Source organism: Xenopus laevis, chromosome 3L (assembly GCF_017654675.1).
Source record: "Xenopus laevis strain J_2021 chromosome 3L, Xenopus_laevis_v10.1, whole genome shotgun sequence".
Lineage (NCBI taxonomy): Eukaryota > Metazoa > Chordata > Amphibia > Anura > Pipidae > Xenopus > Xenopus laevis.
In genome coordinates, this window is record NC_054375.1 from 148,843,169 (window position 1) to 148,915,257 (window position 72,089).

General features: G+C 44.1%; 2 protein-coding genes and 1 pseudogene across 7 annotated transcripts; 1 reads left to right on the forward strand and 2 right to left on the reverse strand.

Annotated features, from left to right (window-relative positions):
* Positions 1 to 10,383: 10,383 nt before the first annotated feature.
* Positions 10,384 to 18,602, reverse strand: znf653.L (zinc finger protein 653 L homeolog). 2 transcript variants are annotated; one of them, XM_018242026.2, is made up of 9 exons: positions 18,362 to 18,602; positions 18,101 to 18,144; positions 17,359 to 17,556; positions 16,020 to 16,445; positions 13,247 to 13,463; positions 12,382 to 12,490; positions 12,136 to 12,250; positions 11,950 to 12,049; positions 10,384 to 11,304 (listed from the first exon to the last, which is right to left on the reverse strand). In XM_018242026.2, exons 1-9 carry the CDS (start codon positions 18,484 to 18,486, stop codon positions 11,091 to 11,093), a joined length of 1,548 nt encoding a protein of 515 aa, XP_018097515.1. In that variant the 5' UTR covers positions 18,487 to 18,602; the 3' UTR covers positions 10,384 to 11,090.
* Positions 18,603 to 23,269: 4,667 nt separating this feature from the next.
* On the forward strand, positions 23,270 to 48,730 carry tmem56.2.L (TLC domain containing 4, gene 2 L homeolog). 5 transcript variants are annotated; one of them, XM_018242023.2, is made up of 8 exons: positions 25,391 to 25,600; positions 37,708 to 37,833; positions 39,678 to 39,878; positions 40,667 to 40,756; positions 43,963 to 44,021; positions 47,197 to 47,291; positions 47,735 to 47,808; positions 48,119 to 48,730. In XM_018242023.2, exons 3-8 carry the CDS (start codon positions 39,727 to 39,729, stop codon positions 48,423 to 48,425), a joined length of 777 nt encoding a protein of 258 aa, XP_018097512.1. In that variant the 5' UTR covers positions 25,391 to 25,600; positions 37,708 to 37,833; positions 39,678 to 39,726; the 3' UTR covers positions 48,426 to 48,730.
* Positions 34,707 to 34,822, reverse strand: LOC121401748 (annotated as a pseudogene).
* Positions 48,731 to 72,089: the final 23,359 nt, after the last annotated feature.

Below are 72,089 nucleotides of genomic sequence, written 5' to 3' on the forward strand. Positions count from 1 at the left end.
AATATCAGTCTCTACATTATACTAACAGTTAACTCAAAGGTGAACAACCCCTTTAGGGCAGAGACATACGGGCAGATTCGGGGAGATTAGTCGCCCGCCGACAAATCTCTTCTTCGTTGGTGACTAATCTCCCAAACTACCTCCCGCCGGCTAGAATCTAAATCGCCCGCGGGGTGGCACTCTGAGTGATTTGTTTTCCGAAATAGACTCATGAGGCAACTTTGGAAAACAAATTTTCATTCTAGCGGACGGGAAGGCAGTTTGGAGAGATTAGTCGCCCCGAAGAAGAGAAGATTTGACGCCGAGTGACTAATCTCCCCGAATCTGCCCTTAATGTGTAAATGTAATTGCTAATGAAAGCAGCAGAAGACAGACCTGCAGGAGATAAACAGACCTGCAGGAGAGCTGACTTCTGCTACATTGTTTCAAGAGAAAGAACCAGCAGTGCAGAAAAGATCCAGCTTTCAGTAGTAATTACATTTACAAGCCGCTCAGAATGTCATTTCCTTTCATTAGGCATATTTTTATGTTTGGGCTTGCATCCCCTTTAGGTTTACTGGTCCTCGTTGTCCCCGGCCTTCCTTATCTTCACTAGAGGAAATCACATTTTCTCCCTATAGGGAATCTGGTTTGGCCCTTTCCGGAAATATCCCCCCCTCCCTCCTTTTGCTGACATTTTCAATTGGAAGAACCTTTTATCCTCTCAGCACTGGGAAGAGAGCAAATTCATCAAGTTTAGAAGCCCATTCATTATTCCTCCCCCATGTAAATCTCCCCACTCTCTCTCTCTCCCTTTTTTACTAAATTCCCCCATGATAAAGCCCCCTGTGCATTTCAATGAACTAATGTATACAGGCACACTCCCAAACAAACACACAGATGTGTGAGACATATACAGATAGCCTCTGGCCTCTGACCCCCAGACATCTGCCACTGAAAGAGCTCGGGCCCCGGGAGGAGCAGCAGGGGCAAAGATGGAGCCCCGGAGATACATCACATTACTGATATTCTACTCTGACATATATTCCAGACTTCCAGTCTATAGAGCAATAGAATTGCACTGCATGGGGGTTATAGACTAAAGTATGTGATCCTTGTGTGTGTAAGTGTGATAGGGACCTTAGAGTGTAAGCTCTGCTGGGACAGGGACATAGGGGAATGATGTCTAATCTCTGTACAGCTCTGCAAAATATGTTGGTGGTATATCAAAATAATAATATACTTCCATATGACATCCTAGTAACATAACAGCCCTCCTCCATATTTTCCATAGCCCCTCCATACCTGCGGCCAAACTACAACTTTCATCAGCATGGCACAGATTGCCCAAGGCTCTTTAAGGGTGCTGGGAGTTATGTCCGCAGTGACAGCTGGAGAGCAAACGTGTATTTTTAGGTTTCTATCCCCTTCTTTCTATTTGTGATAAAAGTCAGGGGTTTGTCATTAATTTGTTTAAATATTGTCAATACTCCCAAGAATAAAGCAGTAGCCGTGAGCTTCCCTCACCTTCATATCTAGATATATGTACAGGAAATATATCATTAAGAAGGGGCTCCTGGTGGCAGCAACAGTGATATGTACTTGTGCTTAGGGGCTAGAGTTTTAATATTTAAGTAGTGAGATATTAGTGCTGCATATCTGGGTGGATAGAGAGAGCAGGAGACACAGTGAAAATAACAAATCACACCCTCTGCTCCTTGAACGATGCTTTGGGTGGGCAGATTGCAGGACCAGCAAAGAATGGGGGCTGGGAGGACAGATGTAGAGTCCTAGAGGTAATTAGTGGCATACGGCTGAACCTGAGGTGGGTGGGGGATTGAACCTGGCCACCTGATCCCACCAGAGAGGTACTTAGAGTGGGAGGAGATGGAGATGAAATTAGGGCAAAAAAGTGTCACTTCTTTTCAAGTCAGAATCCTCAAGAGGAAAGAGGAAACACTTATGTACATCCATAGACTTATAGAAACCCTTATGTACAGCCATATACTTATCAGAACCCTTATGTACAGCCCTAGATTTATCAGAACCCTTATGTACAGCCATAGATTTATCAGAACCCTTGTGTACAGCCATAGATTTATCAGAACCCTTGTGTACAGCCATAGATTTATCAGAACCCTTATGTACAGCCATAGATTTATCAGAGCCCTTATGTACAGCCATATACTTATCAGAACCCTTATGTACAGCCCTAGACTTATCAGAACCCTTATGTACAGCCCTAGACTTATCAGAACCCTTATGCACAGACTTATCAGAACCCTTATGTACAGCCCTAGACTTATCAGAACCCTTATGCACAGACTTATCAGAACCCTTATGTACAGCCCTAGACTTATCAGAACCCTTATGCACAGACTTATCAGAACCCTTATGTACAGCCCTAGACTTATCAGAACCCTTATGCACAGACTTTTCAGAACCCTTATGTACAGCCCTAGACTTATCAGAACCCTTATGTACAGACTTAAAAGAACCCTTATGTACAGCCCTAGACTTATCAGAACCCTTATGCACAGACTTATCAGAACCCTTATGTACAGCCACAGACTTATCAGGAAACGTATGCACAGCCGTAGACTTATCAGAAAATGTGCAGCCACAGACTTATCTTAGCACTAATATATACAGTCACAGACTAACAGAACCCTTATGTAGTCATAGACTAATCCAAATACTAAAGTAGAGCCGTAGACTTAATTCACCAAAGCACAGCTGTAAACTTATTGGCTAATGTAAACCTAAAATACAGACACGGGCTTATTAAACTGCTCATGTACAGCTATAGAGCGCTAATGTATAACCTCAGACTTCTCACAGCCACCAGCCACAGCCGTCATGTCGGAGTAGAGACAAACAGCCATAGACTTAACAAAACAGCAATGTACAGCAACTACCTAGATAAGGTTTTACTAACCTTATATATAAAACATATTAGTTCCAAACATATTAGCACCGTGGAGGATCATTTTGGAGAGGGGGTAAGTATCACTATGGAGTGCAATTTGTCTGAACTCCCAGCCCTCCTGGACACCTGCCTGCATTTACATTTAAAAGGTGGGCGGAAAATTCCTGGGGCGTGGGCCCCTCAGTTTCAACACCTATGCCTTATTTACAAACTGTACTTATATACAGTATGCCAATGGTATGGCACAACTGCATTGACCATTATTAGCCACTACTTTACACCAAGGCAAAATATTTGGCATTTTGTAAAGGATCTTGCCCTCCTACATATGGGTGTAAGTAAACAGTTAAAGGAACGCTACCACATCCAAAGGCATTGCACAACTCCATGCTACCCTCTACACACACAGCCAAACTCTGACTCCTGGTGGCCGACCCCCAGGCACTGTCCCATGAGGCCAGATACATCCCTTATCTGCTCAGTTAACCCTATTCTGTCTATACACCCTCCATCTCAGCAGTGATAAAGGCAGGGACCCCTCCTGCTGCTTCTCCATCTATTGCATTCAGGCAAAAAAGTCTGTGAACAATGAAAGAGAAATGAAAGAGTTAAAGAGGGGACATTGGGCAGCATGATAGAGAGAATGGAAAAAAACAGAGGATAAAAAAGGAGATGAGCTGAAATTGAAAAGAAAGGCTCAAAGAGAGAAGATGGGGGGGAGGGAACAAGGTCTTCAAGGTTGTCCTTGGCTGCAAAGCATTTTGGGAGCCGCTCTCTACGCCCCCCTCCCTCCATTCCCGCGTTCCCTGCATTATTAATAGCGCTAAATAATTTATGCTGATTATCCAGTCCCTGCTATTTAAAGGACTGTGGAGACAGAGGGTGGCCTCAGCCGAGTGGAAGTAACGCGCAGCAGCCGTAGGGCCGGATCCAGCCGGAAAATGTCTTCCGCCTCTGTGGGTAGAACCAGAGATGGGCATGAATCCCTCTGGCACCCTCATAGGGAATCAAACACCTCCAATACACTCATTAGGGACAAATAGATGCTTTAATTTAGAGGGGTTGACCCTTCTCTGGTCCAAAATTCCACTAATCTTGTACAGATATATATAGAGAGATGTTGTTATATAACTCAGCTCTAGAACCTAGAACGTCTATGGAAAGGATTTTGAACCCATTGCTCTGGACACCAAACTTGACCATTTTAGATGGGTCTCTGCATATGATCATTTATGTATACAGCACCCATATTCCATACAGATTATACATCATTCATATCCCAGAGGAGCTCACAATCTAATGTCCCCATGACATTGGCACACACTAGGGCCTATAGGTTTTTTCACGGCCAATAAACTGGTGGCTCAGTGACCCAATAGACATATTCCCTACAGCTTCTGCTGCGGTGAGGTCGAGGCACGACTTGGAAGAACTATGGGAATCACTCAATGCTCAGAGCTCCAACCAGTGAATCTAGGACTAGAGTCCCCTCTGCTGGTAACATTTCATATGGCTCAACAATGTAAATGAACGGCTCCATTTTGTTGCAAGTGTAGGCGACTCAAGGTTTTGTTACCCTTTATTGCAGGCTTAATTTACAGTTGAGTGGAAGGATGTTTCCATATCATGTGTTAAAGTTGTTGGTAGTTCAGTAACTGGCCAGAAGGTGTCTTAGTCCTAGTCTTTAAAGGAGTTGTTCACCTTTAAATTAACTTATAGTATGATGTAGAGAGTGGTATTGAGACAATTTGCAATTGGTTTTAATTTTTTTATTTTTATTTGTGTTTTTTTGTTATTTAGCTTTTTATTTAGCAGCTCTCCAGTTTGCAATTTCAGCAGTCTGGTTGTTAGGGTCCACATTACAGCTATCAGTGCAGAGTAAGCGCAGCGGAGCTCATGGGCGCCATCTTCCTGCTCTTCAGTATTCTTCCTTAAGTGAACGCTTACTCTGCCCCGTACATGAGTAGTGTGTTAGGGGCACTTTCAGGGGTAATCAGCTATGTGGGGGGGGGAAGCAGGGGGGACTATATAGAGTAGTAGGTAGGGGCTTTTCTTATTGGAGGGTTTAGTTCTCCTTTAAAGGTGAACCACCCCTTTAAATGAGGAAGCCCTGTGTTTGGCCTCTTTGGATGCCCCCTGTTGGAGGAGGTGGATGTTACTCAGAGATGGATAGAGATAGGCCCAGAAAGTGAACATAGTGTAAAGATAGTTCGGTAATAGTTTGTTCTAGGAGAGAGAGTTAGGATCACAGCAGCCTGATGTTCCCCTCTGGGGAGGGATCCAGTAATATCTGTGTATTTATACAGCTCCTTTCTATTACAGTTATACACAGTGCAGCTCCTCTGGGGAGGGATCCAGTAATATCTGTGTATTTATACAACTCCTTTCTATTACAGTTATACACAGTGCAGCTCCTCTGGGGAGGGATCCAGTAATATCTGTGTATTTATACAACTCCTTTCTATTACAGTTATACACAGTGCAGCTCCTCTGGGGAGGGATCCAGTAATATCTGTGTATTTATACAGCTCCTTTCTATTACAGTTATACACAGTGCAGCTCCTCTGGGGAGGGATCCAGTAATATCTGTGTATTTATACAGCTCCTTTCTATTACAGTTATACACAGTGCAGGTCCTCTGGGGAGAGATCCAGTAATATCTGTGTATTTATACAGCTCCTTTCTATTACAGTTATACACAGTGCAGCTCCTCTGGGGAGGGATCCCAGTAATATCTGTGTATTTATACGGCTCCTTTCTATTACAGTTATACACAGTGCAGCTCCTCTGGGGAGGGATCCAGTAATATCTGTGTATTTATACAACTCCTTTCTATTACAGTTATACACAGTGCAGCTCCTCTGGGGAGGGATCCCAGTAATATCTGTGTATTTATACAACTCCTTTCTATTACAGTTATACACAGTGCAGCTCCTCTGGGGAGGGATCCAGTAATATCTGTGTATTTATACAGCTCCTTTCTATTACAGTTATACACAGGGCAGCTCCTCTGGGGAGGGATCCCAGTAATATCTGTGTATTTATACAGCTCCTTTCTATTACAGTTATACACAGTGCAGCTCCTCTGGGGAGGGATCCAGTAATATCTGTGTATTTATACAGCTCCTTTCTATTACAGTTATACACAGTGCAGCTCCTCTGGGGAGGGATCCAGTAATATCTGTGTATTTATACAGCTCCTTTCTATTACAGTTATACACAGTGCAGCTCCTCTGGGGAGGGATCCAGTAATAACTGTGTATTTATACAACTCCTTTCTATTACAGTTATACACAGTACAGCTCCTCTGGGGAGGGATCCAGTAATATCTGTGTATTTATACAGCTCCTTTCTATTACAGTTATAGACAGTGCAGCTCCTCTGGGGAGGGATCCAGTAATAACTGTGTATTTATACAACTCCTTTCTATTACAGTTATACACAGTGCAGCTCCTCTGGGGAGGGATCCAGTAATATCTGTGTATTTATACAACTCCTTTCTATTACAGTTATACACAGTACAGCTCCTCTGGGGAGGGATCCAGTAATATCTGTGTATTTATACAACTCCTTTCTATTACAGTTATACACAGTGCAGCTCCTCTGGGGAGGGATCCAGTAATATCTGTGTATTTATACAACTCCTTTCTATTACAGTTATACACAGTGCAGCTCCTCTGGGGAGGGATCCAGTAATATCTGTGTATTTATACAACTCCTTTCTATTACAGTTATACACAGTGCAGCTCCTCTGGGGAGGGATCCAGTAATATCTGTGTATTTATACGGCTCCTTTCTATTACAGTTATACACAGTGCAGCTCCTCTGGGAGGGATCCAGTAATATCTGTGTATTTATACAGCTCCTTTCTATTAGTTATACACAGTGCAGCTCCTCTGGGGAGGGATCCCAGTAATATCTGTGTATTTATACGGCTCCTTTCTATTAGTTATACACAGTGCAGCTCCTCTGGGGAGGGATCCAGTAATATCTGTGTATTTATACAACTCCTTTCTATTACAGTTATACACAGTGCAGCTCCTCTGGGGAGGGATCCAGTAATATCTGTGTATTTATACGGCTCCTTTCTATTACAGTTATACACAGTGCAGCTCCTCTGGGGAGGGATCCAGTAATATCTGTGTATTTATACAGCTCCTTTCTATTAGTTATACACAGTGCAGCTCCTCTGGGGAGGGATCCCAGTAATATCTGTGTATTTATACAACTCCTTTCTATTACAGTTATACACAGTGCAGCTCCTCTGGGGAGGGATCCCAGTAATATCTGTGTATTTATACAGCTCCTTTCTATTACAGTTATACACAGTGCAGCTCCTCTGGGGAGGGATCCAGTAATATCTGTGTATTTATACAGCTCCTTTCTATTACAGTTATACACAGTGCAGCTCCTCTGGGGAGGGATCCAGTAATATCTGTGTATTTATACAGCTCCTTTCTATTACAGTTATACACAGTGCAGCTCCTCTGGGGAGGGATCCAGTAATATCTGTGTATTTATACAGCTCCTTTCTATTACAGTTATACACAGTGCAGCTCCTCTGGGGAGGGATCCAGTAATATCTGTGTATTTATACAGCTCCTTTCTATTACAGTTATAGACAGTGCAGCTCCTCTGGGGAGGGATCCAGTAATATCTGTGTATTTATACAGCTCCTTTCTATTACAGTTATACACAGTGCAGCTCCTCTGGGGAGGGATCCAGTAATATCTGTGTATTTATACAGCTCCTTTCTATTACAGTTATACACAGTGCAGCTCCTCTGGGGAGGGATCCAGTAATATCTGTGTATTTATACAGCTCCTTTCTATTACAGTTATACACAGTGCAGCTCCTATGGGGAGGGATCCAGTAATATCTGTGTATTTATACAGCTCCTTTCTATTACAGTTATACACAGTGCAGCTCCTCTGGGGAGGGATCCAGTAATAACTGTGTATTTATACAACTCCTTTCTATTACAGTTATACACAGTGCAGCTCCTCTGGGGAGGGATCCAGTAATATCTGTGTATTTATACAGCTCCTTTCTATTACAGTTATACACAGTGCAGCTCCTCTGGGGAGGGATCCAGTAATAACTGTGTATTTATACAACTCCTTTCTATTACAGTTATACACAGTGTAGCTCCTCTGGGGAGGGATCCAGTAATATCTGTGTATTTATACAACTCCTTTCTATTACAGTTATACACAGTGCAGCTCCTCTGGGGAGGGATCCAGTAATATCTGTGTATTTATACAACTCCTTTCTATTACAGTTATACACAGTGTAGCTCCACTTCATGTAATCCCTGCGTAAGCTATGATTGGGTAGCCCATCCTACTGGCCAGGAACCAAAGAGGACCAATTAAGAACTCAAATTTAAAATCCTTTTTAGACAAGTTCTTCCTCTTTTCGAGTTCACACCACAGGTCTCTTGGCTACATGAACAAAGATGGCTGCTGAAACAAGTGGTGAAGTAGAATTTAATCTCAATGAAGAATTAATCCAGAGATATTACACCTTATCTTTTGGGGTTCTGTACCAGACCAAGACAACCACAGCCCTTTAGATCTGTATCCCCTAAAAGTACACCCAGTAGCTCCCCGTTTTCTTTTCTTCTGATTCCCAGCATAGAGTCTGGGCTGCTGTCAGTTACCTGAGCTTAGGGACCCATTGACAATATACTGTATAATATAGACTGAATTGTAATTATTTTAGATCATATTATATGGTAACTTAGAATCCAGTGCAGTCTGCATCAAAATTGATGAATACTCAGCCCTGAGGTATCACCACACTTTCAATTAATGTTTTTATGATTTCCAATAAGCCTTTAACTCAGTTTCACAACAGCAGCTTAGAAGCCAATGAGCATAAACATTGCCACCGATACCAGATCAGAAGATGGAGGACTACATGTTATAGGACTGCTGAACTCTGGGCTGGTACAGCAAGTTCACAATATAAAATACAGAATATAGACTGGCTACAGGATCGGATACAGAGGGTGGTTGTTAATGGGACATTCTCTACTTGGAGTAAGGTTCTTAGTGGGGTCCACCAGGGCTCAGTATTGGGTCCACTTTTATTCAACTTGTTCATTAATGACTTAGGGGAGGGTGTTGTAAGTAATGTATCAGTGTTTGCAGATGACACAAAATTATCAGCCCAATTAATTCCATCCAAGATGTGGCACTTGCAACATGATCTTGACAAACTGGCAATCTGGGCAGCTAAGTGGCAAATGAGATTCAATGTTGATAAATGTAAAGTCATGCACCTGGGATGTAAAAATATCCAAGCCACTTATACCCTTAAAGGACTGCCCTACGCAAATCCATTATGGAAAAGGACCTTGGAGTCCTTGTAGATAAACTTGTCTGTAGCAAGCAATGCCAGTCAGCAGCATCAAGGGCAAATAAGGTCTTGAGCTGTATTAAAAGGGGCAGAGATTCACGGGAGGAGGGGTCATTCTTCCACTGTATAGAGCACTGGCAAGGCCCCATCTAGAATATGCCGTACAGTTTTGGTCTCCATCACTCAAACAGGACATTATTGTATTAGAGAGGGTACAGAGAAGGGCAACTAAGCTGGTAAAGGGAAAATCTTAGCTATGAGGAGAGACTGGCCAAATTGGGGATGTTCACTCTGGAGAAGAGGCGCTTAAGGGGTGATATGATAACTATGTATAAATATATAAGGGGATCATATAATAATCTCTCTAATGATTTATTTACCAGTAGCTCTTTCCAGCTGACAAGAGGTCACCCATTCCGATTAGAAGAAAAGAGGTTCCAGCTAAATATTGGGAAGGGGTTTGTTACAGTGAGAGCTGTGAAGATGTGGAATTCTCTCCCTGAATCAGTGGTACAGGCTGATACATTAGATAGGTATAAGAAGGGGTTGGATGGTGTTTAGCAAGTGAGGGAATACAGGGATATGGGAGATAGCTCATAGTACAAGTTGATCCAGGGACTGGTCCCATTGCATCTTGGAGTCAGGAAGGAATTTTTCTCCCTCTGATGCTTCAGTTGGAATATTTTGCCTTCCTCTGGATCAACTGGCAGTTAGGCAGGTTATATACAGACTTAAATGGTTGAACTTAATGGACGTGTCTTTTTTTTTCAACCTAACTTACTATGTTATTATGTATGTTACATGCTAGCGCTGCACTCACTGCTGGTCCCAAGTCTTGAAACAACGTAAGCAGAAGATGTAGAAGACGACGCCACTTCCCACAATGCCTTGCATCCTTCTAAACAGGCCAGTGCAGCAGAGGCAAGGTGATCTGTTTATTGGGCAAATTGTATTTTTGGGTTTACAGCCCTGTATTAGGCGGAATGTGAATTCACTGATTGTAAGGCCCCTGTTACGTCTCAAGTAGGAATGTCCTCAATGATTTAAATCCAGTTTAACCGTTTAACTGTGCTACGTTTTCACATCTGGCCATTCTGCACACAACACTGGCGCATGTTTAGCCACTTTTAATCAGCCAATAAAAAGCAGAGGAGTAGATGGGAACTAAATCCTAGTCCGTTTCAATGCACAGAGCAAACCGTGCCATACAGAGGGTTCCAGGGCCACATTTTCTATACAGGCGTTGAAGGGCCCATTTGCAAGGGTGTGTGGTGTGCTATATAACAGAGGAAACGATGCCCCTGTTGGACACTTGCTTTACGATCCAGTGGCAGAGATGATGGGGGCAGGGAGGTACTCCTTTACTGCAATCAGGAGGGGGGCAGGTCCCGGGTATTAATCTGGCGCTGAGCTGAGCTCTTTCAGGCTCTTTAGAAAAACTCCTGCTGTTGGGAATATTATTTTTAATGAACTAATACTGAACATCAGTAGAAATAATAAATACAGGGTAGTTTACCAAAAGCAGAAATGGGGGGAGGGAACAGGCACTTCAAGTAGGCCAGGGTGGAATTCATACACATCCTCTAGTGCAGGGCAGCGGAGATCTGTTTAGATGCCTCACGCCCCTCGGCTAACACTAAGTGGGTAAGCAATCTAGGGGGTGATGTGTGGGGAGCCTGTAACGCCCCTTCTGGTAGTACTACAACTACGCCATGTCCAATCAGCGCTCCTTCATTCACACATCAGGGGTGGCCGCTGGGCTCGTCGTGTCCCATACTGATGGGTTATACACAGTCTGCATCCAATGGAAGCCAAATGCTCAGGACGGCAAGGTGTGAGCGCCCCCAGCTGTCGCCTCGGTTGCCTTCTCCTCGGGGTGACTCTTCAGCTTATGAAACTTCACGCTCTCCTTCTTCTCAAAGCGTTTGCCGCAGTACTCGCAGGAGAAGCTGTAACTGATCTCTTCCCGGTGCTTCCTCCTGTGCCAGTTAAGGGAGGCCCGTTGCCTGCACTGGTAGCCGCACACTTCACACCTCCGGGGCACAAAGGGGAGAATACATCACGGAACTGGACACCCCAACCCCAGCCATACAATGCAATCTAATCTAGTTTATTAAAGGAATTGTTCAGTACATAAATAAAAACCGGATAAATAGGCTGTGCAAAATTAAAAATGTATCTAATATAGTTAGTTAGCCAAAAATGTAATGTATAAAGGCTGGAGTGACTGGATGTGTAACATAATAGCTAGAACTCTACTTCCTGCCTCTCTATTTACCCAGTTTTTATTTTTACACTGAACTGTTCCTTTAAGGATACATTAAATTAGGGATGCACTGAATCCACTATTTGAGATTCGGCCGAATCCCCAAATCCTTCGAGAAAGATTCAGCCGAATACTGAACCAAATCTAAATTTGCATATGCAAATTAGGGCCTGGAAAGGAAATTGTTTTGTTATGAAAAGTCACGTGATTTCTCTTCCTGTCCCTAATTTGCATATGCAAATTACTATGCAGATTTGGCCAGGCACAAGGATTCACCAGATTTGAACCCTGGATTCGGTGCATTCCTACATGAAATGTCTGCTCACATACACACACCGCTTTACCAAACAACATGTATACACAGCACAAGCAGTAGGGCAACCCCTCCCCGCTAATACACAGCTTCACTTACTGCAATGGGGTCTCCCCGGTGTGGGTTCTTTTGTGGACCTGCAGGTGACTTTTCCTTTTGAACGATTTCCCGCACGTTTCACAGATAAAATCCCGTTCCCCTATGAAAGAAAAAACGGATAAATGATGTAGAAAGGCGGCTGCCTCTTTGCTGCTCCGAGAGATCACCTGTATGGGGTCCGCGTACCTGTGTGGATGAGCATGTGCCGGCGCAGATGATTGGTCAGGTAGAAGCTCTTCCCACAGCCCGGTTCAGTACACACTTTCGTTCTGCCCTTTTTGTGAACCAGATTGACATGGTTCTGTAATAGGGACGAACAGATTGTACACAAATATACAATAAATTTGATTTCCAATGAGCTACTGACCCACACATCTATTAACAAGAGCCATGTATAACCCACCACAATGATCCAAAGAAAACCCGACACACCTGGAAACTGCTGAGAGCCCTGTAAACCTGCGAACAGCCCTCATACTGACAGTGGTACATCTCAATGACACCATCTTCATTTCTCACCCGGTCAGGGCGACGTCTCTTCCTGCGTGAGACATAAATGCCCACAGTTAAGATGGCTGCCTGCCCAAGTCTTTGCCCCTATCAAATCAGGACAGTACACCAGAATCAAAAGGCGTCAGACAGCGACTGTTGCCCAGTTATTAACCTATTCTGGCAATGCTGAATCAGTTCAAAATGAATAGATGTTACATTTAAAGACAGGACATAACAACATGTATCTCTTTAAAGAAGTTAAAACTAAGTAAGCTTTATCAGAAAGGTCTATAAATACACCAGTAAACCCTCAAATAATGTTGCTCTGAGTCCTCTGTCAAAAGAAACACCACATTTCTTTCCTTCTATTGTGTACTCATGGGCTTCTGTATCAGACTTCCTGTTTTCAGCTTAAACCTCCAGGGCCAGAGCATGCTCAGTTTGCTTCTCTCTACCTCTCTGCTGTAATCTGAGCCCACATCTATGAGTGAGCAGGGAGAGACTCAGGCAGGAAGTGATGTCACACCAAGCTAAAATGGCAGCTGCTATCCTAAACAAACAGAGAGAGCTTCTAGAGCCGTTTACTCAGGTATGGTAATGCATTCTGCAGAATATAGTGTAATAGTTTGCACTATTGTGGCTAATCTATTGGCAATACACTGCTTCAGTAGCTTTCCTTCTCCTTTAAACAAAAGCTGCTAACTCCCATGGAATCAAACGTACACATACAGAGAGTTACATATTGAAGGTGGGAGTGAACACAGCCAAACACAAAAAGGCACAAAAAAACTCCCCCGCTACATACTTCGCAGGTTCCTTTTGAGGTTCCGGAGTATAATCCGATGTGTAGTCGGGGTCTTCTACAAACTCTGGATCATCATCGTCGTCATCATCCTCATCATCATCATCCTGTTCATGTAGAGACTCATCATAGGCGATATGGTGGTAGATCTCTGCTGCATGGCCTGCTGTCACTACCTGCTGTGAACAGAATTCTTCCTCTTCCTCATCTTCCTCCTCCACTGAATGGAAATAAATAAACTTACTTATTGAGTTCCTTGGCTTCAACATGATCCAAATTCATATTACAAGAATAGGTGCCACCCTACAGTGAGTAACATCATCCCTAATAATGTCCAACTACAGTGGTGTGAAAAACTATTTGCCCCCTTCCTGATTTCTTATTCTTTTGCATGTTTGTCACACAAAATGTTTCTGATCATCAAACACATTTAACTATTAGTCAAAGATAACACAAGTAAACACAAATGCAGTTTTTAAATGAGTGTTTTAAATGGGTTTTTATTATTTAGGGAGAAAAGAAATCCAAACCTGTGTGAAAAAGTAATTGCCCCCTGAACCTAATAACTGGTTGGGCCACCCTTAGCAGCAATAACTGCAATCAAGCGTTTGCGATAACTTGCAACGAGTCTTTTACAGCGCTCTGGAGGAATTTTGGCCCATTCATCTTTGCAGAATTGTTGTAATTCAGCTTTATTTGAGGGTTTTCTAGCATGAACCGCCTTTTTAAGGTCATGCCACAACATCTCAATAGGATTCAGGTCAGGACTTTGACTAGGCCACTCCAAAGTCTTCATTTTGTTTTTCTTCAGCCATTCAGAGGTGGATTTGCTGGTGTGTTTTGGGTCATTGTCCTGCTGCAGCACCCAAGATCGCTTCAGCTTGAGTTGACGAACAGATGGCCGGACATTCTCCTTCAGGATTTTTTGGTAGACAGTAGAATTCATGGTTCCATCTATCACAGCAAGTCTTCCAAGTCCTGAAGCAGCAAAACAACCCCAGACCATCACACTACCACCACCATATTTTACTGTTGGTATGATGTTCTTTTTCTGAAATGCTGTGTTACTTTTACGCCAGATGTAACGGGACGCGCACCTTCCAAAAAGTTCAACTTTTGTCTCGTCGGTCCACAAGGTATTTTCCCAAAAGTCTTGGCAATCATTGAGATGTTTTTTAGCAAAATTGAGACGAGCCTTAATGTTCTTTTTGCTTAAAAGTGGTTTGCGCCTTGGAAATGTGCCATGCAGGCCGTTTTTGCCCAGTCTCTTTCTTATGGTGGAGTCGTGAACACTGACCTTAATTGAGGCAAGTGAGGCCTGCAGTTCTTTAGATGTTGTCCTGGGGTCTTTTGTGGCCTCTCGGATGAGTTGTCTCTGCGCTCTTGGGGTAATTTTGGTCGGCCGGCCACTCCTGGGAAGGTTCACCACTGTTCCATGTTTTTGCCATTTGTGGATAATGGCTCTCACTGTGGTTCGCTGGAGTCCCAAAGCTTTAGAAATGGCTTTATAACCTTTGAAATTGAACTCAGGTGTGATAAACCACAGTTAAGTTATTTTTTAACAAGGGGGGCAATCACTTTTTCACACAGGCCCATGTAGATTTGGAGTTTTTTTTCTCCCTTAATAACGTAAACCTTCATTTAAAAACTGCATTTTGTGTTCAATTATGTTATCTTTGACTAATAGTTAACGGTTTTTGATGAGCAGAAACATTTAAGTGTGACAAACATGCAAAAGAATAAGAAATCAGGAAGGGGGCAAATAGTTTTTCACACCACTGTATATCACCCTCCATGCCCCACAATTACCTTGTATATATCACCCTGCAGTGGGAGGGACAGACTCCATGTCCCATAGTTCCCTCCTGTCTGTGTCACTGTATCACCCTGCAGTGGGAGGGTCAGACTCATGTCCCATAGTTCCCTCCTGTCTGTGTCACTGTATCACCCTGCAGTGGGAGGGACAGACTCACGTCCCATAGTTCCCTCCTATCTGTGTCACTGTATCACCCTGCAGTGGGAGGGACAGACTCCATGTCCCATAGTTCCCTCCTGTCTGTGTCACTGTATCACCCTGCAGTGGGAGGGACAGACTCATGTCCCATAGTTCCCTCCTGTCTGTGTCACTGTATCACCCTGCAGTGGGAGGGACAGACTCCATGTCCCATAGTTCCCTCCTGTCTGTATCACTGTATCACCCTGCAGTGGGAGGGACAGACTCATGTCCCATAGTTCCCTCCTGTCTGTGTCACTGTATCACCCTGCAGTGGGAGGGACAGACTCATGTCCCATAGTTCCCTCCTGTCTGTGTCACTGTATCACCCTGCAGTGGGAGGGACAAACTCATGTCCCATAGTTCCCTCCTGTCTGTGTCACTGTATCACCCTGCAGTGGGAGGGACAGACTCATGTCCCATAGTTCCCTCCTGTCTGTGTCACTGTATCACCCTGCAGTGGGAGGGACAGACTCATGTCCTATCGTTCCGTCCTGTCTGTGTCACTGTATCACCCTGCAGTGGGAGGGACAGACTCATGTCCCATAGTTCCCTCCTGTCTGTGTCTGTCCCTCCCACTGTATCACCCTGCAGTGGGAGGGACAGACTCATGTCCCATAGTTCCCTCCTGCCTGTGTCACTGTATCACCCTGCAGTGGGAGGGACAGACTCATGTCCCATAGTTCCCTCCTGTCTGTGTCACTGTATCACCCTGTAGTGGGAGGGACAGACTCCATGTCACCATCTAAATTCCATAAGCATGCCATCTCTTTAGCCTATTACCTGTGACTAAGCGGCTAGTGTTCTGAGGGTGAGTTCGTGTGTATGTAGTCACGGCCTCCATTGCTGTGCACGTCTCATGCTCTTCACTATCTCCATCTGCCACATTAAGCTGGATCCCTTCAGCTGTCAGTGCCTCGTAGCCAGGACCAGCAATAATGATCACCTGAGAGGGGCAACTAGCAGCCACAACGTGTCCCAGATCCTCCTGAGACACCCCCCCAAACAGCCCACCTTCTTCTGATCCTATGGGGACACACACTACAGTTTCTGAGCTCTCAGAAGTCTGCGCCCCAGATTCAACGACACTCTCAGAGAGGTGGGGAAAGCTGCTGTGCACTGGATGTGCCAAATGATAGACCTCAGGTGATTGCTCCACAGGGGCTGAGCTTGATGAGGAATCATCAGAACTGGCACCGTCATCGCACCCTGTGGGGAAAACAAGAAAGCAAATCAGGGCAGATCAAATGGGGGGCAAGTAATTTCGTACATTGCTTATAAAAATAAGTAGCAATCAGACAAAAGAAACCTCAAGCACCAATGTGATTGTTTTTAACTACATCTCCCAGCATGCTTAGTGATTCTACCAGAAAGAACAGATCACAACACCCATAACAATGTTGTTTTTTTTTGTTCACACAAACATTTCTGACTCTTAAAGAAGAACTAAACCCCAAAAATTAACATATATAGGCATATTTTATATAGTGAACTTATTGCACGAGGCTAAAGTGTCAGCTTGTCAATAGCAGCAATGATCCAGGACTTCAAACTTGTCACAGGGGGTCACCATCTTGGAAAGTGTCTGTGACACTCACATGCTCAGTGGGCTCTGATTGGCTGTTGAGAAGCTAAGCTTAGGGCTCGTCACTAATTATCCAGCAGAAAACGAGCTTCCCTGGCTGTAATATAAGCTGATGCTACAGGTTTGCTGATTATTAAATTCTGATGCTAATTGCACTGGTTTCTGTGCTGCCATGTAGTAATTATCTGTATTAATTACTAATCAGCCTTATATTGTGACATTTCTATTCTATGTGTACTGTATATTGTGAGTGGCTCCCTAAGCTCAGTAAGTGACAGCAGCACAGAGCATGTGTAGTGAATCAGTAGAAAAGAAGATGGGGAGCTACTGGGGCATCTGTGGAGACACAGATCTTTACTGCTAAAGGGCTGTGGTTGCCTTGGGCTGGTACAGAAGCACAAAACATAATGTACAACATTTCTAGCTACTTCTTTAATTAAGAGGGATGTTGCACAGGTTCTGATTCAGCCTAAAACTGCTACTTTCATGAGAATGTGCACTAAAGGCTTCTGTTGGGAAAGTGTTTATAGTACTAGCCTCTCTGGTTCATTGCCTTGAGGGGGCAGCGCAGGTCCTGGAAGTATCGGTGGCCTTCCTGGCACTGCCACACAGCGGTGGTATACACAACGTGACTAGTGTCCAGCTCAGACAGGGCAGGCTCATGGGGGCAGTGGGTCCTGTGGGCATGGTACCAGGTGGCGAGGCTCAGCAGACTGTTCACACAGCGTCTCCTCCCTACAAGACAAAAAGAAAACATTATATATAACACACAGACAGTGCCGCCAATCTGAGCCCTGGCTAAAATATCCAGAGTGTGATATTTCAGCAGGACCACAAGGGCTATAGCTTGGGGGAGAAATCATTATATATGTACAGACTCTTAATAGGACTGGACTATAGGATAGGATGGGCTTCCCCCTGTATGTAGGGGGCAAATAGCTTTCTTCATAAGTAGCCTAGTGGCACGGCTCCCCAACCCATAGGGTCAGGGCACACGCTCAGATTCGGGGAGATTAGTCGCCTGATGAAGAGGAGATTTGTCGCCAGGCGACTAGCGTGGGCCCATCCCATCCAGCCAATTCCAACTAGCGGGACCCATCCTAGTCAGACAATCTGCCATATTGGGGGCCTCTCCCAGCCAACCAATCAGCCTTAGCGGGGAGGGCCTGTCCCAGCCAATCAGCTCACCCCAGTGGGGTCCTTCCCAGCCAGTCAGGCCTAAAGGGGGAGGGGAAATGACGTCGCCAGCAGCCCGCCCCAGAGGATGCCGGGTACTTACTGTTTTTGGGCAGTTTTCCAGTCTGGAGCGAGTCGCAGGGTTTCCTATAAGAGACAGAGAGTCAGTAACAATCAGGTGTCCCCCGCTGCCAGTCCCATCCCGCCTCACCCGTGTCTCTCCAGAGCCAGTAGATAAGCGGCCAGTTTGGCATCACTCCACGGCTCTTCTCCTGTCTCTGCTGCACCGCCGCCTCCTCCTCGCTCCCTCCGCAGGACCCAAGCGCCGTGCACCTCCCCCAGATACACCCGCCTGCAGTCATACTTCTTCCGCGACTCCAACCTCCGCCGCACTCGGTCTGTATCCGCCAGTCTGGGCCTCCCCCGAGCCTTGGCCCGCAGCTCCTCCTCTTCGTCCGAGCCCAATATCTCCACTACTGGAGCAGCCATTGTGCACCGGCTGCCTCCCTCCTCTCGCACCGGAAGCGATTCCCACACCGGAATAACGCCCACTTCCAATCTCACGATGGCACAGATTTACTGAGCTCCGCCCACAGCATGGCAACGTCACCGCCCCTTTACCAATCAGCGAGCAGAGCGCCAAGTTGCCTTGTTTGACAACAAACTGCATTTCTATAAGCAGCAAATAAAGAAGCGGGAGTTTCCATCGTGTCTGACAGAAATAAGTCACCTGTGTGTGAGACACAACAAGAATGTGACTGTGTGTGTAGATAATGTCTCTGGCTGCAGCAGAAACACTGAGACATGTTGGGGCCACATATAACAACATTAGCATGTCCCCTTCTTCTTATCATATAGTCAGTGCTTCTCCTATTCCCCCTGTGCCTAAAACATGGGCAACTATTGCAGCAGTGCCGGCAGGTCTGTGGGTAGGACAGGGCCACCATTAGGAGCCACAGACAGGACTTGTATATAGAGAACCTCACCTGCTCTTGCGCATGAGCCAATGGCGTCCGGTTACTAAAGTGCGGGAAATGTGACTTTAACTTGTCTGAGCCTCAGTCACTGACAAACTGTTCATCTTACTTGGGCCAAACCATTTGATTGCAGGAGGCCTCACCGTTTCTCATGTTGATAAGGAGCAGCGCTGCCAGGTGTCAAAACCAACCAAAGTCGCCTACACAACCAGCCCATAAACTGGCCAAGAGGCACTTCAAAAGTAGCCCAAAAATAGCCCAATATGTGCAGTGAAAAAAAGTCTAAACAAATTAGAATATAGATATATAGATGATATATAGATAGATTGATAGATATATAGATGATATATACATATATAGATATAGATTGATAGATATAGAGATTGATATAGATTGATAGATATAGAGATTGATAGATATAGAGATTGATAGATATAGCGATTGATAGATATAGATTGATAGATATAGATTGATAGATATAGACATGTGGCAACCCGAAAGGCTACACATGTATTGTTATTGCTACTTTTTATTACTCACTTTTCTATTCAGGTCTCTCCTATTCATATTCCATCATAATCAAATTGAATTCAAAGGTAAACAACCCATTTAAGAGTTGTGCCAATATCTATGTACCTAGGGTATGGCCAGTTAGAGTTTCCACCTTTTCTGGGGGAAAAAATACCAGCCTTCCTATATATTTATCTTTTTTCCCTATTAATAACATTGGGATCAACCATCAGGCCGGTACTATACAGGCAAGGTGGCAACCCAAGTCCACGTGCACCTGCCCAGGAAGATGCTTAATATTCATAGTAAAACATTGTGTGTGTTAAGGATTCACAGACAGGAGACATTATTTCAAGGTGTTTTATTTGCAGAAAGATTGAAACGGCAGCAAAAACAAATCCAGGTACAGGACGAAATTCCAGGGCAGGCGGCAGACAAGGGACGGGACAAAGGTCGGAACGGGCAGAGTTCATACAAGGTCAAAAACAGGCTCAGGTCAATACCGGGAAATCCAAAAATCAGGAGTAACAAGGAGCAGGGAAGAAACAGAGCAGGGAAAACAAGACAAGATTCACCAGAATATTTCAGGAACCAGAATATTTAGGGTTCTTAGTTTTAGAAGGGTTAGTATCTTTTTTTGGGGAACCATAAACCTCTGGTAGCATAGTGTTCTATATAATTAACTTTTATCTAACCTGTAATGATGCGCTGGCCAGTCTGAAACCCACGGAAACCACAGATCAGGCAGGTTTGGTCCGACTTACACACAGCCGACCTACCTGTGCCGACTTCTTTTTCCAGAATTGTTTGTTTCTAGATGTCCGTCCCCTTTCATGACATCAGAGATGGGCGGGTCAGGCGCCAGTCTATAAACAGAAGTGCCGGCCAAGTCTGGGCCGGATCGACTTTTTGTTGACCCACACATTACTGCTAACCCGGGTCTGTCCTCTGTTACCCCATTCACTCATCCAATAAGCTACATCAAGCCCCACCCTATCCATGAATACATACAGTGTTGCATCTACAATACCTTCCAAAGTAGGATATTATCTGTCAAAGGAACTGTATGTAATAAGGCACACAGAGCATTGCGGCAGTATTCCCTCTTACCATCATCAACATCAAAGCTGTTATTATCACACAGGTCTTTGTCCAGGTCCAAGCTCAGAGGATATTATAAGCACTTCTTATTGTCTATCTCTCCTACTGAAGAGACAGGAGTAAGTGCTTTGCTCACTTCCTGCAAAAAAGGTGTTCCATGAAGGCTTCCAAATATTATGTTTAGGGTTGCCACCTTTAAAAAAAAAAAAAAATACCGGCCAGTGGTGGGGCAGGAATTAAGGGGCGGGCCATGATGCAAAAGGGGCGGAGCCGGCGGCTGTGCCACAAAAAGGGGCGGGGCCACATCGCCCAAAGATGAAGAAAATGTATGTATTCACCGACGGGCAAGGGCTTTTGTAAATGGTATTACAAATTACGGCAGCTACATTGCCGGTAAATTTGTAATACTGGCCCCGGCAGGTGTTTTACCGGATAGGCAGGTAAAATACCGGCCGGGTGGCAACCCTAATTATCTTTAAAGGGATACTGTCATGGGAAAACATGTTTTTTTTCAAAACGCATCAGTTAATAGTGCTGCTGCAGCAGAATTCTGCACTGAAATCCATTTTTCAAAATAGCAAACAGATTTTTTTATATTTAATTTTCAAATCAGACATGGGGCTAGACATATTGTCAATTTCCCAGCTGCCCCCAGTCATGTGACTTGTGCTCTGATAAGTTTCAATTACTCTTTACTGCTGTACTGCAAGTTGGAGTGATATCACCCCCTCCCTTCCCCCCCCTCCCCAGCAGCCTAACAACAGAACAATGGGAAGGTAACCAGATAACAGCTCCCTAACACAAGATAACAGCTGCCTGGTAGATCTAAGAACAGCACTCAATAGTAAAATCCAGGTCCCACTGAGACACATTCAGTTACATTGAGTAGGAGAAATAACAGCCTGCCAGAAAGTAGTTCCATCCTAAAGTGCAGGCACAAGTCAAATGACTGGGGCAGCTGTCCGACAGGCTTTCCCGATCGATATCTGGCTTAAAGTCAGCAAGATGCCAACTTTAAAAGGTTAGAAAGTCTCGTCAGATCGCGGCCGCATCTTTTCATTGATACTGTCCCTCGATCTGACCTCCTGTTTGGCCTTCGTTCTGATCCGAACGTTGGGCCCCAGTGCCCACAATCGGTTGGGCCCGATATTGCCCACTTCAATGTGGGCATATCGGGGAGAAAAATGAGCGGATCTCTACGTCTATGGGTACCTCAATGCTAGTGGGAACTGTTACCTTCTATTTGCAAGATCTACCAACAATGTGCAAGTGTTCTTTGCCATCAAAACTTTTCTCTATGCAGGACATCTGGAATCACAAGTGACGGTGAGCCCCTCACACACACATTTCGGGCCGATGACAGTAGGTGGGTGTTAGAAAACTCGTATTGTAGTTGAGCAGGCACTTGGTTCTTGGTTCTATTAAGGCATAGCGTTACGCGTTTCGTATATCCGCAGATACTTAATCAAAGGCTCCCTATAGAAAGTCGGGCAGATGTCGATCAGGACCGCATTGGTTCGTTGATCCGACTGCCCATATTCTTCTCATTGCGATCCGATCATTGAGCCCTAGGGCCTATGATCGGATCAGCCCGATATCGCCCACCTCAAGGTAGGCATATCCGGGAGAGATCTTGGTATGGCCAGCTTTAGGCAAGGGTTTCAGCTTGGCACAAATGCAGCGCCAGATTCGCTGGGCGGGCGCCCCAGGCCATGCACTCCGCGCGGTCCTAGTGCCCGCCCGCACTACCACACGCTGGCGCATAAGCACCAGCGTGCGAGCGCCGGAGCAATGGGGAGCACAGGCTCCCCACAGAGCGGCTGGGCGGCATGCCGCCCCCAAAAATTGTGCCGCCCTAGGCCCGGGCCTATGTGGCCTTGCCACAAATCCGTGCCTGCACAAATGCCCCCCATAGCTGTCCATGAATAATGTAATGGGATGTGGGTATATAGGAAAGGATTTGTTGCACACAGCACTAATGACCAGGCTACAATAGGGCATTGAGGATCTTCAGTCTGGCCGAGATGCTTGTTCCAGATTAGTATTTAGTACTTTAATACTCTCTATAAAACCCGTGAGCTGTTTCCACACACCGAGGCTCAGCCTATTAAACGCACAAGGAGGGCATTATTCTGTAACACTCATTTTGTAAGGGAAAAGACCTGCACATAACCAGCAGGGCTCAGTTATGTACACTAGGCATTCATAGCCACGAGAAATAACATTTGTTTACCCACAAAGCATCAGAATTCTAATGGTGGGCGCCTGCAAAGTATTGTAGCAGATCTTGGCACTCTTCAAGGAGAATAACTGACCTCTCTAAACAAACAGTTAGATGTGTGTGTGCCCAGTTAGATCTGGAGCTGTGTGTGGAGGGGATACACTTGTACCCCCCACGGGTAACATGCCATGCAATGGTCTGGCTCTCCAGTAGGGAATATGGCCATACTAGGGAACTTGCACCAGAATTCCAGGGGGGTAAAAAACATGGTGATTTGGATCCAAAGACTGTGCTTTGCTCCCTGCACTGTGTTTGTAAATCTGGTAGCATGGAGGGGAGGGCGAGGGATAAACGAGTAATTGTTGGATGTATTTGCCATTTCTGTCTGTGAGTTCTGGAAAGGTCTGCATTACAAAGGTTTGTTTGCTCAGGAAGAAGACAAACAGCAGATAGTGATGTGGATACGGGATGGCTGATCCGCTGCAGGTACTGTTACTTACAAACACGGCCGGCCTGGGTAATGTGGGGCTCTGAGCATTTACGGCCAAAGAAAATCTTTCTGAATCTTAACCTTGTCCCCTTGATGTCACTTTGCAAAAAATAAAGTATATTTGGTGCCGGGAGAGACTTTTCTACTCAGTCCTTGTAAAGGTATTCAGGGCCGCGCAGTTCCTCCTGGACTCTGGCCCTTTGCCTAAATATACAGTATTATATCAATAAAGGATTATAGCAATGAATTAGAAATTATAAAACCGTTTATAGATTGTAAACTCTTCAGGGCAGGGACCTTATTGCAACTATAGATTATAAGCGCTTCAGAGGAGGGACCTCATTCCAACTACAATTGTAAGCTCTTAAGGGCAGGGACCTCATTACAACTACAAATTGTAAGTTCTTCGGGGCAGGGGCCTCATTCCAACTACAATTGTATGCTCTTCAGGGCAGGAAAGTCATTACAACTACACATTGTAAGCTCCTTGGGGCAGGGAACTCATTCCTACTTTAGACTGTATGCTCTTCGAGGCAGGCAACTAATTCTAACTACAGATTGTAAGCTCCTTGGGGCAGGGAACTCATTCCTACTATAGACTGTATGCTCTTCGAGGCAGGCAACTCATTCTAACTACAGATTGTAAGCTCCTTGGGGCAGGGGACTCATTCCTACTATAGACTGTATGCTCTTCGAGGCAGGCAACTCATTCCCACTACAGATTTTAAATTCTTGGGGGCAGGAAACTCATTCCAACTACAGATTGTAAGCTCTTTGAGGCAGGAAATTCATTCCAACAACAGATAGCAAGCTCTTTGGGGCAGGAAACTCATTCCTACTACAGATTTTAAGCTCTTAGGGGCAGGAAACTCATTTTAACTACCGACTAAAAGCTCTTTGGGGCAGGAAACACATTCCAACTACAGATTGTAAGCTCTTTGGGGCAAGAAACTCATTCCTACTACAGATATTAAGATCATAAGGGCAGAAAACTCATTCCAACCACAGATTGTAAGCTCTTTGGGGCAGGAAAGTCATTCCAACTACAGCTTGTAAGCTCTTTGGGGCAGGAAACTCATTCCAACTACAAACTGTAAGCTCCTTGGGGCAGGGAACTCATTCCCACTACTGACTGCATGCTCTTTGAGGCAGGAAACTCATTCCAACTACAGATTGAAAGCTCTTTGGGGCAAGATACGCACTCCAACTACAGATTGTAAGGTCTTTGGGGCAGGGAATTCATTCCAACTACAGATATTAAGCTCTTAGGGGCAGGAAACATTTTAACTACAGACTGAAAGCTCTTTGGGGCAGGAAACACATTTATACTACAGAGTTTAAGCTCTTTGGGGGAGGAAAAGCATTCCAGCTACAGATTGTAAGATCTTTGGGGCAGGAAACTCATTCCTACTACATATATTAAGCTTGTATGGGCAGGAAACTCATTCCAACTACAGACTGTAAGATCCTTGGGGCAGGAAACATTCCAACTGCAGATTGTAAGCTCCTTGGGGCAGGGAACTCATTCCTGCTATTGATTGTATGCTCTTTGAGGCAGGAAACTCATTCCAACTACAGATTGAAAGCTCTTTGGGGCAGGAAATTCTTTCCAACTACAGATTGTTAGCTCTTTGGGGCAGGAAACTCATTCCAACTACAGATTGTAAGCTCTTTGGGGCAGGAAATTCATTCTAACTACAGATTGTAAGCTCTTTGGAGCAGAAACCTCATTCCAGCAACTGGGCACCCTGTGCAGAATTACCAATGACTGAACATTTATAGCAAATAGAATAGAAAGGGTATATTCTGGCTATACAATGGCATTATCTGCAGCCGCAATTAGTTCTGCAGACACTGTTTAATATCAGATTTGGTATTTCTGTGGGAAAAGAGTGTGATCAGCTTGGCGGCTCTTTGCCACTAGAGAACTGGACTGGCCTGAAGTAGCTGCTTCTGTGCCGCCAGTAGAATGGCCGTTTGTTCCCTCAGCTCACAGAATGAATTCATTATTTGCACCCATTATGTAAGTATTGTGAAACTTGGCCTGTGGGTGGGGACTTTGTGAGAAAGGGGCGGGGGGAACTGTCGGTGGGAGGGGTGTGAGTGTTGGTGTGGGGTTTGCAAGACTGGCGTTTGTGCGGAGCTTTGGCTATGGCTTAGCTGGTGACGTGTTGCTGAAGAGCAGGGAGAGGGGTAACAGGATTTACCCCCCTGTACTGAGACACAGGGAGTCAGGAGGGGATGGGGCAGAACTGTGTCTGTCTCTGCGCTGGACCTGCACTGCTGCTGCTGCTGCTGCATGGGGTAAGATCACTGCCTCGTCTCTCCTCTCTCCCCAAGTACTTCAGTTGTCTAACTTGTTCCAGCAGGTCCTGCCTGAGCAGTTGCTATTGCATGTGACTGAATATCATTATGTGTCTACTAACTGCCACAGGCTGCGGGTCACTGGGGTCAGCTCCCCCCAAACTGTCCCCTATTCATTGTGTGCATCAGTAACGCATTCCTGCATCTGTTCCACTGCATTAATGTAATGTGTGTGTAACTATGTGAATTCCTCAAGCAGCTCCTCTCTAAGTGCTGGGTCCCATATGGGCTTTATTACTGACACTAGAACCTGACGCGTTCCACACCTTGTATTTCACTGGCAACTTCTATGTAATGTGTATGTGTAACACTGCATTCACCTGGCACCTTGTCCATCCTTGTAATGCTGTTGTGTTGCACATACACACTTATTTACTAACTAACCATGTTCAATGTTCATCTAAATGGTGACCTATAACTTTCACATATGCTTTTAAAGATCCTGTACGAATGAACAGAGAGTGGGAGAGTTTTTTTGTGGTGGCCTCTGATTTTACCCTTTCATAAATGTATTACACTTGCACATTACACACACCAGCACCCATACTAGAATGGCCATGCCTGCTGGGCACCCCAGTCAACCTGACCAGCTGCATTGACCCCCACCCCCCCGACGCATAAATACAAGTGCAGATCAGCGTGATTTGACATTGGAGAGCGAAACTCATTCATTTGGGTGGACAACAGGGAAGGTACGTGGCTGGGTTAGTGGAATAAGGAGTTACAGGGACAATAAGGGGCTCAGGGGAGGGGTTAGTGGAATAAGGAGTTACAGGGACAATAAGGAGCTCAGGGGAGGTTTAGTGGAATAAGAGTTACAGGGACAATAAGGGGCTCAGGGGAGGGGTTAGTGGAATAAGGAGTTACAGGGACAATAAGGGCTCAGGGGAGGGGTTAGTGGAATTAAGGAGTTACAGGGACAATAAGGGGCTCAGGGGAGGGTTAGTGAATAAGGAGTTACAGGGACAATAAGGGGCTCAGGGGAGGGGTTAGTGGAATAAGGAGTTACAGGGACAATAAGGGGCTCAGGGGAGGGGTTAGTGGAATAAGGAGTTACAGGGACAATAAGGGGCTTCAGGGAGGGGTTAGTGGGAATAAGGAGTTACAGGGACAATAAGGGGCTCAGGGGAGGGTTAGTGGAATAAGGAGTTACAGGGACAATAAGGGAGCTCAGGGGAGGGGTTAGTGGAATAAGGAGTTACAGGGACAATAAGGAGCTCAGGGGAGGGGTTAGTGGAATAAGGAGTTACAGGGACAATAAGGGAGCTCAGGGGTGGGGTTAGTGGAATAAGGAGTTACAGGGACAATAAGGGGCTCAGGGGAGGGGTTTAGTGGAATAAGAAGTTACAGGGACAATAGGGGCTCAGGGGAGGGGTTAGTGGAATAAGGAGTTACAGGGACAATAAGGAGCTCAGGGGAGGGGTTAGTGGAATAAGGAGTTACATGGACATTAAAGGGCTCAGGGGAGGGGTTAGTGGAATAAGGAGTTACAGGGACAATAAGGGACTCAGGGGAGGGGTTAGTGGAATAAGGAGTTACAGGGACAATAAGGGGCTCAGGGGAGGGGTTAGTGGAATAAGGAGTTACAGGGACAATAAGGGGCTCAGGGGAGGGGTTAGTGGAATAAGGAGTTACAGGGAAAATAAGGGGCTCAGGGGAGGGGTTAGTGGAATAAGGAGTTACAGAGACAATAAGGGGCTCAGTGCTATTGAAAGCCATACCTGTCTGTCCCTTGTTACTCTCTGTATCATTGGCTATGGCTTTTCAAGCAATACAGAAGCCAATCGATTATCTGACCCATGAAGATGCGTGCAAGGCTGAATTCTGCTACAGTAGTTATTAGATTTACACAGAACTGTATGTACATTGGCAACCTGCTTAGAATTTTCTTTTGGGAAATCATGAATTAGGTAGGGAACCCTGGAGTCAGAGGTGCTTTAATAAAACCATGGAGTCTCATATCCCCACATGGCCACAACCCAAACTGCCCAACCTTGTCCTCATTCCACCCCTGCCCTATTCCTGCACATTGCTAGTAGCATGAATACTTACACCCCATGCATCTTTTCATGCATCATCTTTTATTTATATAGCGCCAACAAGTTACAGGGACAATAAGGATAAGGAACAGGGAGCGAACAGTACATAACAAACAAGGGTTTACAGAGTACAATAGGATTAGAGGGCCCAACTCTCAAGAGTTTACAAAGGTAAAAGGTTAGGATACAATTGAGACTTAGGGAAACAAATTTGTTATTTATGATATAGCAATGACTGATAAGATACATTGAATAGGCTTCCCTAAACAGGTGGGTCTTTAGGGAGCATTTGAAAGTTTGGAAAGAAGGAGAAAGTCTGGCAGCTCAAGGCAGAGAGTTCCAGAGAAAATCAGACATTTAGAACAGATCTGAGTTGTGAAAGAGTGACTTGTTGGAATATCTGCGAGGAGTAGATTGCAGTAGTCAAGGTGGGAGATAATTAGAGATAAGAGACAGGATAAGTGTTTTGGTTGTATCTGAACTGAGATACAGTCGTATTTAGGCAATATTTTGCAGAATACAACAAGATCTTGCAAGTGTTTGGATGTGTGGTGAAAAAGACAGGTGTGAGTCTAGGAGAACTCCTAGGCAGTGTGCCTGTGTGGTCGAGTGAAAGGTGATGTTATTAACTGTGAGTGAGTTCTGAGGGACAGGGGAGTAACTTGGAAGAAATGTAGTTTGTTCTGATTTTGAAAGATTCGGTTTCAAGTGGCACTGAGACATCCAGGAGGAGACAGCAGAGAGACAGGCTGTAGCTTGGAAAAGGACAGAAGGATAAACATCAGTAGTAGACAAGTAGAGTTGGGTATCATTAGGATAAAGGTGATACTGAAGTCGAAACAACTCAACTGAATACGTTTTCCTAGTGAAGTATTTTAGAGCGAGAACAGCAGAGAACATAAGACGGAGGCTTGAGGAACCCTGACAGAGAGAGGGAACTTAGTAGAAGTAGAGTTAGAGAAGGCAACTTTAAAGGAACGGTCAGACAGATAAGATGTAAACCATGAAAGAGCAGTTTCACAAATCCCAGCTGAGTATAGAATGTCTAGGAAGAGTTTTTGATCAACTGTGTCAAAGGCTGTAGAGAGATCGAGAAGGATTATATGGAATAGTGACCTTTAGACTTTGCCAGTAGAAGATCATTGGTTACTTTGGTGAGTGCAGTTTCAGTTGAGTGTGTTGAGTGGAAGCCAGATTGCAGGGAGCCGAGAAGGGAGTTGTGAGTGAGATGCTGGATCAGTTGTTTGTAAACAAGCCTTTCAGCAATTTGGATGCGAATGGAAGAAGGGAAACTGAATGATAATTGGTGGGAGAGCTGGGATCAAGGGAAGGTTTTTTAAGGACAGGAGTGATTAGTGCTTGTTTGTATCAAGATGGAAAAGTACCAATAGAAAGGAAAAACCTGGCTAAATGCTAAGTGGCTAAGTGCAGGAGAGAGTGTATCAGAGATTGGATAAGGGAGGCGAGAGGGTATGGGATAAAGGGAGCAGGTTGTGGGTTTGAGCAGGCTAGAAGTTTGCCAACTTAATCTAGTGTTGCAGGGGTGAAGGTATGCAAAGTGGATATGAGTGGACTGAAAGTAAATCTGAGATTGTTATCAGATGGTATGCTGAAGAGTAGTGAGTTAAATGTGGCAAACAGTCGCTGTGGTTTAGAGGATAGAGTGGAGATTAAAGAAGAGACATTGAGCTGTTTGGCTATTGATAGAGCTCGATTGTAGCAGAGCATGAACTTGAGGTGGATGAAGTCAGGATGATCAGTTTGTCCTTTGCCCTTCATCTGATCTACTACATCTTCTGAGGTACTGCGTTAAACTATTGTGCCAGGGTTGGGGTTTAGCTGGTCAGCTGTGACGGGTGGTAGAAGGAGCAAGGGAATCAAGAGCATTGTTGTAGAGAGAAGACAGGTGCTTAATGTGAGAGATCCTCTGTGCTGATACTGTTTATAATTGTTGTGGATCAAATGTGTTGATATTTCTGGGGTGGAGGGAGATGTTTGTGATAGAGCAGGTGCAAGTTTTATCTGAAAAGAAAGTAGGTGATGGTCGGATGGGGGGGAGGGGAGTTAGTAAGGTTGGATGGGTCAGTCCACTGAGACAAACCTAATGAAATTGTTGGCAAGAGGAGTTTAGAAGTGGCTGGAGAAGCACAGTTGTCAATATTGAAGTCACCTAAAAGGAAAGCTGGTGTGTCTTTGGAGAGAAAGTATGGAAGCCAAGCAGCAAAATGATCAAGAAAGTAGAGAAGGGACCGGGCGGACAATATATGACTGCGACATACAAAGAGATTGGAGAAAACAAATGTATGCTGTGGACTTCAGAGAAGTGAAGGAAAGATAAGTTGGTGTGGTTAGAGTTTGAAATCTACATTTGGAGGAGAAAAGAAAGCCAACCAAGGCCATAAAGATCTCATAGGGGTGTGACTAAATGAGAAGCCTTCATAGGAGAGGGCAGCAGGTGAAGCAGTGTCTGTGGGAGAGAGTCATGTTTCAGTGATAGACAGAAGGTGAAGAGATTTGGATATAAAGAGATCATGGACTGCTGGGAGTTTATTGCAAATTGATTGAGCGTTCCAGCGGGCACATGAGAAAGGAAGAGAGGGCGATGGCTTTATGTGAATAAGCTTTGCAGGATTAGAAGTGCATACGGTCTTAGAAATGGGAGAAGTCATTGATAAGCGCCTGCGTGTGGGAGTAGCTGGGGGTAGGAACAAGTGGGACCAGGGTTTAGGGAGATGTCTCAAGCTGCAAGTAACAGCAAAAAGGAAAGTGACACAAGAATTGAAAGTGTGAGAATTGTAATGTTAACTATGCAGAACATTGTGCTTAGATTGAGAGAGGCTGATGGGAGCAGTGAAGAGGAGATTAGAGTTTCAGGGTAGTTAGATGTTACAGGGCTGAGGATATGTGCAGAAGTATAAAGTAGAGAGAGAAAAAGAAGGCAACCAAATTAAACATAGTTAAATGGTATAACCAGGCTTATCTTGTTTACAGAAGTAATGATGATCAGTGATGTCTGGATGAGATGTCCAGTGTTTGCTGGGAGTTTGTAGTCCAACTACTGATCCAACTCTGATTAAAGGTGGCCACACACTATAAGATCCGCTCGCTTGGTGAGGTCAACAAATGAACAGATCTTAACCCAATATGCCCACTAATGGCAGGGTGATATCAACGAGGAATAGGCGCCCACTAGCTGATGCGGTCCTCGATCACAAGAAAAATCAAACCTGCCCGATCTATATCTTGGCCAGATATTGATGGGGGAGAGCCGTCAGAATCAGTCTAAAGCTCCCCATAGACGCGACGATTCTTCTTGCCGAACAACCGATTTTAGGGAAGCCCGACCAATCCTTCTAAATTATCGTGCGGTTAGTAGGATTCCAACGATCGTACATCTTACGATTTTTCGGCCGACATCTGTCAGGAAATTGATCGGCCAGGTCCCAGTGCAATGTATCTATGTTTGCAGGGCCAAGCAGGCAGCTCCCCTTTGTTTTCCTGGCAAAGTAAGCTTTAGGGTATGGCCACACTAGCAGATTCGGGGAGATGAAAATTGCCTGGGGGAAGGCACACACAGCGATTAGTTTTCTGAAGTTGCCTCACAAGGAAACTTCGGGCGAATTCGGAAAACGAAGCGCCGCGTGTGCCTTCCTCCAGGCGATTTACATTTTAGCCGGTGGAGGGCAGGGGGAAGGCAGTTTGGGGAGATTGACGCCCCGAAGAAGAGGAGATTTGTCGCTGGGGTGACTAATCTCCCCAAATCTGCTCGTGTGGCCAGACCCTAAAGGACCTAAACTGGGTCTAAAGGACTGATTTCGTCAGCTTTAATCTGTCATGTATTGCCACCTTTAATCTATATGTTGTACTTAAAATTCCTGTACTTTAAATGACATTGTTTAATCAATTCTGGAATTGATAGTTTTCCTTAAAGGGGTGATTTATCTTTATATCGTTTTTGTTACTGTTTGAGCGTCTCCTCCCTTCTTGTCCAGTTGGATATATCCACACACGCTGTACCAATAGATCCCATACTGATGGCAGACAGGGTTGTATTTACAGACAGAAGGGGAAGATAATATGATCGGACCCACACGGGTTTATTAACTGGCAAGTGAGCAGGGCGGGACATGTATCCTGTTCTAGCTGAGTCTGAGTTTATAATGACCCCCCTAATTACCCATATTCCGAAAATGCAAAATGGGCTTCACTTTATCCTGTGGCCCTTCAGCTACAGAACAGATTAATGGCTCGTCCTGATACTGCAGCTCCAGCATCTCTCAAGATCAAAGTTCTTTTCTGCTTATCTAGAAAGCGGCTGAATGCCAAAATTACTGTTTCTCTTCTAACCTTTGTCTCTTTATTCTCCTTCCAAACTTCAGAGCAAGTAGTTAGGCAGGCTGAGGACTTCTATATAGGCACCCCCCCCCCCACAGCTGGCACCTGGGCTACTCATGTATTCTCTACACTAAAAAAGTCAAATTACATCTTAAATAAATAGAATCCACACAAACTAGTGAGATTAGTAAGTAGTCACTCTCGTTGCAACTGCTTCCCAAGCTGTGGGACTGCCCCCCAAGGGGTCTGGAGTAGGGGTAGGGGGCCCAGCTTGTTAGCTGCCTAGGGGGAGATTTGTGGAAAAATGTCTGTTCGCACTAGATACATCAGAAAGTCCAGCCTGAAGGCCAGTTAGGGGGAGATTTGGGGTGAGTGCTTAATTGTACCCTGGGTACCCCTGGAACTATAGCAGGGTGACTGTTACCCCAATGTTTCTATATATCTGTAACCTTGTTATGAGCTAAGGGGGCCCAGTCTGAAGGCCAGTTAGGGGGAGATTTGGGGTGAGTATTTATTTGTACCCTGGGTACCCCTGGAACTATAGCAGGGTGACTGTTACCCCAATGTTTCTATATATATGTAACCTTGTTATGAGCTAAGGGGGCCCAGTCTGAAGGCCAGTTAGGGGGAGATTTAGGGCGAGTGCTTATTTGTGCCCTGGGTACCCCTGGAACTATAGCAGGGTGACTGTTACCCCAATGTTTCTATATATCTGTAACCTTGTTATGAGCTAAGGGGGCCCAGCCTGAAGGCCAGTTAGGGGGAGATTTGGGGTGAGTGTTTATTTGTACCCTGTGTACCCCTGGAACTATAGCAGGGTGACTGTTACCCCAATGTTTCTATATATCTGTAACCTTGTTATGAGCTAAGGGGGCCCAGTCTGAAGGCCAGTTAGGGGGAGATTTGGGGTGAGTGCTTATTTGTGCCCTGGGTACCCCTGGAACTATAGCAGGGTGACTGTTACCCCAATGTTTCTATATATATGTAACCTTGTTATGAGCTAAGGGGGCCCAGCCTGAAGGCCAGTTAGGGGGAGATTTGGGGTGAGTGTTTATTTGTGCCCTGGGTACCCCTGGAACTATAGCAGGGTGACTGTTACCCCAATGTTTCTATATATCTGTAACCTTGTTATGAGCTAAGGGGGCCCAGCCTGAAGGTCAGTTAGGGGGAGATTTGGGGTGAGTGTTTATTTGTGCCCTGGGTACCCCTGGAACTATAGCAGGATGACACCCCAATGCTTCTTTATATCTGTAACCTTGTTATGAGTAGAGATGGGTGAATTTTTTTGCCTTGTTTCGCCGCAAAAATGACCCCCTTAGACCTGTATGATGCCGTTCGTTGAAAAAAAAGACGCGCGTTAAAAAATTTTTTGCCACACAACAACATTTTTTTGACGCCCATAGACTTAAGCAGGGTGACTGTTACCCAAATGTAGATATCTAACTTTTTCATGAACTTAGAGGGACCTAAACAAAGGTTGGACTTCAATGGGGGCTTGTAAAAACTCCAATAACCACTTGCCTTAGCATAAATACAGGTAAAATGATATGTATGTAGATGGATGGACAAAGTAAGGTGAAGTCCAATTGCTACATAAGTGCCAGGTGGTTCCCTTTTTCTGTGTATTAAAGGGGAATAACTTGATAAACATCACAAATGTAATTAATTTTCAGCCAATTGTAGCCAGTTGGCTGAAATCACCAGCAGGTGGTGTTGTTGTTTCAAATTGCATAGCCACAATCTGAACCACCCAAAAGGAATACAAATGTATTTTATTTTACACACACATACCTAATTAAAGGAACTCCTGGTACTAATATGAACCATTTCCCACTCCACCCTCCCCCTCCTTAGGCTCACAGTGTCATACAACCCCTCCCTCACCTTGTTCCACTGGAAAGTGAAGAATTCTGGGACTTGACCTTTCTTTGCTTTCCATAGTGGCTGGTGCACAGATGATATTGAATCATCCTTCCGAGTCCTACCCGAAGGCATGGGCTCCGTTGCCCAAGCTGTTCCCAGCTACCACCAGCGAACAGCTCGAATGGGTGGGTCCCCCTTCGCCAAAGCTAGGGAGGGCCCACCACCCCGCCCCCCGAAGGGGTTTGGGGACGTTTGGACTCCCCTTCGCCTAAGCTAGGGGGAGTCCCGTCTACCCTGGGTTCTGCCGAAGCTTCCCCCAGGGCGTGTCATGGCCTGCGAGTCCAGCCAAAAGACCGTGACCCCATCTAGGGTGCTCAAACCAGACACAAAAAAGGTGCTGGAGTGGGCGGTGCAAGGCCATTGGTTGCAAGGCTCTGTTTGGCAGCCAGAAAAGGAAAAGACTTCCCGCCCACCTAATGGTAAGAGCAAAGGAAGTGAAGCTTGATTAAGCATAGGCAGGCCTGGAATGGGAGTCAAAATAGGCCCTGCCATTCCAAGTCCACAGAGGCCCAAACAGCCCCCTACCAGCCCAAACAGCCCCCTTCCAGCCCACTATATGGTGATTTTCTATGGAACCATACAGCAGCCCCTCTGGCATTTGCCAGAACCCACAGATTGCCAGTCCGGACCTGAGCATAGGTGCATGCGCATCTCCCCTGACTCAAAACGCAAGTCAGGGGCCACCCTCATGGGAGCACAGCGACCCAGCTTTCATCAAGCTTCCGCTTGTCAGCCTAGTCCAGAGGACCAATGGTTTCTCCGTTCTTCAGATAGAATCATTAGAACAGATACTCCTTGCCAGCCAGAGGACCAAGTGGTTCCAAAGGTACTACACTTGATCTTAGCCAAAAGGCCGAGAAGCGATCACAGATTCCCTGGAAAGCAGAGGGACTTCAAGACCCAAAATTCTTCCCTTCACACTGTAACAAGTTAGGGGTTTGCATTACACAGGGAGTCTTATTGGGGTGCAAGCAATGAGCGTATGTTCCCAGTGAGCATACAGACAGGGGTTCTGTTCAGTCTGAACTTATAAGAACATATATAACATAAATGTATATTTATTTCTGGAAAAACTTTGTAAGCACCGGTAACTCATCCTCCTCCTTCTGGCGGCTTTCCCAGGTTGCTCAGGCATGTGGCACTTTGTACTGCAGCACACCTCCCAACTGTCCCGTTTTTCAAAGGACAGTCCCAATTTTGACAGCTCAGCCCACAGTCCCGGATTGTTACTGAAATGTCCTGACTTTCTCTTTGATCTCCTGCACTGAACAGCCAGAAAAAGTTACATTTCTAAAACATAATTGGCTTTTGGCAGAGAGCCCAGAATATGTGGCAGCTGCGGATAGATACTTTTGTTACAATTTAAGATAAGCAAAGAAACAATTGTAACTATTTAAGATAAGCAGGTGTCTTGGGAGACTAGCTGCTTATAGTGCAATTCACCTTCATTAGCAAAACATATATAAGCCACAGAAATGAGTTCAAACTCCGCGCGGCAAATCTTTTTCTCCCTCTTTCTATTTCCAAAATGTTGGGAGGTATGTTGCAGGATGCCAGGCAATTCCCATTAAGACACACCCACTACTCATTCGTAAAATGGACAATACAGGTGTAGGCTTTTAACCAAAACTGAAATGAGGCTCCATGTATCACCCTGTAGGACTATTCTGTATGTAGGGAAAAGGTTCAGCCACATGATCATTATCTGAAAAGCCATTAGTACAACACATAAAACATACGGCTCAGAGTCCATAGTGGAAAGTCCATAGCGAGTCTATATTTAGGTCAGTTATTTTTCCCTAACGCTAAAGCCATGAATAAATTCACTGTGCATAAAGCAAAGAAATCCCCAGCAAAGAGGCACTGGTCTCATATATTCCAACTAAACGTACCCCTCCAGTGAGGTCAGGGATAGGAGTAGGTCACCAAGTCCCTTGTTGCTATGGTTCCCCTTGGGTTTCAGCCCACCCACTCTCCACTATGTCCTTCTGCCTAACCAGCAGCCAGGCTTGATTACTGAGGGGCCTGTTCATAAAGCGTTGTATAAATTTCGACTAGGGAATAGTGAAAATTCGATTCGAGTTTTTTTAAAAAATCCGAATTTGATTTTCAAAATTTATCATGTACTGGCCCTTTAAGAATTTGAACTTTCCGCCACCTTAAACCTGCCTATGGAGGGACGTCCTGGGATCAATTTGGAGTTGTTTGCAGCTTTCCTGAAAATCTAGTTTAAAGACTTGATTCGAATTTGATTCGAATTCAATTCGAGTTTGTGGGTCGATTCCATTCACCCCAGTTTGAAAAATTTGATTTTTTTTTTAATTTCGAGTTCATGGGAATATATGGGAGTTTAAGAAAAACTCTAAATTCGTCCCTTGATAAATCTGCCCATAAAGCTATCTGAACGCCAGGCACTGGCCTCTAGGCTTATTTTTAAAGCAATGTAATTGATCGGTGCTAACTCCTCCATCTCCTCTTCCAAATCTCATGCAGGTGGGCCTATTGATTCAAGGAGTTACCACCACCCTTAAAGGGGTGGTTCACCTTTAAGTTAACTTTTAGTATGTTAAAGAATGTCCAGTTCTACAAATGTATTGTTATTATTACTATTTATTGCTCATCTCTCTATCCAGGCCTCTCCTATTCATATTCCAGTCTCTTATTCAAATCAGTGCATGGTTGCTAGGGTCATTTGGACCCTAGCAACAAGATTGCTGAAATTGCCAACTGGAGAGCTGCTGAATAAAAGTGTTCAGTAAAAAAAAAAATCACCTGTTAGAAAATAAAATGTGTCAGCACAAAATAAATTCTGTGAATAAAAAGACATTTCCACTACAATATAAATCTCATATTCTTACATGAAAATAATATTAAAAAAATGGCAGAGAAAGGACAACAAAAATCTGTTTTTGGACCTAAATTTGCCTTCATAACAATTTTTGTGCTCACTAGTTATCATGGTCATGGTCACTAAATTACATTTTGTCAGTAGAAAACTAATTTTGTAGTCAGAAATTTAATTTTGTTGGCACAAAACTTTTTTTAAAGTTACAATATGAATTATGTGAGTAATAACTTTGCAATCAATTTAAATAACTTGGCAAAAGATGACCACAAACTCAGTTTCCGAAATATGCTTTTTTAAAAAGTTTTTGTGCTTACATTATTATTACACTCCATAGTCACATTTTTATTTTGTCAACACAGAATTCATTTTGTAGAAAATACAGTTTGCCAGCACATTAATTGTATGAGCAAAGTAATTTTCTGTTACAAAATAATTTTGCCACTACAAATATAATTTTACACACAATGATGATGTGTTCAACCAGTGTGTATTATTATATTCCATGGTCAAATATATATATATATTTTTCAGTATAAAAATCATGTCAGTCAGAAAATGAATTTTGTCAACACAAAATAAATTCTGTGACCAAAAAAAAATTATTTTTAGTTACAATTTATATTTCTTACATGGAAACAATAAAAATGGACAAGAAAGGACATCAATATCTGTTTTGGGCCCAGATATAATAATATATCTATTGTCTATTTTTGTGCTCACAGCATTATTACAAATCCACGGTCACACAATGAATTGTTTTGCAGATGTATTATAGATTACTATAATGAGGTGTTACAGGACAATAAGGCACTCAGTGTCTAGATTACACTAATAAGGTGTTACAGGGCAGTATCCTTATCTGTGTGACCCTAGTTCAGCATATTTATTTACCATGTACATAGGTCAAGAAAGGAAGGCGGATCAAATATTAATGACACGGCTGCTCAAAGTACACAAGAATACTACACATTTGCACAGCAACAGCTCTTGGAAATGCCACATGCCATTAACATATGTTGGTTATAAAGGTGTGTTTGCATGTTTGTATGTTTATTTGCATGTATAATTCTCTGTGCTGGAATGTACATTTTCCAAAACCATATTATATTGTATTATTTACCTTACATGTCTGCAGTCTACTCTCTCTAGGTCTGTACCTTCTTATCTGTCATTCCTGTCTTACCTCTGTATATTAGACATTAAACTCTGCAAGGAGTGTACGCTGTGCGGAGCAGCATTCCCTTCTAACAGTGGTTCTCTGTATTTCATCTGGGTCCCTCTGTATATTAGAGTGTATGCTCTGCAGGCCAGCATTTCCTTCTCACAATGATTCCCTGTATTGTATCTCTGTTCCTCTGTATATAAGAGTATAGGCTCTGCAGGGATGGATTCACTTGTCCCAATTTTTCCCTCTCTCTGTATTGTATCTGTGTCCCTCTGTATTTTAGAGTGTAAGCTCTGCAGGGTAGGATTCCCTTCTTCCAATGGTTCTCTCTCCCTGCATTGTAACTGTGTCCCTCTGTATATTAGAGTGTAAGCTCTGCAGGGCAGGATTCCCTTCTCCCAATGGTTTCCTCTTCCTGTATTGTATCTGTGCCCCTCTGTATATTAGAGTGTAAGCTCTGCTGGGCAGAATTCCCTTCTCCCAATGGTTTCCTCTGACTGTATTGTATCTGTGTCCCTCTGTATATTAGAGTGTAAGCACTGCAGGGCAGGATTCCAATCATCTCTGTATATTAGAGTGTAGGCTCTACGGAGCAGAATTCCCTTCTCACAAGGATTCTCTGTATTGTATCTCTGCCCCTCTATATATTAGAGTGTAGGCTCTGCAGACCAGCATTCTCTACTCACAATGATTCCCTATATTGTATCTGTGTCCCTCTGTATATTAGAGTGTAAGCTCTGCAGGGCAGGATTCAATTCATCTCTGTATATTAGAGTGTAGGCTCTACGGAGCAGAATTCCCTTCTCACAATGATTCCCTATACTGTATCTGTGTCCCTCTGTATATTAGAGTGTAAGCTCTGTAGGGCAGGATTCCCTTGTCCCAATAGTTCTGTGTCCCTCTGTATATTAGAGTGTAAGCTCTGCAGGGCAGGATTCCATTCTTCCAATGGTTCCCTCTTCCTGCATTGTAACTGTGTCCCTCTGTATATTAGAGTGTAAGCTCTTCAGGACAGGATTCCCTTCTCCCAATGGTTCCCTCTCTCTTTATTGTATCTGTGTCCCTCTGTATATTATCCTATTCTCTGCATATTATCTCTTACGTTGCTATAATAGGCACATTAGTGTTGCACGTTGATCTGACTGTTTGCATGTAAATCTGGATATAAGAACTGGGCTAAGGTTATATCACCTCTGTAATTAATTGACCGGAATAACTAGCAATTACTTTTGAGGTGTACATAAACTAATACAGTCTGCACCATGGATGTAAATGAAGTGATAATCCAGACCAGAGCCACAAGTAATCAACATAACTTAACTATACATTCTGTATGGCTGTTTAACATTCAGTGCAGCATGCATCATGAATCTATAGAAATTACTGACTGACCATGCAGCATATTCATTTCATATGTGTTCAACCAAAGGTTGAGATTGCAAATATTTATATATATATAAATGTGTGTGTGCCCAGTTTTAAATGGCTAAAGTGGCAACTAAAATCTTGGCCACATTTTGACACTGGCAAGGTCAGAGGAAAAACAAACAAATTAGATTCCCATTTCCTTGAAATGTTCAAGTAAACATTCTCACCCACTTCATAAACAGCTTGGAATGCTGAGAGTTGTAGTACAGTAACAGCCAGAGATCTGTATGCTCCTCTGGTTTGACACATTTAGTAACTCTTTTTATTCCATCGTTGCAGAACATCCGCAATAATCTACAGCCTGAAAGCCTGTGAATCTTAAATCACTATGGACGATGTACTCATCAGTTACTGTGTCGTTACCGGCAGCTTCCTGGGCTTCCAACTCCTCTTCTCAGCAATTAGCCCCCGACTCTTTACTAAATACTCCAGCACCTACAGACAGCTCAGCTTTGGCAAGCAGTGTGAGTGGGACTCAAGGTAACCCAACCCCTGAGCCCCTTATTGTCCCTGTAACTCCTTATTCCACTAACCCCTCCCCTGAGCCCCTTATTGTCCCTGTAACTCCTTATTCCACTAACCCCTCCCCTGAGCCCCTTATTGTCCCTGTAACTCCTTATTCCACTAACCCCTCCCCTGAGCCCCTTATTGTCCCTGTAACTCCTTATTCCACTAACCCCTCCCCTGAGCTCCTTATTGTCCCTGTAACTCCTTATTCCACTAACCCCTCCCCTGAGCCTCTTATTGTCCCTGTAACTCCTTATTCCACTAACCCCTCCCCTGAGCCCCTTATTGTCCCTGTAACTCCTTATTCCACTAACCCCTCCCCTGAGCCCCTTATTGTCCCTGTAACTCCTTATTCCACTAACCCCTCCCCTGAGCCCCTTATTGTCCCTGTAACTCCTTATTCCACTAACCCCTCCCCTGAGCCCCCTTATTGTCCCTGTAACTCCTTATTCCACTAACCCCTCCCCTGAGCCCCTTATTGTCCCTGCAACTCCTTATTCCACTAACCCCTCCCTGAGCCCCTTATTGTCCCTGTAACTCCTTATTCCACTAACCCCTCCCCTGAGCTCCTTATTGTCCCTGTAACTCCTTATTCCACTAACCCCTCCCCTGAGCCCCTTATTGTCCCTGTAACTCCTTATTCCACTAACCCCTCCCCTGAGCTCCTTATAGTCCCTGTAACTCCCGTGCCTGAGCACCTACAATGGGAGGTCTATGTTCACTTGATAAATGTGCCCCTATATGTTATGTGTTTCTTACAGGTTTGTTTCCACAAACCATGCGCTAATCGTTGGGTCTGCATGTTTGTATATTCTGGCCTATGATGATGCTGTGAATGCTGACCCCATATGGTGAGTCTCTACACTAGCTACTTACTCCTAGGCCAGTGTGAAGTCCACACCTTCCCTTGCTCTTCAGTGTTATTTGATTCCGAGTGCATCAGGTTTCTCCCTCTAGTCCATCCTGCTCAGTGATGTTTACCACTTTGCTCCCAGCTCGTAAAATCCATATATATATATATATATATATATATATATATATATATATATATATCCTTGCACCTTTCTGGTTCTGCCTACTATATACACTAAGGGTGGTAACTTTCCTAAAATTAAAATATTTACAGATGTGAGCAGGTCTGGACTGAGATTCAAAATAGGCCCTAGCATTTCAGGTACACAAGGCCCAAAAAGCCCACCCATTAGCCCCAACAAATAGTGAGTCTATGGCAACTTACAGCAGGTCCTGTGGCATTTGCCAGAACCCACAGATTGCCAGTTTGGGCCTGGATGTAAGGATATGGAAAATGACTGTGTGTACTAATAATTACATTTCAGTTTGTGAGTATGATTATATAATACACAAAAGCCATGAATATCCTGTAAATTATATCCTTATAAACGGTGAGTTCTGATGTCATCAGTTATAAACGGTGAGTTCTGATGTCATTTCTGTCACATGACTCACTGAAATTTGTGTATTATAATAAATAAAGTACCCCCAGTTGCAAAATATGAGGATATTAGAAGTTACCTCGGAGTTCCATGACCTGTATAAAAACACTCGGCCTTCGGCCTCGTGTTTTTATATGTTCATGAAACTCCTCGGTAACTTATAATATCCTTATATTTTACAAGAGGGGGTACTTTATTCACTATATAAACTTGTGCTTGTGAAGTCCAGAGCAGAGATTTCTCCCCTGCTATAGTTCCAGGGGTACCCAGGGCACAAATGAGCACTCACCCCAAATCTCCCCCTAACTGACCTTCAGACTGGACCCCCTTAGCTCATAACAAGGTTACAGATATATAGAAACATTGGGGTAACAGTCACCCTGCTATAGTTCCAGGGGTACCCAGGGCACAAATGAGCACTCACCCCAAATCTCTCCCTAACTGACCTTCAGACTGGGCCCCCTTAGCTCATAACAAGGTTACAGATATATAGAAACATTGGGGTAACAGTCACCCTGCTATAGTTCCAGGGGTACCCAGGGTACAAATAAACACTCACCCCAAATCTCCCCCTTACTGACCTTCAGACTGGGCCCCCTTAGCTCATAACAAGGTTACAGATATATAGAAACATTGGGGTAACAGTCACCCTGCTATAGTTCCAGGGGTACCCAGGGTACAAATAAACACTCACCCCAAATCTCCCTCTAACTGGCCTTCAGGCTGGGCCCCCTTAGCTCATAACAAGGTTACAGATATATAGAAACATTGGGGTAACAGTCACCCTGCTATAGTTCCAGGGGTACGCAGGGCACAAATAAGCACTCACCCCAAATCTCCCCCTAACTGGCCTTCAGGCTGGGCCCCCTTAGCTCATAACAAGGTTACAGATATATAGAAACATTGGGGTAACAGTCACCCTGCTATAGTTCCAGGGGTACGCAGGGCACAAATAAGCACTCACCCCAAATCTCCCCCTAACTGGCCTTCAGGCTGGGCCCCCTTAGTTCATAACAAGGTTACAGATATTTAGAAACATTGGGGTAACAGTCACCCTGCTATAGTTCCAGGGGTACCCAGGGTACAAATAAACACTCACCCCACATCTACCCCTAACTGGCCTTCAGACTGGGCCCCCTTAGCTCATAACAAGGTTACAGATATATAGAAACATTGGGGTGTCACCCTGCTATAGTTCCAGGGGTACCCAGGGTACAAATAAGCACTTACCCCAAATCTCCCCCTAACAGGCCTTCAGACTGGGCCCCCTTAGCTCATAACAAGGTTACAGATATATAGAAACATTGGGGTAACAGTCACCCTGCTAAAGTTCCAGGGGTACCCAGGGCTCAAATACGCACTCACCCCAAATCTCCCCCTAACTGGCCTTCAGACTGGGCCCCCTTAGCTCATAACAAGGTTACAGATATATAGAAACATTGGGGTAACAGTCACCCTGCTATAGTTCCAGGGGTACCCAGGGCACAAATAAACACTCACCCCAAATCTCCCCCTAACTGACCTTCAGACTGGGCCCCCTTAGCTCATAACAAGGTTACAGATATATAGAAACATTGGGGTGTCACCCTGCTATAGTTCCAGGGGTACCCAGGGTACAAATAATCACTCACCCCAAATCTCCACCTAACTGGCCTTCAGACTGGGCCCCCTTAGCTCATAACAAGGTTACAGATATATAGAAACATTGGGGGTAACAGTCACCCTGCTATAGTTGCAGGGGTACCCAGGGTTCAAATAAACACTCACCCCAAATCTCCCCCTAACTGACCTTCAGACTGGGCCCCCTTAGCTCATAACAAGGTTACAGATATATAGAAACATTGGGGTGTCACCCTGCTATAGTTCCAGGGGTACACAGGGTACATAGATATTTGTTTGCTATAGGGTTGTGGTGGGCTGAGGACATGTTACACTCCTGCTTTACTATTCCCTCCATGTGTCTCACTATCCCAGCTCCATGTATAGTAGTAGTGACATTACACACTGGATGTAGTACATAGTAAGCTGCTTTTCTCTGCTCCATGTTCCAGTACTGATGTCACATACAGGGCCCCGTGCCTGAGCACATATAAAGGCCTCCATTCTTCACAATATAATAAAACCTATTGTTGTTTTTGAAGTGGCTTAATCTTCCTCCCCCCCCCCCGACTCACAGCCCCTGAATTCCCTCATTGTGATCCAGAAATCCCTGAATAATGAATTACTATAAAACCTTGCTCTGCGGGTCCCACTATATAGTAGAATGTTAGTCGGGGTGCTGGGAGTTTGGGCTCAGTCAGGGATGTCAGTAAAGCCAATTTGAGTAGCACTTGTGCCCAGTACTATACTACTACTACTACTACTACTACTACTACTACTACTACTACTACTTCATTCCTCTTCCTCTGCTCCCAACATTTATATTTCTTCTGTTTTCTGCCCCCTTTCTCTCATTTCCACCATTGTATTCTGTTTTTTGTTACAGCCCCTTACCCAGCATGCTTTTCTCAAATGCAGCCCTTTTATCACTACTCCCATAACCCCGCCTCCATATTCTTTCTCCCTACATGCACCCCGTTTTAATGAAGCTCTTCTTATTTTAGGGGTGATCCGTTTTGGGTGAAAATGAACGTTGCCATCACTTGCGGCTATCTCGTGCAAGGTAATATTAATCCGGCTCTATTTAACCAGCCAGCTCTTTGTATAAATGAAGTATAATTGCATTCTTTTTCCCTATATAAACCTATCATTTAGCTCATAATGACAGTTTTCTATCTGCCTAATGGTTTATACTGGGTTAATTCTCCATAGGACACTGCAGTCTATTAATGGCCACTAGGGGGGATCATGTCTGGCAATACAATCCACCTGTCTTTGCATGGCAACCACTATTGTATATCCCTCCCAGGCTCTTTCTCTCTCTCTTTATCTCAATAGAATGCCCTTTGCTGCATTAAAGTGGTTGTTCACCTTTGAGTTAACTTGTAGTATGACGCAGAGAGTGATATTCCGAGACAATTTGCAATTGGTTTTCATTTTTTATAATTTGTGGTTTTTGAGTTATTTAGCTTTTTTATTCAGCAGCTCTCCAGTTTTCAATGTCAGCCATTTAGTTGCTAGGGTCCAAATTACCCTAGCAACCATGCATTGATTGAATAAGAGAACGGAATAGGAATAGGAGATGATCTGAATAGAAAGATAATAAAAAGTAGCAATAACAATACATTTGTAGACTTACAGAAGATTTGTTTTTTTAGATAGGGTCAGTGCCCCCCGTTTGCAAGATGGAAAGGGTCAGAAGAAGGCAAATAATTGAAATACTATAAAAAATAAATGAAGGCCAATTGAAAGGTTGCTTAGAATTAGCTATTCTAAAAAATACTAAACGTTAACCTAAAGGTGAACCATCTCTTTTAAATTGAACAGAGCCAGGGCTAAACTAGAAAGCGCTGATGGGAGTTACAACAGATCAGGGTTTACTTGTCCTTTAGTGCTGCAGATAATTCAATTCGGTGCAGGGGAGAGACGGTATCAGGGATCTGTACCTGGGTTGGGCGCCCTTGGACTGTCACTGTCCTTGGCTATCTCCCAGCACAATCAGATACTGGCCGCCCCGTGCAATGGTTACAGCTGCAGCCCTGGGGCTTTATTTTCTAGCACACACCCAGCCTTAAAGGGAAATACACCAAAGGTGAGATAAGGGCTTATATGGCTTTTATTTCCAGTACAGAGAGAGAGGCCTCAGATCTAATGAAATCTATTGATTGTGTCTCAGCCCTGGCAAGCTATGTATATACATATATATTAGGGTGTAAGCTCTATAAGCCATACTTCAATACTGTACAGTTACATGCAAACAATATGGCAACTCCCAACCATGTGTAGAAATACTATAAAGTGAATCATTAGCGCACACAGAAGCAATGATTTCCCCATTCCTTATCTTTTAGCATACGATATATCTAATGGGGGCTGACCCTGTGGCTCATGGGGAAGGTTCTGTGTGTCAGGGCCTGGGTTTGGCCATTTATCAAGGAGAGGTAACATGATGGTGGACTAAAGGGGCTCCACGTAAAGTAAAATTGGCAGGTGAGTCCTATCAGCATAGGGTGCAGTATTACCTAATTGTAAATCTAGGGGCCAAACTATTGGATAAGCCCAATTTCAACAGCAAAACTGGACAAAAAGCTGTTTTTTTGACAAGGTCACCAGACAAGCAATCAGTATCTGTGACCAAGATGGCTGCCAACGTGCTGGGTCAAATTGGGCTGACCCGATGGTCTTCCAATTTATATATCCAGCCTAAAGGTCATATACCACCCCCCTCCCGATATGAGTTCAAAGTCTATCTCTGTGATCACAGGGACCAGGTCCCCACACCTCCTTAGGCTCACAGTGTAATGCAATGGTTGTCCTTCCTTTGTTCCATTGTGAAGTGATGGATTCTAAGGGTCAGGGCACATGCTCCGATTCAGGGAGATTAGTCGCCCAACCCAAATCTCCTCTTCTTCGGGGTGACTAATCTCCCCAAACTGCCTCCCAGCAGCTATAATGTAAATCGCTGGCATAGTGGCAATCGGTGTGCTTCGTTTTCCGAAGTTGCCTCACGAGGAAATGGGCGACTAATCGCCCTGAATCTGAGAGTGTGCCCTGACCCTAATACTCGAAGTCCCTCTGCTTCCCAGAGAATCTGTGCTCTGCCCACTGTGATAATCAGAGAGAGTTCAAATCCCAGAATCCATCACTTCACAATGGAACAAGGTGAGGGAGGTGTTGCCTGACACTGTGAGCCTAATGGGGGTGGGGAAATGGTCCCAGTGAGCAACCAGACAGACAGTGTTTATGCACCTTTTCTACATCAGCCAGCAGAATGAGATCATGTAAAAAAAGGGGTTTATTTTCCCTTTAATGGCAACATTTTGGTTTAAAGCATGAGGGTTTCTGAAGAAGATTACCAGAGACAATTCCTGACTGATTGGCTCTCCTTCCCAGTCGGGGGAGAATCTAAAGTATTTTAATGGGGATGATAATGTCTCTGGTGTTGTCAGGCTGAGGAGATGCAGGGACATTGTTTTGTTGGACTGTGATGTGTCAAAGGGCTTGAAAGTTTCCTGGAAATGCAGATTATTCCTGCTGGGATGGTTTTCCATGCTGGTCTTTTGTGACCCAAATTGGCTACTGAGCTGTTCTGAGAGGAAGGAACTCTTCCTATATTGTAGCACCCCCTTGTGCCTGGGGTAGGGTGCTGCATGTAACAGCTGGGATCATGGGAAATGCCTGTGAATGTGGGAAACCCTGGCTGATTTGTGTGTCGAACACTGGTAGCTAGGGTCTGTCACCTTAACAACCATAAAGTGGCTTCTTTGTATCCAGGGGCAACTTCTCTTCATCTTCCACTCGGCATCAGGTGACCCTAGTCCTAGTGATGCGACCGTGTCCCCATCAATTATAAGAACCTGACAATATCCCCATGTTGGAGAACCTGCCATGTCTGAGAGCTGCCACTAGAGGGCACTGCTGTATATTTCATTCTGCCCTGCATCAGTCAATCACTAGCAAGCTCCAGTATTGGGAGGCCGAGCAATTCTCAGCAGGAAAACTGTGAGTTCCACTCACAGGGACAACACTGATCAGATTGTCAGTTGGGTGTCAGCAAAGAATTTCTTGTCCATTTAAGGCAAAAATAACTCATAATTTAGGTTTTTGCCCCTCCAGCAAACTGGGGCGAGGTTTGGGGTTCTATTCCACCTAAATAAATACGTTTGTCTATACTAATCCCCACGGTGGGAAAGATGGAGGTTCCGGCTCCAATAAGCCCATGTTTATTGTCATTGCAGATCTACTGCTCCTGGCGCGCTTCTGGAAAGTGATGAGGGACCCGTATATGGTGTGCCACCACCTGGCCGTCTTTTACTCCTATGGATACGTGCTGGTACGTGACTTTAGGTCTGGGGGTGTCTGTCCTGGGAAATGCAGAATTGGGGTGAATATGTATTTGCTGCTCTAGTTATGCTTGGGACTAGGGATGAATAACTGCAAGTCGACTCTAATATGCCCCCCCCCCAACCTGTCACATGGATTAGGCCGTGTGTGTGGGTGGACAGGTGTGAGCCCAGTGTTTAGACTGTACCATATTTGACTTCTTGGAGGATCCAGTTCTGCAAAGTTCAGATGTATTAGTTAAGTGACCCTTTAACCTGAATAAAGTAAGTCCCTATTCTCTAGTCTAGACCAACACATTCTGCTCAGTGTAGTCTTTGTCTCTATATGTGCAATGCATTATTGGTCGTGTAGTCCCATTCTCAGTGTTTGATCCCCCGTTCTCTTACCTGTCTCTGCTCAGTAGCCATAATCTTGTCTCTCCACCTCTTACAGAATCGCGGCGTGCTGCCATATTTTGCCAACTTCAGGCTGATTTCAGAACTTTCCACACCCTTCGTTAATCAGAGGTGAGAGAAAACCGTCAGTCATTTCCACAACAACAAAACTGTCATTAAATCACTTTTCTCCCCAGTGGGACTGACCCTTTAACCCATTAAACACACCCCTGTCATTGGGTCACTTTGTCACTGACCCTTTAACCCATTAAACACACCCCTGTCATTAGGTCACTTTGCTCCCCGGTGGGACTGGCCCTTTAACCCATTAAACACTATTGGCCATTAGATCATTTCACTCCCCAGTGGGACTGACCCATCAGCTCTTTTACTGTCTCATTGGTTATATTGTGATCACATTAACCCTTCTGCTCCTTTGCAGGTGGTTCTTTGATGTGATTGGGAAGCCACGCTCCTCCTGGCCAGTCCTGTTAAATGGATTAGCCATGGCTCTAGTCTTTTTCATAGTTCGCATCGCAGTGATCCCCAGCTACTACTCTCAGGTGTTTGCCACTTTTGGCACGGAAGGCTACATCAGACTGGGCATTGGCCCGCAGGTGGCGTGGATTGTGTCCTGTGTGGTGCTAGACATTCTCAATGTATTCTGGATGTACAAGATAGCTCGTGGGTTTTACAAGGTTGTGAAAGCCAAGCCTGATGGGAAACCAAGGAGGAACCACGCAGACTGAGCCCACGCTCTGCTCATTGGATGTCTTAGGCACGTGACCAATCACAAGGATAGAGACTGTATATGGTGGGACCTTCTCTATGTCAATTATATCCATCTATTGTGACACAAACCATTTTAAGTGCAAATTCAGCGTTATGTGGACCAACGTTGGCTTGTCACCCAAGCTGACACTATAGAGCCTTGCCATAAAGGTGCCTTAGTATGGGGGAAAAGCAAAGTTTGGGAATGGACAAATCATATCATGAGGGGTAGAACAATGTACTCACGGATTAGCATCTAATAAAGGATTGCTTTCCCTGGCAATGTCATCTCTAGTCTACAATGAGACACAATTGAAAGACCTAGTCTCCCTTGGAAAACTGGTGTCCGTGGATAATGAGATAAATATATTAAGGGTTGTTCACCTTTGAGTTAACGTTTAGTATGATGTAGAGAGTGATATTCTGAGACAAATTGCAATTGGTTTTCATTTTTTATTTGTGGTTTTTGAGTTATTTAATTATTTTAATTAATCAGCAGCTCTCCAGTTTGCAATTTCAGCAATCTGGTTACAAGAGTCCAAATTCCCCTAGCACCCATGCATTGATTTGAATAAGAGACTGGAATATGAATAGGAAAAGCCTAAAGAGAGAAGTGAGTAATAAAAAGTAGCACTAACAATACATTTGTAGCCTTACAGAGCATTTGTTTTTTTTAGATGGGGTCATTGACCCCCATTTGATAGCTGGAAAGAATTAGAAGAAAAAGGCAAATAATTTAACAACTATAAACAAATAATGAAGGCCAATTGAAAAGTTGCTTACAATTGGCCATTCTATAACATACTAAAAGTTGACTTAAAGGTGAACCACCCCTTTAAAAGATGGGGCTGCCCCCCATTGTTCGGTTCAAAGCAAAGTAACGGGGAATAGCCTGAAGTCTAATTAAGGTGAGATCTATTTTGGGGATGGAATTGCAGAACAGGGCATGGACCATGTTCATATGTCAGTGATCAAAGTTGGTCGACCAAAAGGGGCTTGAACCCATCAAGTCTGCCTTATTCAGTATACAGCGCTGTTTCCAGGAAGATTCTCAACTAGCCCAAACTAGAAATGCACATACAAGCTCTTCTCTTAGACCAGTCATCAATAGAGACATCTCTGAAGGATAGAAGAGGAATCTGGTTCCTCTGATTCTCAACTCTGGGCCGATGAGTGGATCATAATGGAGGACTATGCGGGCCTTGCACATGCAAGCTCTTCTCTTAGACCAGTCATCAATAGAGACATCTCTGAAGGACAGAAGAGTAATCTGGTTCCTCTGATTCTCAACTCTGGGCCGATGAGTGGATCATAATGGAGGACTATGCAGGCCTTGCACATGCAAGCTCTTCTCTTAGACAAGTCATCAATAGAGACATCTCTGAAGGACAGAAGAGGTTCCAGCCCAATAAACTTGTTTCTCTCAGTGATTCTCAGTTCTGGGCCAATGAGTTGATCTCAATGGAGGCCAATGCAGGCCGGTCAGGAGAGGACAGAATCATAGAAGTCCCTGTCCAACAGGTTTTTATAATATGATTGATTTTAGCCAGATATCAGTGTGGCAGGTGTATGAGGCTCCATACAACATGGACCTGAGTCTTTAGAGAAAGAGAAGTAAGGAGGTATTAGCATATCTACCAGAGGACCTAATTTGTCTAGTAGTGTCCAAAGGAAGTCATAGCTCTCTGTCTCGTTCCAATAACATATTCACAATTCATGAGTAAATCTTCAGAGAATTAATTGGCTGTGGGGGAGGAAGCAAGCATGAAGGTTGTGGTTTGGTGCCAAGACCTGACTTCCCAGCTCCAAGAGGGAAACGATCTATCGGTTCATCGATGGGCTGTGTCGTCCATATTGGCCAGTGTATGGAGCATCTGCAGACAAAGTAAAGCGGAGATACGTGTTCCCATGGTTCAGGCTGTCAGAGTAGACAATTCAACAGAATGGTGGTCTATACCCTGAATGGTATATGCCTGTTCGGCAAGAGTGTTGGATACTAAATGGGACGGCCATCTTAACAAGTTGCTGTGTTAAGGGACAGATTGGGAGGCACAGCTAATGAAATGGGAACAAAGGACTGGCCGCCCTGTTCATAGAAGGTTGCTACTGGTACGAACAGTGTGATTGGCCCCTGATTATAAAGAATGGACAGCGTGTGAATATGCCCCATAGGCTGGTTGGGTTTTACAGGCATCATAGCAATAACTCTATTAAGTGGTAGGTGGTAAGGCCAGGCTAAATGACCCCTCTTGGAGTCTTGGGTTCAGTTCCTTCCATGGCAATAACAGCCTTTCAAACTACCTTTCTCCCACAGTCCAAAATCCTACTGGTGGGGTAAATGGCTTCTCTTAAAGAAGAAAAAGGGGAATTATAAGTAATTAAAACATATTTCTAGCCAGCTATGTGTATCTTCAAATCCCAGTGTCCCTTTGTAACACAAGGGAAGATAACACAATAGGGTAGTTATAGGAGGCAATAAGGATGCTGGAGGCTTACGCTGGAGGCTCACCTTTGAGTTAACGTTTAGTGTGATGTAGAGAGGGATATTCTGAGACAATTTGCAATTGGTTTTCATTTTTTATTATTTGTGGTTACATGATGTTGAAAAAAAAAGAAACGTCCATCAAGTTCAACCTAACCTCTCCTGATCCAGAGGAAGGCTTGCTTAATCAAGAGTAAAACATATTAATTATTAAGAAAGCGAGAATATTGCGGTTTGTGTGTGTCACATAGCGAGTGCCTGATCCTGATGACCTGTCCGCTTGTATCATGTGCCATTTCCATCTCCCTGATCCCACCAGTACAACAATGCAGGGAATAATCCCCCTAATTCCAGTCATATCTATAGTCAGTCTATTCTTGTACCTCTTTTGGGGGGGAACACATCAAGGGAAAGGCCTATAAATATTTGTACAAAGTGTTCTGTTCCTTGGTGTTGTTTTGCCTCGGTGTAAGATGCCATACTGGAAACTTCTCTGTTTTTCCCTTTGTATTTTCCTAATTAGGGGGGGGGGGCGTAGAATTATCCTTTTCCTCTTCTGTTACTGAAAGGGATCGTATCATCGGAAAACATGTTTTTTTCAAAATGAATCAGTTAATAGTGCTGCTCCAGCAGAATTCTGCACTGAAATCCATTTCTCAAAAGAACAAACAGATTTTTTTTATATTCAATTTTAAAATCTGACATGGGGCTAGACATTTTGTCAATTTCCCAGCTGCCCCTGGTCATGTGACTTGTGCCTGCACTTTAGGAGAGAAATGCTTTCTGGCAGGCTGCTGTTTTTCCTTCTCAATGTAACTGAATGTGTCTTAGTGGGACATGGGTTTTTACTATTGAGTGTTGTTCTTAGATCTACCAGGCAGCTGTTATCTTGTGTTAGGGAGCTGTTATCTGGTTACCTTCCCATTGTTCTTTTGTTTGGCTGCCGGTGGGGTAAGGGAGGGGGTGATATCACTAAAACTTGCACTACAGCAGTAAAGAGTGATTGAAGTTTATCAGAGCACAAGTCACATGACTTGGGGCAGCTGGGAAATTGACAATATGTCTAGCCCCATGTCAGATTTCAAAATTGAATATAAAAAATCTGTTTGCTCTTTTGAGAAATGGATTTCAGTGCAGAATTCTGCTGGAGCAGCACTATTAACTGATTCATTTTGGAAATCTTTTTTTTTCCCATGACAGTATCCCTTTAAGTTGTAATTAAGAAGTTACTGACTGGCAGTTTCAGCTTAAATATCTCTCCGCTGTTTACTGCCTGACCATCCTCAGCCATTTGCAATGCTATTTTGCCCCTATTTTGGCTTATTCTCTAATATGAGATGGGCTTCAGACCAACACAATGGACCCTGCTTATATTGGCAGCTGAGTAAGTAGTAAGTCCAAAACCAAGTGTGGCTCTATAACTAGGGCCCTCGGGGTCATCTTCAGCAGTTGTGGGACATAATCATAGACCATCGAGGAGTCTACCAGAAACCAATGCTATCCTCAGTCTAAACCCTTGGATTCCTTAGGATGGTGAGTATTACTGGAGCACTGACGTCACTCAAGGAGTACCATAAAGGAGAACTAAAGCTTAACTAAAGAAGTAGCTAGAAATGTGAATGGGTGAATGGTCGAGGAGGCCCCTGGTTTTATAATTCAGCACTGACTAAGGAACATTGTAGAAGCAATGTCTGTGCAGGCTGCAGGGGGTCCATGAGGTTGGTCTGTAATATAAGCTGATGCTACAGGTTTGCTGATTATTAAATTCTGATGCTAATTGCACTGGTTTCTGTGCTGCCATGTAGTAATTATCTGTATTAATTACTAATCAGCCTTATATTGTGACATTTCTATTCTATGTGTACTGTATATTGTGAGTGGGTCCCTAAGCTCAGTAAGTGACAGCAGCACAGAGCATGTGCAGTGAATCAGCAGAAAAGAAGATGGGGAGCTACTGGGGCATCTTTGGAGACACAGATCTTTACTGCTAAAGGGCTGGGGTTGCCTTGGGCTGGTACAGAAACACAACACTTAATGTATAACATTTCTAGCTACTTCTTCAGTTAGGATTTAGTTCTCCTTTAAGCCTTGGACTACAATTTAGAATGTGGTAGCAGAGTCATCCCATGTCTTCAGCTCAATAACTGTTATCCAGTATGGAAATATCTCCCCAAAACCCACCTTTTCTCTACTGTGCTGTAGGACATCACACAAGTCACATGTGCAACATAACTAGTCATTCCTGGAATTTATAGCAATTTCATTTTAGTGCTCCCCAAGGATCAGAAGGTTGCGCAAGTCTATAATATAAGGCTGGTTTTGAATTATTTGCCTTCTTCTGACTCTTTCCAGCTTTCAAATGGGGGTCACTCTTTCTATTCAGGCCTCTCCTATTCATATTCCAGTCTCTTATTCAAATAAATGCATGGTTGCTAGGGTCATTTGGATCCTAGCAACAACACTGCTGAAATTGCAACCTGGAGAGCTAAAATAAAATAACAAAAAAGCTAAATAACTCAAAAACCACATATAATAAAAAATGAAAACCAATTGCAAATTGTCTCAGAATATCCCTCTCTACACTGAACAACCCCTTTAAGGTATGAAGATCCAAATTACGTAAAGATCCATTATCCAGAAGGCCTCAGGTCCCAAGCATTCTGGATAACACTTCCCATACCTGTATCAGTAATAAGATATAATTCTAGACGTTCTGCAGCTGAAATGCCATCTCTGCCCTAAGTCTTTCCCTTTGTGGTGCCCTTGCCAGGGTGACGCTCATATATATTACAGCCAAATTAATCAGATGTATTACTGCCCGGTAGCGGGTGCCATTCTCGCCCATCTTTAATTCCTTCTCCATTTTCCACTTTAACCCTTTCCACTCCCTCTTCTCCTTGTCTCTGTCCCAGGTCCAATTCCTCTTCCCTCACCTCCCCCCCCCATTCTTTATACAAGCGCCTGTTCCAGTGTTTAAATTGCACATTGATGATGTGCAGAGACCTCTGAGCTCCTCTGTATACTCTCTGCTATGCTGGCCTCTAGTTTGACTATTTTAGGAAAAGCTGCCACTCTTACGTAAGGCAGACCCCCCCCCCATACCCCTCAGCACATTAACTCTGTCCTTGTTGATGGGGGAATTTCTGACAAAAGGGGAACGTGTCGCAGGGAGACCCAATGACATCATCGCCCTGAGCTCAAAGAAATGTTATTGGCATGTGACCCTACAAGAACATAGAACTGACACTTGCCTGACAGTTGCAATGTTTATACCAAGAATCCCTAAAAATGTACTTTCTGATGAATCATTTGGGTTAGTAGTTTCTTTATAAAGCACTGAAGTATGTTCCTTATTTAGCCCATATTAACCCCCCTCCAGGCAAAGCATGTGGCTACCCTGGATCCCTGAGACTCAGGCAGTGTAATAAGGGAGAGAGCAGGCAGTAACATGTACATCTAACATAGGCACAATTATACAGAGACTCATTAATGGCAATGAATCCACGTTTATAGTGATGGGCGAATTTATTCGCCAGGCGCGAATTCGCGGCGAATTTGCGCGTTTCGCCGCCAGCGAATAAATTCGCGAAACGCCCGCGAAAATTTGCGGCAAAAATTCGCGGGCGTCAAAAAAAATTTTTCCGAAAAACGGGCGCCGGCGTCAAAAACGAGACGCCAGCGCCGTTTCGCGAATTTTTTGCCGTTTTGCGAAATTCGCTAATTTTTCGGCGAAACGCCGCAAATTCGCCCATCACTACACGTTTATCAAAGCATTCAAACCATTATACTGTATGGAGAACTTTATATCCTACCTCTGCTACACTGTGTTTGAGCAGAAGGTCCCACCAACATAGGAAGGGTTTTTAAAGGGATCGTTGACCTTTAAATTAATTTTTAGTATGACGTAGACTGTGATCATTTGCAATTGGGTTTCATTTTTCATTATTATTTGTGGGTTTTGAGCTATTTAGCTTTTTATTCAGCAGCTCTCCAGTTTGCATTTTCAGCCGTTTGGTTGCTAGGCTCGAATTTGTGGAAAGGTCACCTAGCTCCGGGACTAAGGCGGCAGGAATTTAGGGGGGCGGCACGCTGCCCAACCACACCCACATTGGTTCAAAAACACTGGGAATGCGCTGGAGATCATTTTCTAAAGTTCCTATGCACCAATCCTCATTGATGATGAAAATTTGCATGAATAAAGGAGAGGGGACAGGGGCGATGAATGGCAGTGGGCCTACTATGTAAATCCGGCCTGGGATATGAATAGGAGAGGAGTAATAGAAAGTAGCAATAACAATACTTTTGTAGCCTTACAGAGCATTTGTTTTTTAGATGGGGTCAGTGACCCAAATTTGAAAGCTGGAAAGAGTCAGAAGATGAGGGCAAATAATTCAAAAACTATATAAAAAAGAAAAAAATGGACACCAAACAAAAAGTTGGCTATTCTATAATATACTAAAAGTTAACTTAAAGGTGAACCACCCCTTTAAGTGTAACAGGTTATGGAGGTCCCTATTTTTCTAACGGGTGATTTTATAGTGAATAAAGTACCCCCTCTTGTAAATCATAAGGATATTATAACTACAGAGGAGTTCCATGACTGATTCTAACCAATGACATCACTAAGCACCGTTTAGAAGGATATAATTTACAGGATATTCATGACTCTTGAGAACTATATACAGGATTATATACAGTGCATATATATATATTTATATATATATATATATTATTCATTTAAAAAGAGAAAAGTAAAACCCCGTATGTCTTTGTATTCTAGAATCACTTAAAATAGTTTACACTGCTGCCAATAATTAATTAAAAACCTCTACTACATCAATTTTAATTAAAATTGATGTATTAGAATGTTTAATGAATTGCAGTCTAATTAATTTGACCGTATAATATAATTTAGCACATAGCACTTTGGTGATCTTCATATAGATAAGCACAGGCACTTTAGAGGTTTTTAATAAATTATTGGCAGCAGTGTAAACTCTTTTAAGTGATTCTAGAATACAAAGACATACGGGGTTTTACTTTTCTTTTCTCTAAAAAAATATATATATATATTTACCTGCACTCGTATGCTGTCCAGTTGTGGGTGCTTGGTCAAAGTATAGTATACAAAGTTCAAATTGGACCAGCACTCCAACTATTTTTCAAATGATTTTATGGAGTCATCACTCGTGTTTTCCTCGGGGGCCCTGAGACTGAAGCCCCGGTGGGCCTCGGGCCCCCCTATCTGACTGTGTAAGTGTGAGTGTAAGCTCCACTGGGTAAATGTGTCGGCCCTATATAAATAAGGGATAACAAAAATAATCTTCCTCTGAATGGAAGCGATGAGGATCACTGAATATATTATAGAACTGCCTGTTCTGTGTAAAACCTTCCCAGACTGCTTTGCACATAGTGAGTATTTTTAGGCTGGGGGGGTAGTGCCCATCACCTTCTTTGTGCCAGGAAGTCCCTGTATGATGTGGTTATTCATTGTATAAATATCATTATCTGGAATTAGTAAGAGGAAAGTGCCAAGCCTGGGTATGAGCGCATTGCTGTCACCTACTCACAGCCAGACACGTCCTGGAGTTATGACTTCAGACTCTATTTGGGGCGATTCATTTACAAATCCCTCCTCCCTGTGTGTGACAAGCCCAGTCATTCCCTAATTACTAGTCATTGCGCCTTGCTCAATAGAGCTTACAATCTAAAATCCTCATTGGACAGATCATGGAAATTACAGTATTAAATGATTATTTTAATTACACCCCCCCAACTGTCCCAAATGAACAGGCAGATAACAAAAAGGGGAGGGGACATAGTAGAAAGTGGGTGGGGAGTGTGGTGCATGAGGGGTGTGTCTGGCCACAAATGGGCAGGTCACGACAGACTGGGGCGTGGCTTAAAACATTCAGATATTTAATCCCCCTTGTGCTACATACCTGAATTAGGTAAACCTACACCTGACCCACAGACCTGCATTTTAACCCTGTCAGCCCCATATCCAATCAGACCCGCAGCAGTAGATCTGCATCTGGCCACCATAAAACCAGAAGTGACGTCATCATAGAGCAGAAGTGATGTCGTTGTTGTTGATCCATGTTGTACAACACTGGAAATTACATCATACCCACATTCACTAATCATACCTGCAAGCCACAATATACAGGTATGGGATCCGTTATCCGGAAACCCCTTATCCAACTCCGAATTATTTGGAGGATTGTTTTGCTGCAGCCACTGGTTCTGCAGAGTTGGAGAAAGTTTGTATTAAACAATACAAAAACTATAAAATCCACATTAGATTACATGACAACACAGGAGCCAGTGCAGTCTGCATATTCCAACTATTAATCAGTCTTGTTGTATCGGCTTCTGGCAGATATTATTTGACTTGTGATGTTTTGATCATTTATGATGATCCCTACGCAGCCCACTGAGCATGTGCACAGTCTTGGTCTTGCAAAGATGTATAACAAAGTTACAAGATGGTGACCCCCTGTGGCCAACTTTGAAAGCATAAATCATTTATTTGATTAGGCTCCCATAAACTCCATTGTATCCATATACAGGTATGGGACCTGTTATCCAGAATGCTCAATACCTGAGACTCTCTGAATAAATGATATTTCTGTAATTTGGATCTTCATACTTTAAGTCTACTATAAAATCATGTAAACATTAAATAAACCCAATAAGGATTAATTGTATTTTAGTTGGGATCAAGTACAAGCTACTGTTTTATTATTACAGAGAAAATGGAAATCATTTTTAAACATTTGGATTATTTGGATAGAATGGAGTCTATGGGAGATGGCCTTTCTGTAATTCAGAGCTTTCTGGATAACGTGTTTCTGGATAATGGATCCTATACCTGTATGTACTATGAGCTATTTACAGTTCATACTGCCAATAAGAGAACCCTTGCCTCTGATGCCCTCCATTAATGCCCCTGATCAATTTCAAACCCTGCCCATGTTGGATAAGCCCAACCCATTTTCAGGTCTTTAAACCTACCTTGATAGAGATACAGGTATGGGGCCTGTTATCCAGAATACTTGGGACCTGGGGGTTTCTCTGTAAATTTTGATCACCATACTTGTGGTGGTTCACCTTTAGGGCAGGACTCGATGATGCGTTTTCACCCGACACGTCGCAATTCGACTAAACGCATGCGACGTGTCGGATGGTTTTTCTGAAACCAGAAGTGAAGGAGAAATCGCATGTTACAACTACATTGATCCGACTGTCGGATGAAATGCGATTTCATCCGACAGTCAGATCAATGTAGTTGGATAAAAGGTTTCCGGATAACGGATCCCATACCTGTAATTAAAATTTCCTTTTTCTCAGTAATAATAAAACAGTAGCTTGTACTTGATCCCAACTAAGATATAATTAATCATTTTTGGAAGCAAAACCAGCCTATTGGGTTTATTTAATGTTTACATGATTTACTAGTAGACTACGGGCTCTTACACAGTTTTGACTGCACTCCCCTATGTTGCACTTTCTTCTGTTCAGCCGCAGGGGAGCGCAGGAGTAGACGCACTCAATTATTGGGAAGGGGGCTTTACTCAAACAGACGCACGTATGCGCCAAATGCAGGTGAAATGCAACATGCTGTTATAATTGAGTGCGTCTACTCCTACGCTCCCCTGCGGCTGAACAGAAGAAAGCATAACGCAGGGAAACGCAGGCAAAACTGCCCGTGTGTAAGAGCCCTTAAGGAATGAGGATCCAAATTATGGAAAGATTCATTATCTGGAAAGCCTAAGATACCGAGCATTCTGAATAACAGGTCTCATACTTGTACCAGCATTTCTGTGGTTAAACTGCCAGTAACCAACCTGCTGCAGGGCTCCTATAGACCAGACCCAACTACAAGTACTGGACCTGTAGAAACTACTCAAAAAAACCCACCGTTAGTAATTCTAAGAGACTCTGACAGCCTAACAACATCATGTACAATGGCAAGTCACTGTCAGTGGAATGGCGTAAATATCATTGTCTTACTATGGAGCAATGAACACACCAATCTGGAGTTATAGATTGCAAGACAGATGAGCCTGGGTTTGGTGGAGATTGCTATTTAAGTTTGGTGGAGGGGAAATAAGGGCTGTGGGCTCTTTCCATGGTTTTGACTAGTTCCCCTGAATCCAACAAAAGCAAACCTTACAATGGCACAATGAGATTCCTGACAATTCTGGGCTCCCTACATTGTTGCAGCAGTTTGGGGAAGGACTTTTCCTGTTTCAACACAATAATGTCCCCAAGGTGCTTGTCTGAGAGGGGACACCCAACACCCAAGTGTGGGTTAACCTGGAACTAGGAATGCACTCACAGCCGGATTCTTGGGGCTGAATGGGAGCAAGTCCCACCAACAATCTTCCTACATGTAGTAGAACTTCCCGGAAGAGTAAAGGCTCATACTGCAGCAAAGGGAGGACAAAACTGACAATAATACCCTTGGTAACTGTCAGCCAGGGGCGTAACTACAGAGGAAACAGACCCTGTGGCTGCAGGGGGGCCCAGGAGGTATAGGGGCCCCATGATGCCCTAATTCATATACCATATCAATAAATATTGGTAAAACGGGTCAACCTCTAGACATTTTGAGGACCAAAAAAATAATTTGCTGCGGGGCCCAATAATATCTAGTTATGCAGTGTAGATTTGGAGCTTGTACTGAAGAAGGGAAAGTGGAACATGAGGTTAGAAAGCTTCTGTATTTTCAATATCTTGTTAAAATGAGCCACAATCCCTTTGGTTCTCTCATCTCATCCAAGCAACCACGGTGCCCTTAAATCCAAAAGATTTATTTGCCCCTCATTATTCAGACTATCCCATGGCAGCCATAGCCACACAGACAAAGCCCTCGTACTCCTGTTATATCACGATGGAATATTCCTCCTCTCCAGGCAACAAGCTCATCTCTGTCACTGATCCCTCTCCGTTTCTCTTCTCATGTATCTTGGCCCCCTCGTATGGAGGTTGGAAATAATCCCACTAAACTAGAAGAACAGGGAGATGGAGTGGTTTAATCCGACCACAATTCTCCCCGCTTGTCCTCTCTGTGTCCATATGTTCTACCTCTTTCAGCAGATTTGTGAACTCTTTCCAAATAAAGTCAATGGTGCGGCCCAGACTCCCCCATTAATTTTTCTTTTGCCTTTGATCATGTTCTTCCCTTCACTCTGCACATTCAGCCCCTCTCTGACTCTCCCCCACATACAGACTCTACTCCCATGTCTATAATGTCACCGTCACTTTCTGCCTTCACTCTAGAACCCCCCCGGATTCACATCTTTCTTCTCCCCAACTAATCCAATAATCCATGAAATGTGGCTTTCCAAATCTTTAAGGGGTTGTTCATCTTAACTTTTAGTATGACGCATAGGGGCAAATTCACTAAGAATCGAAGTTGCGCCAGGCAAATGCCTAGAAAACCTTCAAATCAGCCAATAAAATTTTTATTTTGCCCTACACATGTGCCCACTGTCTAGGTAAGTTGCCATGAGTCAGGAAATGTAGGGGGGAGGAAGGGGAGCCCCAAAAATTTTTCGATCTTTTTCAGCCTATCAGCCATCATGTAGAAAACACGCCAGCGTTTTTTGGGACTTTGAAAAAATTTTGACTTTTTTTGAAACAATCCCTATTTACTCTATTGCGCTTCGCCAGGTCTGAGGTGGCGAAGGAAGTCTAGCGTAAAAGGTAGCGTTCGCTACACTGCGCAAGTTAGTGAATTTGCGTAGTTTCGTCGCTAGCGAAAATTCGCCTGGCGTAAGGTTGCGAAGTAACACTAGCGAAACTACGCCAGCGTTCGTTAGTGAATTTGCGCAGTAGCGAAAATGCCGAACGCTAGCGAAAAAACGCTAGCGTTCGGCGCTTCGCACCTTAGTGAATTTGCCCCATAGAGTGATATTGTGAGACGATTTGCAATTGGTTTTACTTTTTTTTAATTTTTGTGGTTTCTGACTTATTTAGCTTTTTATTCAGCAGCTCTCCAGTTTGCATTTTCAGCAGTCTGGTTGCTAGGGTCCCAATTACCCCAGCAACCATGCATTGATTTGAATAAGAGACTGGACTATGAATAGGAGAGGACTCAAACAGAAATTTGAGTTATAAAAATAGCAATAACAACACATTTGTAGTCTTACAGAGCATTTATTTTAGATGGGGTCAGTGACCCCCATTGGATCAGAAGAGGAAGGCAAATAATTCAAAAACAAAAACCAGTTGAAGTTGCTTAGAATTGGCCATTCTATAAAACAATAAAAAATAACTTGAAGGTGATTCACCTCTTTAACCTGGCCGGTCAGGGGAAGCTGGACAATTTCATGACACATGTGAAAGGCCAAATGGTCCTGATCTCTTTGTGAACAATGGGAGAATCCATCATGAAGACCAATTAGAGTGGGATCTAGAGTGAATACTATATACTTTCTTAGCTAATTATTTAAAGGGGTACCATGTATACCTAATTCCTATGATAAATATTCTTGGAACCACATAAGGGTGATTGAACCATTCTTGCCCTGTATTTAAATCTTTGTTCTAAGAAGGGCATTAAAGGGTAAGTAAAGTCTAAAATGGAATAAGGCTGAAAATGCTGTATTTTGTATACTAAATATAAACATGAACTTACTGCACCACAAGCCTAATCAAACAAATGATTTATGCTTTCAAATTTGGCCACAGGGGTCACCATGTTGTAACTTTCTTATGCATCTCTGCAAGACCAAGACTGTGCACATGCTCAGTGTGGTCTGGGCTGCTTAGGGATCGTCATAAATGATCAAAACAGCACAAGTCAAATAATATCTGCCAGAAGCCGATACAACAAGACTGATTAATAATCAGAATATACAGACTGCACTGGCTCCTGTGTTGTCATGTAATCTAATGTGGATTTTATAGTTTTTGTATTGTTTAATACAGACTTTCTCCAACTCTGCAAAACCAGTGCCTGCAGCAAAATAATCCTCCAAATAGAATCCCAGTTTATCTGTTTAAATTTGGCTCCATGATCTTTGGAGTCAACAAATCCAATACAAATCTCTACGCATTCGCCGACTGCTCTACAGGGAAACAAACAAAGCTGCTTGAGTTCTGCATGGCTGAGAAGTAAGTCAGGGGCTCCCCCTGCTGTACATAAGTATGATTGTTTCCCTGCAGAGCAGTTAGGGACCATCTGACAATTCCTATCCACAGCAGAGAATGAAGAGGGAATTTCACCGCGTACATTCAGGTTACTTCTAAAAACGGTAAACATTTTTTTTATTAAAGTATATTGGAGACATATGTATGAAGTATATTGGTTTATTTTCATTGAAGACAGTAAAAATGGGATCTTATTTTTTTGCCTTTTTCATCTTTAAGTTATTGTTTCGTTTGTTATAGGATGGCTAATTCTTCATTATTTATCTTTTATAGTTTTTTATAATTTTTTCCCTTTATCTTCTGACTCTTTCCAGCTTTCAAATGGGGGTCACTGACCCCATCTAAACAACAAGCTCTGAAAGTCTACAAATGTATTGTCATTGCTACTTTTTATTACTCATCTTTCTGTTCAAGCCTCTCCTATTCATATTTCAGTCTCTTATTTAAATCAATGCCTGGTTGCTTGGGTATGGTGGACCCTAGCAACCAGATAGCTGAAACTGGAATCTGGAGAGCTGCTGAATAAAAAGCTAAATAACACAAAAACCACAAGTAATAAAAAATGAAAACAAATTGCAAATTGTCTCAGAATATCACTCTCTTCAACATACTAACAGTTAACTCAAAGGTGAACAACCCCTGTATCAAATGTTGGGTCATAAAGGGTGCAGTGGCTGACCCCAGAAAATCCCTGTTACAGGGGGTTTATTATTCAGTATATAATGTTATTATGCAGCCCTTCTGGCGTTGGACTGTCAGGCTCAGTCCTTCACATAATCTCCTTTGTTGCTGCTGCTCCCTAGCAAAGTATTAATAAGGAAAAACACTTGTAGCGCATCATTTTTGCCTCAAGTGGGGATTAGTATAGCGCTTGCTTTTCCATAAATTGCTGCAATCCTTGGCACTCTGCTTATCCAACTGAACATGAATCAGGGCATTGTAATAGCACCGAGGGCAGTGGTTTAGTCCTAGGGGAACAGACCATGAGGTTATAGGGGGGGTCAGAGAGTGCCAGTGTGATACCCCCAGCCTGCACAGATGTGGGGGAAAGTGGCCCCTGAGTAAGGTGGAACTCATCCCAGAAACTTATTTGTTTAAAAGGATATTTCCTTAGTTGCTATGGCATTTATAACCAGTAGAAAATAACTACCCCAATGTGCAGTAGCCACATCATGCACTCCTGTAACCTGCCTCCCCCTTGTAATCAAATGAATAAATATAGCCCCATTATTAACCCTGTACGTGCTGAGCAACACCAGCCATCCCCTTTCAATCCCACTGCAGCGTTACCGGCACTCGGGGGGTTAAGTCAATGGTTCTGCTGAAGGTTGGCTGCAGTCAGGCAGAACTGACTCATTCAGTCCCGCCTGGTTTTGGACCTCACAAAGCACTTACACAATGCTGTGCATCACTGGGCAGGAACCGTGCCCGTAGGTAATAAATGTATATATAATACATGAGAATTTATTCTTACTAAAATAGATTTAATTAGACAAAGAAATATGTCCCTCTTTGAAAGGAGCATCCACTGGGATCCATATAATTAGCTACTCAAAGCCAGATCCAATGAATCTGGAACACAACCAAGCAATACATGAGAATATTCTTGGAATTTTCTCTGTCTCAAAATGTCTTTCTATGCCTCTTTGTTACTGGATCTGAACTGTTCCCTCAACCTGAAGCAACATTGTACTACTCACTGTATCTACCACTGTTACATATCATCACTTGCACCCACTTCATCTGCCACTTTCTCCCAACTCCACTACATTATAATACAATGAAAAACTGTAAAGAACTTTATACCTATTATCCTACTGTTACTATAGGCACCATCTCTCCCTACTATACCTGCTATCCCACAGTCACACTCCCTTCCCAGAGACTATTATCCCACTGTTACTATAGGCACCATCTCTCCCTACTATACCTGCTATCCCACAGTCACACTCCCTTCCCAGAGACTATTATCCACTGTTACTATAGGCACCATCTCTCCCTACTATACCTGCTATCCCACAGTCACGCTCCCTTCCCAGAGATTATTATCCACTGTTACTATAGACACCATCTCTCCCTACTATACCTGCTATCCCACAGTCACACTCCCTTCCCAGAGACTATTATCCACTGTTACTATAGGCACCATCTCTCCCTACTATACCTGCTATCCCACAGTCACACTCCCTTCCCAGAGACTATTATCCCACTGTTACTATAGGCACCATCTCTCCCTACTATACCTGCTATCCCACAGTCACACTCCCTTCCCAGAGACTATTATCCACTGTTACTATAGGCACCATCTCTCCCTACTATACCTGCTATCCCACAGTCACACTCCCTTCCCAGAGACTATTATCCACTGTTACTATAGGCACCATCTCTCCCTACTATACCTGCTATCCCACAGTCACACTCCCTTCACAGAGACTATTATCCACTGTTACTATAGGCACCATATCTCCCTACTATACCTGCTATCCCACAGTCACACTCCCTTCCCAGAGACTATTATCCCACTGTTACTATAGGCACCATCTCTCCCTACTATACCTGCTATCCCACAGTCACACTCCCTTCCCAGAGACTATTATCCACTGTTACTATAGGCACCATCTCTCCCTACTATACCTGCTATCCCACAGTCACACTCCCTTCACAGAGACTATTATCCCTACTGTTACTATAGACACCATCTCTCCCTACTATACCTGCTATCCCACAGTCACACTCCCTTCCCAGAGACTATTATCCACTGTTACTATAGGCACCATCTCTCCCTACTATACCTGCTATCCCACAGTCACACTCCCTTCACAGAGACTATTATCCCACTGTTACTATAGGCACCATATCTCCCTACTATACCTGCTATCCCACAGTCACACTCCCTTCCCAGAGACTATTATCCCACTGTTACTATAGGCACCATCTCTCCCTACTATACCTGCTATCCCACAGTCACACTCCCTTCCCAGAGACTATTATCCACTGTTACTATAGGCACCATCTCTCCCTACTATACCTGCTATCCCACTGTCACACTCCCTTCCCAGAGAATATTATTCTGCTGTTATCATCTCTTCCATCTTTCCCCAGTGTCCAGCTGGCCCAGGTAATAGATAGACAGAGATAAAGGAAGATAGATAGATAGATAGATAGATAGATAGATAGATAGATAGATAGATAGATAGATAGATAGATAGATCTAGGACACATTATAACGCTTTATGGCATTATGAGCCCTAAGGATTTTAACTAAACAGACAATATGCAATTGTTCAGAAAAATGCTCACACCAGTGGAAAGAGTCCAGAGAAACAGATGCCAAAAAAATCCTTTTCCTAATCTAGCCTGGCACAACAAGCCAGGCAAAAAATTGCAATTTTCTTGTTAAAACAGAAAACCATTCATGTATACACATATTTTATCATGAATAGATTTCACAGAGACTGTGGCTGTGAGATATCAGGTATAGTAGGGAGAGATGGTGCCTATAGTAACAGTGGATAATAGTCTCTGGGAAGGGAGTGTGACTGTGGGATAGCAGGTATAGTAGGGAGAGATGGTGTCTATAGTAACAGTGGATAATAGTCTCTGGGAAGGGAGAGTGACTGTGGGATAGCAGGTATAGTAGGGAGAGATGGTGCCTATAGTAACAGTGGGATAATAGTCTCTGGGAAGGGAGTGTGACTGTGGGATAGCAGGTATAGTAGGGAGAGATGGTGCCTATAGTAACAGTGGGATAATAGTCTCTGGGAAGGGAGTGTGACTGTGGGATAGCAGGTATAGTAGGGAGAGATGGTGCCTATAGTAACAGTGGATAATAGTCTCTGGGAAGGGAGTGTGACTGTGGGATAGCAGGTATAGTAGGGAGAGATGGTTGCTATAGTAACAGTGGGATAATAGTCTCTGGGAAGGGAGTGTGAATGTGGGATAGCAGGTATAGTAGGGAGAGATGGTGCCTATAGTAACAGTGGATAATAGTCTCTGGGAAGGGAGTGTGACTGTGGGATAGCAGGTATAGTAGGGAGAGATGGTCCCTATAGTAACAGTGGATAATAGTCTCTGGGAAGGGAGTGTGACTGTGGGATAGCAGGTATAGTAGGGAGAGATGGTTGCTATAGTAACAGTGGGATAATAGTCTCTGGGAAGGGAGTGTGAATGTGGGATAGCAGGTATAGTAGGGAGAGATGGTGCCTATAGTAACAGTGGATAATAGTCTCTGGGAAGGGAGTGTGACTGTGGGATAGCAGGTATAGTAGGGAGAGATGGTCCCTATAGTAACAGTGGATAATAGTCTCTGGGAAGGGAGTGTGACTGTGGGATAGCAGGTATAGTAGGGAGAGATGGTGTCTATAGTAACAGTGGATAATAGTCTCTGGGAAGGGAGTGTGACTGTGGGATAGCAGGTATAGTAGGGAGAGATGGTACCTATAGTAACAGTGGGATAATAGTCTCTGGGAAGGGAGTGTGACTGTGGGATAGCAGGTATAGTAGGGAGATATGGTGCCTATAGTAACAGTGGATAATAGTCTCTGTGAAGGGAGTGTGACTGTGGGATAGCAGGTATAGTAGGGAGAGATGGTGCCTATAGTAACAGTGGATAATAGTCCTCTGGGAAGGGAGTGTGACTGTGGGATAGCAGGTATAGTAGGGAGAGATGGTGCCTATAGTAACAGTGGATAATAGTCTCTGGGAAGGGAGTGTGACTGTGGGATAGCAGGTATAGTAGGGAGAGATGGTGCCTATAGTAACAGTGGATAATAGTCTCTGGGAAGGGAGTGTGACTGTGGGATAGCAGGTATAGTAGGGAGAGATGGTGCCTATAGTAACAGTGGGATAATAGTCTCTGGGAAGGGAGTGTGAATGTGGGATAGCAGGTATAGTAGGGAGAGATGGTGCCTATAGTAACAGTGGATAATAGTCTCTGGGAAGGGAGTGTGACTGTGGGATAGCAGGTATAGGTAGGGAGAGATGGTCCCTATAGTAACAGTGGATAATAGTCTCTGGGAAGGGAGTGTGAACTGTGGGATAGCAGGTATAGTAGGGAGAGATGGTTGCTATAGTAACAGTGGGATAATAGTCTCTGGAAGGGAGTGTGAATGTGGGATAGCAGGTATAGTAGGGAGAGATGGTGCCTATAGTAACAGTGGGATAATAGTCCTCTGTGAAGGGAGTGTGACTGTGGGATAGCAGGTTATAGTAGGGAGAGATGGTGCCTATAGTATAAGTGGATAATAGTCTCTGGGAAGGGAGTGTGACTGTGGGATAGCAGGTATAGTAGGGAGAGATGGTGCCTATAGTAACAGTGGATAATAGTCTCTGGGAAGGGAGTGTGGCTGTGGGATAGCAGGTATAGTAGGGAGAGATGGTGCCTATAGTAACAGTGGATAATAGTCTCTGGGAAGGGAGTGTGACTGTGGGATAGCAGGTATAGTAGGGAGAGATGGTGTCTATAGTAACAGTGGATAATAGTCTCTGGGAAGGGAGTGTGACTGTGGGATAGCAGGTATAGTAGGGAGAGATGGTACCTATAGTAACAGTGGGATAATAGTCTCTGGGAAGGGAGTGTGACTGTGGGATAGCAGGTATAGTAGGGAGAGATGGTGCCTATAGTAACAGTGGATAATAGTCTCTGGGAAGGGAGTGTGACTGTGGGATAGCAGGTATAGTAGGGAGAGATGGTGTCTATAGTAACAGTGGATAATAGTCTCTGGGAAGGGAGTGTGACTGTGGGATAGCAGGTATAGTAGGGAGAGATGGTGCCTATAGTAACAGTGGGATAATAGTCTCTGGGAAGGGAGTGTGACTGTGGGATAGCAGGTATAGTAGGGAGAGATGGTGCCTATAGTAACAGTGGATAATAGTCTCTGGGAAGGGAGTGTGACTGTGGGATAGCAGGTATAGTAGGGAGAGATGGTGCCTATAGTAACAGTGGATAATAGTCTCTGGGAAGGGAGTGTGACTGTGGGATAGCAGGTATAGTAGGGAGAGATGGTGCCTATAGTAACAGTGGATAATAGTCTCTCGGAAGGGAGTGTGACTATGGGATAGCAGGTATAGTAGGGAGAGATGGTTCCTATAGTAACAGTGGGATAATAGTCTCTGGGAATGCAGAATTAGGCACTCAGGCTGAGTTAATGTAAAAAGATTCGACATCACTTTTTAGATCAATGATGGATATTAGATTATTAGTTCTTTGGGTAGACCATTAACATTAGAATGCACCGGGAGCAAATTATGGCTGAGAGGCCGTAAGCTCCTTATAAAGACTGAAGCAGTGGCACGTTCATCTGTTTACAAAAGCAGGTTTAAAGACAGGAATTTATCAGCCTCTTTTATTCTTTCCCTGTGTCTGTCTCCCTCCCTCTCTCAGGCTTTTTGCCAGGCTCCCTAGTTCAGCTTCTGCTCTCTGCATTGCTACTAGATTTATTCAAAATGTAAAAAGTCAGAGATTCCCGGAGACGGACTTATAAGGACTGCATTGAGGAAGAGAAAGAAAAGAGCCAGGGGAACAGTATTACACACAACCAGACAACTACTGCTCTGTGCTATGTTGTGATGTCACGGGAGTAATAGAACAGCCAGTGGCTGTATAATAGTATTTAATGTTAGTTGAAATAAGCAAAGACGTTCTCCGCACTTCCTTCTTATCTTATCAGGAATGTATCAAATCCTCTTTTGGGTATACCGCTTTCCCAATATCTAGTAACGAATTTACAAATGAGGAGAGCACTTCTCAGTAGCAAAAAACGGTGTGGTTGTGTTTATTTAGGGCTACTTCACAACATGTTTCAGGCCCGAAACATGTCGTGTAGTAACCCTAAATAAACACAACCACACCGTTTTTTGCCACTGAGAAGTGCTCTCCTCATTTGTAAATTCAGCATTTAATGTTACACTGCAATAAGGCATCAGGGATGGGTTTATGTAATATGGTGTTGTATGGGCAATAAGACTTTCAGGCTGGACTACTGTAGGAAGGTGTTAATAGTACAATAAGGCCCCTGGGTTCATTTTACTGGAATAAGGAGTTACAGGGATAATAAGGGGCTCAGGGGAGGGGTTAGTGGAATAAGGAGTTACAGGGACAATAAGGGGCTCAGGGGAGGGGTTAGTGGAATAAGGAATTACAGGGACAATAAGGGGCTCAGGGGAGGGGTTATTGGAATAAGGAGTTACAGGGACAATAAGGGGCTCAGGGGAGGGGTTAATGGAATAAGGAGTTACAGGGACAATAAGGGGCTCAGGGGAGCGGTTAGTGGAATAAGGAGTTACAGGGATAATAAGGAGCTCAGGGGAGGGGTTAGTGGAATAAGGAGTTACAGGGACAATAAGGGGCTCAGGGGAGGGGTTAGTGGAATAAGGAGTTACAGGGACAATAAGGAGCTCAGGGGAGGGGTTAGTGGAATAAGGAGTTACAGGGACAATAAGGAGCTCAGGGGAGGGGTTAGTAGAATAAGGAGTTACAGGGATAATAAGGGGCTCAGGGGAGGGGTTAGTGGAATAAGGAGTTACAGGGACAATAAGGAGCTCAGGGGCGGGGTTAGTGGAATAAGGAGTTACAGGGACAATAAGGAGCTCAGGGGAGGGGTAAGTGGAATAAGGAGTTACAGGGACAATAAGGGGCTCAGGGGAGGGGTTAGTGGAATAAGGAGTTACAGGGATAATAAGGAGCTCAGGGGAGGGGTTAGTGGAATAAGGAGTTACAGGGACAATAAGGGGCTCAGGGGAGGGGTTAGTGGAATAAGGAGTTACAGGGACAATAAGGAGCTCAGGGGAGGGGTTAGTAGAATAAGGAGTTACAGGGACAATAAGGGGCTCAGGGGAGGGGTTAGTGGAATAAGGAGTTACAGGGACAATAAGGGACTCAGGGGAGGGGTTAGTGGAATAAGGAGTTACAGGGACAATAAGGAGCTCAGGGGAGGGGTTAGTAGAATAAGGAGTTACAGGGATAATAAGGGGCTCAGGGGAGGGGTTAGTGGAATAAGGAGTTACAGGGACAATAAGGAGCTCAGGAGCGGGGTTAGTGGAATAAGGAGTTACAGGGACAATAAGGAGCTCAGGGGAGGGGTAAGTGGAATAAGGAGTTACAGGGACAATAAGGGGCTCAGGGGAGGGGTTAGTGGAATAAGGAGTTACAGGGACAATAAGGGACTCAGGGGAAGGGGTTAGTGGAATAAGGAGTTACAGGGACAATAAGGAGCTCAGGGGAGGGGGTTAGTGGAATAAGCAGTTACAGGGACAATAAGGAGCTCAAGGGGAGGGGTTAGTGGAATAAGGAGTTACAGGGCAATAAGGGACTCAGGGGAGGGGTTAGTGGAATAAGGAGTTACAGGGACAATAAGGGGCTCAGGGGAGTGGTTAGTGGAATAAGGAGTTACAGGGACAATAAGGAGCTCAGGGCCGGGTTAGTGGAATAAGGAGTTACAGGGACAATAAGGGGCTCAGGGGACGGGTTAGTGGAATAAGGAGTTACAGAGACAATAAGGAGCTCAGGGGAGGGGTTAGTGGAATAAGGAGTTACAGGGACAATAAGGAGCTCAGGGGAGGGGTTAGTGGAATAAGAAGTTACAGGGACAATAAGGGGATCAGGGGAGGGGTTAGTGGAATAAGGAGTTACAGGGACAATAAGGCCTCTGGGTTCATTTTACTGGAATAAGGAGTTACAGGGACAATAAGGAGCTCAGGGGAGGGGTTAGTGGAATAAGGAGTTACATGGACAGTAAGGGGCTCAGGGGAGGGGTTAGTGGAATAAGGAGTTACAGGGACAATAAGGGGCTCAGGGGAGTGGTTAGTGGAATAAGGAGTTACAGGGACAATAAGGAGCTCAGGGGCGGGGTTAGTGGAATAAGGAGTTACAGGGACAATAAGGAGCTCAGGGGCGGGGTTAGTGGAATAAGGAGTTACAGGGACAATAAGGAGCTCAGGGGAGGGGTAAGTGGAATAAGGAGTTACAGGGACAATAAGGGGCTCAGGGGAGGGGTTAGTGGAATAAGGAGTTACAGGGACAATAAGGGACTCAGGGGAGGGGTTAGTGGAATAAGGAGTTACAGGGACAATAAGGAGCTCAGGGGAGGGGTTAGTGGAATAAGCAGTTACAGGGACAATAAGGAGCTCAGGGGAGGGGTTAGTGGAATAAGGAGTTACAGGGACAAGAAGGAGCTCAGGGGCGGGGTTAGTGGAATAAGGAGTTACAGGGAAAATAAGGAGCTCAGGGGAGGGGTTAGTGGAATAAGGAGTTACAGGGATAATAAGGGGCTCAGGGGAGGGGTTAGTGGAATAAGGAGTTACAGGGATAATAAGGGGCTCAGGGGAGGGGTTAGTGGAATAAGGAGTTACAGGGACAATAAGGGGCTCAGGGGAGTGGTTAGTGGAATAAGGAGTTACAGGGACAATAAGGAGCTCAGGGGACGGGTTAGTGGAATAAGGAGTTACAGGGATAATAAGGGGCTCAGGGGAGGGGTTAGTGGAATAAGGAGTTACAGGGACAATAAGGAGCTCAGGGGAGGGGTTAGTGGAATAAGGAGTTACAGGGATAATAAGGGGCTCAGGGGAGGGGTTAGTGGAATAAGGAGTTACAGGGTAATAAGGGACTCAGGGGAGGGGTTAGTGGAATAAGGAGTTACAGGGACAATAAGGGGCTCAGGGGAGTGGTTAGTGGAATAAGGAGTTACAGGGACAATAAGGAGCTCAGGGGACGGGTTAGTGGAATAAGGAGTTACAGGGATAATAAGGGGCTCAGGGGAGGGGTTAGTGGAATAAGGAGTTACAGGGACAATAAGGAGCTCAGGGGTGGGGTTAGTGGAATAAGGAGTAACAGGGACAATAAGGAGCTCAGGGGAGGGGTTAGTAGAATAAGGAGTTACAGGGATAATAAGGGGCTCAGGGGAGGGGTTGGTGGAATAAGGAGTTACAGGGACAATAAGGCTATGGGTTCATCTTACTGGAATAAGGAGTTACAGGGACAATAAGGAGCTCAGGGGAGGGG

What these genes read in the sequence shown, in the direction of transcription:
- znf653.L (XM_018242026.2), bottom strand. Translation starts at nt 18,486, where the DNA reads ATGGCTGCTCCAGTAGTGGAGATATTGGGCTCGGACGAAGAGGAGGAG. An exon ending in AGGTTGGAGTCGCGGAAGAA is followed by an intron (nt 18,145 to 18,361) that starts GTATGACTGCAG and finishes TGTCTCTTATAG; the next exon opens with GAAACCCTGCGACTCGCTCC. An exon ending in CAAGGCAATGAACCAGAGAG is followed by an intron (nt 16,446 to 17,358) that starts GCTAGTACTATA and finishes TTTTCCCCACAG; the next exon opens with GGTGCGATGACGGTGCCAGT.
- tmem56.2.L (XM_041585098.1), top strand. Translation starts at nt 39,727, where the DNA reads ATGGACGATGTACTCATCAGTTACTGTGTCGTTACCGGCAGCTTCCTG. An exon ending in CAGTGTGAGTGGGACTCAAG is followed by an intron (nt 39,879 to 40,666) that starts GTAACCCAACCC and finishes TGTTTCTTACAG; the next exon opens with GTTTGTTTCCACAAACCATG. An exon ending in ACTCCTATGGATACGTGCTG is followed by an intron (nt 47,292 to 47,734) that starts GTACGTGACTTT and finishes CACCTCTTACAG; the next exon opens with AATCGCGGCGTGCTGCCATA.